Source organism: Fundulus heteroclitus, chromosome 16 (assembly GCF_011125445.2).
Source record: "Fundulus heteroclitus isolate FHET01 chromosome 16, MU-UCD_Fhet_4.1, whole genome shotgun sequence".
In the NCBI taxonomy this organism is placed as follows: Eukaryota; Metazoa; Chordata; class Actinopteri; order Cyprinodontiformes; family Fundulidae; genus Fundulus; species Fundulus heteroclitus.
In genome coordinates, this window is record NC_046376.1 from 22,974,655 (window position 1) to 23,035,602 (window position 60,948).

General features: G+C 39.2%; 1 protein-coding gene across 1 annotated transcript; it reads left to right on the top strand.

The window, feature by feature from the left end:
• Nucleotides 1–26,761: 26,761 nt before the first annotated feature.
• nptx2a (neuronal pentraxin 2a) lies at nt 26,762–46,406 on the top strand. The gene is made up of 5 exons (XM_012872421.3): nt 26,762–27,585; nt 31,804–32,050; nt 36,795–37,039; nt 42,428–42,607; nt 43,885–46,406. The coding sequence occupies exons 1-5, from the start codon at nt 27,136–27,138 to the stop codon at nt 44,110–44,112; spliced, it is 1,350 nt and encodes a 449-aa protein (XP_012727875.1). The 5' UTR covers nt 26,762–27,135; the 3' UTR covers nt 44,113–46,406.
• Nucleotides 46,407–60,948: the final 14,542 nt, after the last annotated feature.

Genomic DNA, 60,948 nt, shown 5'->3' on the forward strand with positions numbered 1-60,948 from the left:
ACCTGAGAGAAGCATCGTCCTTTAGCTCATCCATCTAGTATAGCCCAGCATGTTTACACGAGTCCTTGAACCTGAATAAAAATAGCTGAATTGATCAGTATTAAAGGTCAATAATAAAGAATTCATCTAAAAGTGTTAAAAAGCTAGAAAGTTCAAATCCAATTTTGTGTTTTCCATGACAATCACATGGACACGGATTTTACAGATTTTTTTCAAACAGAGTATTGTTGATAAAAAAGTCACACAAAGAAAATAAAAATCTGACTAACCAGAACAATAAGAAACTCTAAATTACCATGGATACATTTCCCAGAATGCGTGAATGCTGATTCTGTTATTTTGAAGAAACTTTACTGTAACTCACATCTACTATTCTCTTTGTACAGTGCAGTGTGTACAGTGTCCAACTCTCCTTCTTTATACAAGTGAGCTAAGATTTAAATTTGTGACTCCCACTCAGTAAATCTGTAAATTATGTTGATTTTGAAATTTAGCCTAATATTTACTTTTTTGATAAGATTCCAATTTGCTATAAACATGTTTACACATACACATATCGCTTTACTGTGCCTCACACAGCAGAATGACAATACAGCACCTTCACACTTATTTGCACTCCTAGTTAAGATATCTAATAAGTCACATTGCATGTTTTTCTTGCTGTCACACACCCAGAACCTCAGACTGAAAACTTAAGAACAAAAGCCTTTAATTTTCTAAGATTTAATTAGTCAAGTAAGAGGAAGTTTGTTATATTTTTTTCTAAATATTAGTTAATTTTCATGAAATGTGAATTTCTCAACTGTGAGATCAATAAAGTCTATCTTATCTTTCTCAATTCAATAGCATTTTATTTATACAGCACTAATTCACAACATATGTAATATCAGGGCACTTTGCAAAGTCAGATTCAATCAAATTATACAGACAGGTTAGTGAAAAAGTTTCCTATTTAAGGAAACCCAGCAGATTGCATCGAATCTTGACAAGCAGCATTCACTCCTCCTGAAAGATTGTAGAGCCACAGTGGACAGTCATCTGCATTGTTGATGGCTTTGCAGCAATCCTTCATACTGAGCATGCATGAGGTGACAGCGGAGAGGAAAACTCCCCTTTAACAGGAAGGCAAAACCACCCGCAGAACCAGGCTCAGTGTGAATCTTCCATGACCACTGGGGGTTTGAGAAGACACAGCAGAGACAAGAAAAGAGCACAGCAGCATATCATTGCTCCAGGAATCCTTTCTACGTTATGTGTAGTGTAATGGCAGATGACCCCTGGAGGGTGTCACAACTAACAGAACACCAGACCAGATGTACCTACTACGAAGAGAAAATAAGACAGAGAAGAACTCAGCAGAGTGTCCTCCTGCAGCCTAAGCCTATATTAGCAGAACTACAGAGATAGTTCAGGGTAACCTAAGCCACTCTAACTACAAGCTTTGTCAAAAAGTAAAGTTTTAAGCCTAGTCTTAATAGTAGATAGGGTGTCTGCCTCACAGACCAAAACTAGGAGTTGGTTCCTGTTGAGGAAAATAAATATCTTAGTTGTTACATTAATCAGGCAGTTGTATGGAGAATAATAAAACAAACTCCCCAGGCCTCAGGTATGTGTTTCCCCCTTTGAGGGTAAGATAAACGTGCAGATTTGGTTTATGGCCGGGATAGGTCATTTGGCTTGACCCCTTGCAGAGAAGAACAGCCTCTTTGTTCGAACAGATAGACCTAAATTTAACACCGCCCCCTCCTGAAGAGATTGGAGAGGCAGTTAGTGTATTAAAAGGATGTCTTTGCAAACTTAGATCAGACAAAAGCTGCAATGCCTGGGAGAGGCACGTAGGTAACAATGGTAATGTAACTTTTGTCTCTGTTGGGAATTCCTAATTAATTAAATATCCTAGTGTGCCAAACATGCAAAATAAAAAAAGAGAGGAATCAGAAGGTGGAAGAGTACCAAGTCTATGATGCCAAATAGCTCCTTGATGTCAACATGGAAGAGTGGAAGAGGTAGAAGAGGATAAGGCGATGGTGAAAAAGTAAAATACTGACACGCAAAGTATTACACTTAGGGCACATTTAAATATGCTCATTTAGGGGTTTACTTACTTTTGTTACCAGCGATTTGGACTTTAATGGCTGCATGTTGAGTTATTTTGAGGGGACACCAAATTTACACTGTAAATGTAAATCTGGTGCTCTACATGTTTGATTTCACATTTTAACAGTGTTATACTTTCCATGTTGTTCCCAAAATATATATATAATAAATACAAATAAATAAATAATAACAATAACAATTATTATTATTATGATTATATCTATCTATCTATCTATCTATCTATCTATCTATCTATCTATCTATCTATCTATCTATCTATCTATCTATCTATCTATCTATCTATCTATCTATATATACACACACACAAACATGAGGGTGTGCTCACTTTTGTGAGATACTATATCTTAAAATCTATCCCCCCCCACACACACACATAAAATAAGGCTGCCATCATAGCCACTTTTTATCATATTCTATTACTAACCTTTCAAAAGTTCATTTGGTTGAAACTGTAACTTAGTGAAGATCCTACTGAAAGTAAAGATGTATGACTGAACACCAGCTACACAAACAGTAACAGAGGTGGGAATTGTGAAGCCAAAATAAAATTCAAATACAATAATTTAAAGAACAAATAAATGGAAAAAATTAGTAAAGTATCTGCATGTCAGGTATATGTATTGTTTTTTTCTCTAAGGAGGGCAACTACAACAAGCTGACTCCACTAAACCTATGTAAAATAAAATCTCACTTTTTAAAGCTACATAACTAAATGTACACTCTGAAACTAGATGATGATATCCTTTGGTAAGATTCTGACCTTTTCCCTGCGATGTGAGAACTATGATCTAAGATCACAGACTCGCATCCTGTTTGACATGACGTGGCACTTACAGCCTCCTGTGACTACAAAGCTGTGTGGCAAGAATTGCATAATCTCTCGTCAGGCAAAGTTGAGGAGTCTTGCTTAGTTGTCACAAGATAAAACATTCTTCATGCATTCTTTGTAGTTTGTGGGGTTATATTGAACAGGATTAGCTGCTAAAGTCAGCGAGCACAGGATGAAAAGTAAGTTCTGTGTAATTTGTGCAGTTAAAACTCAAACTGAATATTCCCAAAATTATGCACGGTGCAGCGAGCCCAAAATTCATAAATTCAGCAGCTGGTATTACATGAGGTGAAGCGTGTCTCCAAGCAATGACAAAGGACCGGCTGCTGCCTTTCTCTCTGTCTGTTGGGCCACACCGCTTCACAGTTGGTCCAGACAACATCTGGCAACGTCACACATCCAGAAGGTCCCATCTCAATCTCGAGTGTCCCCAAGGTATGGACAGAGGCAGGCCACTTCCGCTTTCATACGCCCGTCGTACTGTGCATCCTGAGCCAAGCTACGACCTGCTGTTGCTGCTGCTGAACCTTGGCACGCTTGATCCCCTGTGGCCGACATCTAATCAAAAATAGCCATGGCTGGCAGACAGCACCCGCAGTTAGGATTTTATGAGAACAGCAGTAGACCTTTTGGGATCCCTATGAATGTTATTTAGACTGGGCCTCAGACCTTCACAGAGAATATTAAGCATAAGTGAATCATTCTACAGACCCCAATGCCATTGTTGTTAGCAGTTAAATTAAAGCACAGCGGATTAATCTCCCTGAATTACCTCATTCCAATGCAGTATGCACTGTGGGAGCCATGCATCCAACTTTGCTCATCCTTTATCTATCTATATCTATCTATCTATCTATCTATCTATCTATCTATCTATCTATCTATCTATCTATCTATCTATCTATCTATCTATCTATCTATCTATCTATCTATCTATCTATCTATCTGTCTGTCTATCTGTCTATCTATCTATCTATCTATCTATCTATCTATCTATCTATCTATCTGTCTATCTATCTGTCTATCTATCTATCTATCTATATATATATATATATATATATATATATTTTTTTTTTTTTTTTTTTTTGCTGGGAATGACATTAGCAGGACATGCAAAAGGAGACTTGCTGCAGGTAAGAACAGGGGAAAGGGTGACTGCTGGAAAACACAAAGTAGGATTCAGTGTGTGCAGTGACCTGAGATTGGGACTGCTGTGACAGTTCACCTTTCAGAACAACAGCTTCGAGCTGAGACTTAAACCCCAGGGAGAGTCTGTGCAGAGACGTGATGGACATGGTGCTTGCCATCCAGTCTGACATAAGCTGGGAGCATTAAAGGGAAAAACTTGGCTGGATCCCAACTTGTTGAAATTTACAGGGGTCTTGATTTGACTTACAGAAGTTGTTTTTTTTACTTTGGATTTGTTCAGAAGTTTGACTGGATTTTGTCTGTTTTTTGTCAATCAAAGAAATCTACAACAAAATAGTGTGTAAAAACTTTAGAATATATAATACGCTTAATTGTAAATGTATAAAGTATTTAAATTTAGTAATATCACTTAAATCTCTATACATTTTCAAATTACAACCATAAACTTTGATGTATTTCATTGAAGTCTGACTTTGCAAACAACATGGCGCCAGTGCGTGTGGCCAGCCTCCTGTCCTGACCCTGTACAGTCTGTGTGTGTTTGTGTTGTATCTTGTTTTTGTAAAATGGCCAAAGGATCTTCTTGCCATAAATCTGGACAATGCAATCTTGGATAACAGAAAATTTTTCTCCCTCTTGTCTGTGGTTCCAGCCTACCTATGCTGCATTCCTGGGTTAGCTCAGTTGAGAAGGTGTTGAAGACGCCTGGGGAAATACAGTGGCGTGTTTATGAGGATGAAGGATTCTTTGGGGTAATCTCCTAAAATACCTTAACGCATCCTGACTGAAAACAATTGGAATCATCAGCACATCATTCACAGGTGCTCTCTGGACCTGGTTTACCACTTTCTGATACCTGTTAATGGTTTCACTTTGATCATCTACCACCCACTTCCACTGCATTGTCGTTCGGAGTGGACTCAGGAGTTTATGACCTCTGGGTCTAGCACCCAGTTAGGCAGCTGAGCCCATACTATTAAGGATGAGTGCTAGATTGCCAACAAACAAAACATTTAGTCTTAATGACTTCTGGCAGAGTGCCGGTTCCAGCTTGTTTTACTGAACTTTTACTCACTGACTATATATTCTAATGCATCAAGGATGACTGGACATAGTGATGGAGTGACGACTGTTTTTTTAAGAAAAACCTCTTTTGTGAACAACTTTTAACTGACTCCTATCCAAGTTTTACAGTTCTGATGTTTGAGTTGGGTTGTCCCCAACCGACTCTTGTACAGTTGTGTTCAGACCACCAAAATACCACAGGATTTTATTCAAGACTTTTCCTTCTTTTGAGTAGTATATGGCCAAAATAGGATCAAACTTTAACAGTTGGATATTTTAATCTTCATAAGTGCCTCAGAGTCCCATCAACCCATTACCCAGAGACTTTGTTAACTTGCTAGAAAAGTTTTGTCGTCTTTAGTTTGTGACAGATCCAACCAGAAACATGGTCATATGTTGGATCTTGTGCTGTCCTTAGATATGTGTGATGCTTTCTTTTATGATCATTGCCCTGTTGTGTTTAAGGCTTTTTTTCTAACCAATATCATGGTTGTGGTAAAGGAGTATTTAAGTGCAGACCATGATGAAGGTGAGTGGTTTTAATAATAAATAAAGAAGAAACATACGCATTTTCGCAGTACAGGAACTTAGTATAGCGGGCACTGAGAAATATAGTGACAGGAAGCATGACTCCACAAAGAAAAGCAGAGAAACCACCAAGAAACAAAGAAAATGAGACAATATATACTGGGGCAGGGTGGAGAAATGAAGCAGGAGTCAGGTAAAAGAAATCAGAGGAAATTAGGAGCAGCTAAGAGTCGGGGGAGAGGGAGAATACTGAGTAGGAGCAGAAAGGGAGGAACACAAGAAATAATATAAAACGATCATAGAAAAGTCTAAAAAGAGAATCCTTTTACAAATCCACAAAAGTGAGAAATATAAACAAACATTTACAGGTAATTAACTAAAGAAGCACGATCAAGGGAACTAAAAGAACCAGTCAAAATGACACACAAAAGAAAATCCAAACACAAATACCTGGAGATCATGATAGCCCTAAATTTAAACCTCTTATCACACCTCATCTTTGCAATGCTTCTAATACCTCTGTGACTGAAAAAAAATCTATTTCTGTTAAAAAGCCACAGTGTTCCCCCTGGCTTTGTTACCAAGGAGATAACATCTAACATTTATTATAATGTCAAACTGTTCTTGGTGATGTTGATCTTTTTAAAACTCTGAGACATAGTGGCATCATCTCAATAAGGGAGCTCGGACGGCACCCCATCAAAATTGTATTATCACATCTGTTTTCAAAGCACTTTTCTGACTCTTTCAGCATCCCAATTCCATTTTCTGTTTGTTTGAGATTATTTGTTGTGTGAGTCTTTTTTTTACAGTGTGGGACACCCGACATATGGGTGTGTATGTATACATTAAAACATTTGTCTTCCATGACTTCATACTGGTCTCTAATTGGACACTTAAACATTCTTTTCAAGATTAACTCATGAAACATTTTTATAAACGACACACCCCTAGCAACTATGTTGCGCAGGAGTGAATGTCGCTTACACATACCAGTACAAAGAGAAGACTCAGATGACAACAATGACAGGACAGGGGAGATTAATTAAATGTGAACGTCATCAGATTTCTGTCTGAATGGTCAAGGTCCCAAAGCAACCTGAATGCGCAGATAACAGCAGAAAACGTCACACAGCTCACACTGTTAAAGTAAGTAATGCCAGAAGTAGTTATTACAAGAAGTGTTCAATAAAGTTTTGTTAAAAAAAAAAATAATAATAATAGGGGATACCAGTGTCTCTGTGTCAGTATAAGTTGTTGAGTAATGAGAGTTGACAATATTAGGACCAAATCATAACTAGTATAAAAGGTAAGAAGAAAACTGCACAGGTATTAACAATGGAGTCGTGACTGCTAGTACTGTAGAGAAGACTGTGTGGATGTGTAGTGAGAGCTGGGACAGTGACGTAAAAGACAAATAAAAATGTGACATGCCCATTCAGACTATGGACGCTTTGAAAAATATGCAATGTGTGTCCAAATTAATACCACTTAGGAAAGTGGCACAAATTAGATTTTTTTGGGCCATTCACAGTGCTATGACGGATATGGGTTGCATGATTATGGGCAAAAAGATTGGATTTGGGACCCATTTGCCTGCACTTAGCCAAAGTAAGTTCTGTTATCTTTAATCAGTTTAAGCCCTTTGGTTTAACCAATTGGTAAAACTATGTAACAGCTTAAAGACATTATTTTCTCCGAACAATAATCTTCAAACACATTTTAAAGTAATGTTTTTAAAGTTAGCAAGTCTATTCTAAATGGCAGTTTCAGTTCAGGTGTTGTTCCAGCCTATTTTAAACTGCTTGTACTTAAAATAAACAACTTTGACTCACGTGTCCTTCAAATTTTGTGCACATTTCTAAATTTCCCTCCTGATGAAAAAATTTGGAAATGACTGCATATGTGAAGCTGTAGTCCTGTTTTAATGCACACAATATTCTTGAAATGTTTCAGTCTGGTTTTAAAGTTCTCCATAGCTTGAAATTTCCCTTTTAAAAGTTTGCCATTCATCTTTTATTGGTTTCTGATTCAGGGGACTCTGCTTTTCTTTTGTTTTTAGATCTGAGAGCTGTATTTGACACTGTTGACCAGAGCATCCTAGGCTACATCCTCACAGAGCTGAATCCACCCAGGAAAGTTTGAACATTAAGATGAAACTGCACCTAGTTGGAGGAGCTGTAAAAGACGTAATACCAATGCCCCACCAGTTAACAACAGCTTCCTCTGTAAATTTGAACTGCAAATACTCAGTTGGTGCACTGCTGTTTTTAAAGGACATAGAGACCCATCATTCGAAGCACATTCTAAGTCAGATGCACATCAGTGACCCACCCCTCACTGTTCTGTGTCGTTATATGCTAGGAAAGTGACGTGGATGAGACTTGGGTCAAAATCCAAACCAAAGAAGTTGAGGCATTCATCAACCACATCAACTCAGTGGACAGCAACATGAGGCTCATCAGAGAGGATGCCAAGAACGACATGTTGCCTTTTCTGGACTGTGCGGTACACACTGAGGTCACATTGAGATAGGAGTTTTAAAACTGAGGTTTACTGGAAGCCCACACACAGACAAATATCTGCATTTTGATTCACATCACCCACTGGAGCACAAACTCTCTGTTATCAGAACTCAGAAAACATTCCCTTTGCCACAGAGGAGAAACAAAGAGAACACAAGCACGTCAGGAAGTCACTGCGAGCTTGTGGTTACTCAAAATATGCCTTTTTCAAATCAGCCAACAAAGCTAACAGAAAAAACAACACTGCATTGAACACAGAGGAAAAAAAACAGTGGTTGGTGTTTCCCTCCAGCGGACGAGTGAGCAGCCGGTGACAGCAAGGTAAGTGAAGCACTGGACATTTTGACCGCGTTCTTTGTCTGCCGCAGTACACGTTCAGATTACCTGGCAGGTGTGGCTGATCTGCGCTCTTCAGTTTAAGTGAAGTTCTCGCTCAGTTATATTATATATATAAAAAAGAAAAAATATATATTTTTTGTTGTTGTTTGTTGATTGGGTGCTGGTGAAGATTCTCAGTCATCCAGGTCATGGTCATTCTAAAAAAGTTAAAAAACAAAACTTTCCGAAGTTTCAAACTTCGGAAAAAAGTCCAGTTGTTTTGTTTTTTTTTACTTTTTTGGAATTTGTTGATTGGGACATTTTTCCCTGCTTTAGAAGGATGTTGACATGCACCTCAGCTAGGGCTCCTCTTCAAGGGGAGGATGGCCACGAGCTGTGCCCCAAGAGCGTGGCCGTGGGTCATCTCAGAGAAGCTCTGACTGACCCACGCATAAATTGCAGCATCCTACCGCTCTCAGTGACAGAGTATAGGCCACGTCAGGTGGAAGGCCTCCTGTTCCTGGGAGAGTTGCCACTGTCTAAGATGACTCGTTGAGGTTCCAGCCGACATATTGACACACCTGCCAGGAACGACCACAGTCCAAGGCAGAAGAAGGAAAGGGCTTGTGCCAGGATGGGGCTAGATGATGCCCCAGCAGCCCGTCCAATGGGAAACCCTTTTTTCCACCGTGCTCCGATGGCATCTCCATTTGAGGTACCATCATCGCCGTTATTCTTGGTGTATTCCCACCATGGCAGGACTCTGGCCTACATGTGTGATGCGGTGGTCCAGGGGCTGGACCACATGCCCCACGTCGATCACTGCATTGCCGAAATGGGTCTCTCTCTCTGGCTGAGGCATGAAAGGAAAAGGCCCGCTGTCCGAGCGCCCAATGTAGGGTGACCGACAGCTTGCTGTCCCGAGCCTATGACATTGCTGTTTGTACGGTTAGTACTGGAAATTCCCTCTCCGCTCTCTGGCTTGCCAAGTCATAGATGCTGCAGCTGGGGATGGCTGGAGCGGCATTTGGGGACCTGAATGATGCAGTTCCACAGGCATTTGGGTTGATGTCCATGGAGCTGGGTCATCTGTTGGCCACTTTGGTGGTCACACGTCACCAGGCCTGGCTGGCACAAGCACCAGTGTCAGATGACTGCAGGCAGAGCCTACAGAGTCACAATCGGTTGTGCCCGTTCCTCATGACATTGCTTGCATAAGTCATTACCTTTGTTTTCTGCCACTGACAGTCAGGAAGGAATGAAACAGAATGGAAGTTACACAGTTATTATGGTTCTGCAAATTTTTGGATTACTGCCAGCCACACTGGTCACTTAGAACTTCTCAGCGAGAAGATCCCAGGACCTCCAAAGGTGCTACTTATAGACGTCACACCCAGGTGGGCTACATCACATACTAGACTTTGTTTACATTAAAACCTCGACCTGCGCAAAGCTTAAGGAGACATGTGCACTTTGTTTACTGCCACTGGCAGTCATCCAGGAAGCAACAGAAACATAGTTACAGTGTAACATACGTAGTCTTCTACACAGCCATCATGCAGTCTGTCCTGTGTTGCCCATCACTTTGTAGTGTGGTTAATCCACAAAAAAGGACAGGTCCAAACAAAACAAAAAAAATAAAACAATTAGGTCTGCAGAGAGTATCACTGGAGCTGACCTTTCCTCTTGTACAGGTCTAGGGTCAGGGAAAGCGCTACAAGCATCTCTGCAGACCCCACGCATTGTGCACACAAACTCTTTACAGTTTTACCCTCAGGTTGGTGCTACAGAGTGCAATTTACAAAATACAGCCCTCCAAGAGACATATTCTTCCCCCAGGCTGTTAATCTGTCACAATAAACACTTCATAGCCTGAGACGCTATACACTGCTATGAAACAAAATAGGCATATTTGAACTTTCACAACCTTCCTATTTTACATATTAGTCTTGCTCACTAAGAGATGTTTGATTACGCACAAGAAGGTATGAATGGTTCTGAACTGGGCTTAATGCTGAACTGTATGTTTTTGACAGGTGAAATCTGACGCTTCTTTTAGAGACAGTTTTGCTCTTTTGATGTAAATCGCCCAGCTCTCAAACCAGATATCTTCTCTGTTTAAATATGAAATTTGGTCCTCAAATGAATGTCCCTTATCCTTGAGGTGTACATGAACAGTGGAGTGTGTTTTCTGAATATCCTTGCTTTCATTTTTTTATTGATTCTCTTGTTTTTCCATCCCTTTTGTTTTCATGGGGAAGTATTCGGCTCGATCGTGTAGAGTTCGGATGACTGCGAGTTTGTGTTCTTCACCAGAATCCCTCCATGAACCGTTCCTTCTTCTACAGTTCCAGTGTTTGGCTTCTTTTCCTTCTCAGCTCCTGGAAAACCTACATGTGATTCCAACTGCGAGTTTCCCCACTCCTCCTTGGACCAAAAAAGCAGTTCCTTCAGCTGCCCTGATCCAAACTTTTTACTCACCTGCATGTCCACGCTTCTCACACCAACTTCTACTCCATATGCTTTGATCGGTGGGAGAACAATAGAGACGCTACATTATATAGACCAAACACAGCCACCTGCTGATCTCAGAGTCTGTGAGTTGTGTACCCCCCTTGGATCATCATATTCTCCTTCTATGAGTAAGTGCTTTCTTTTTCTCTGAATTACCTATTTATCTTCATCGTCATCAGCGTTTCTTCCAACGTAAACATTTACTTTCTCTTCAGTGTCACATCCAATTCCCACCTGGAATCCAGAAAAATCTTTTCTATGTGCTATTGTTACAGTAAATCCTATAAACCGGTTCAACGCCACCATTGTTGTTGCTCACTGTAGAGTCATACTGCAAGCAAACATGACAAAACGTGCTCAGTTTTTGTCTCATTTGAAAGGAGCAAATGTTTCCACATGGTTGCTACATCCCTGGCTTTCTTTTTTCCGCACGTCAATAACCCTGGAAATGTTCTTAAGGTGACAGAAGGCCAACCTTGTAATTGTGTTTAGATGTTTTTTGAGGTTCAGTTCTGAGTCCATCCCTACACTCAGATTTTGGGCCTGATCAGGTTACTTGCTGAAGCAGCTGAAGCTGTGCACAAACTTTTGATTGCTCGTCTATTGGTCCAAAAATAATTACTTCAGTTTAGTTTTTGTTTGATTGAAGAAAATATTGGCTCTTCCATGCATTATTTTCTTCTAAGAATTTAATGCTTGAATGGGTTTATAGTCACCTGGTGACGTTGTAATGTAGAGCTGTGTGTCGTCTGCATAGTTATGGTACCTGATGTTGGTTTTTTTAATAATCTGAGTTAGAGGGGACCCAGGATGGATCCTTGGGGAACCCGACATGTGATTTTTGTCGCCCCTGATATAAAGTTACCTGCTGATACAAGAATGTTCCTGTCCTTTAAATAGGACTTAAACCAGTGGAGTGCTGTATCAGAAAGGCCAACACAATTTTCCAGGCACTCTAACAGAACTATTTGACAGTATCGAGTGCTGCACTGTCCAGTAAGGTCATTAGACACCTTGGCAAGGATGGTCTCTGTACTGTGATGAGCACGGAAACCTGACTGGAAAACATTAAAGCAGCTTGTCATTGTTAAGAAGGTATTTAATCGTTGAAACACAGCTTTTTCAAAATTCTTACTGATAAATGGAAGGTTTGAGATGGGCCTGTAGTTCTGCAGTATTAGTTTGTCCAAATTGTTCTTTTTCAGCAGTGCTTTGATAATTGCTGTTTTTAGGGACTAGGGGAAAACACATGACAGAAGGGATGCATTTATTATTTGAGTCAAATTGGATGTTATGACAGGCAAAACTTTCTTAAAGAAAGCTGTGGGTAGAATATCAAGGCAGCAGGAGGAGGAACTTAGCAGGTGAACCATTTCATCTAAGTTTTTGTAGTTTATTTGTCTGATTGGGACATTTTGTCAAAATCAGTTCTAGTTGGAGACAGCTTTGGTTCTGAACTTGATGTGGATCTACAGACTGCCCCTCTAATCTTTTGGATTTTCTCAGTAAAGAAGTTAGCAAATTTGTTGCAGGCCCTGGTGGAGAGGAGTTCAGAAGCTGCAGACATAGGAGGATTTGTTAACCTGTCAGCCGTGGCATATAAGGCAAGAGTATTATTAATGTTTTGCTGATAATCTCAGAGAAGAAAGTTTCCCTTGCATTTTTCAGCTGTAAGTTATATCTGTAAAATCTCTCTTTATAGATGTCACAGTGAACCTGAGTCTTTTTCCACCTGCTTTCAGCTTTTCGACACTCCCTTTTTTCACTTCAAACTGCTGGAGCATTTCTCCACACAGAAATGCTCTAGCAGTTTGGTTGTTTTCTTCCCAGAAACAACCTTCATTTTAGTTTGAGTGATGCAGTCAATAATATCTGAAACTTTAGTTATCCACCAGTTCATCTACTGAGTTAAGCATTTCAGAACATCAAACAAATCTAAATATTGGTCAAAGACCCTAGTAGACCGAAAATGTGGTTTTTAAACTACAGTTTTTATTGTTACGGGGAAAAAGTGTGTAAGTGACAACCCTGCCCATCCCACTGGTAAAACATAACTGTGGTTTAGCACACCTGACTTCACCTTCTCAAGCCACACCCAGGCCTTATTACTGTCATAACCGTTCTTAATCAAGAAATCCCTTAAAGGCATACTATGCAACATTTTTCAGTTAATTAATGTGCTCCATACCGTTTTGGATGATTAAATGAGTCATTTCAGGTCGAACAAAGGTTTTCTCGGCCGCCCTGGGGGTCTGTGGGGAAAATACCGTACTTGCAATTGCAAGAGCTCACGGCCCGCACACACAGAAGTCTCGCTTTACAGCGAGAACTCCATGTGTTTTTGCCCTGCCATTCACTATATGCACGCGCAAAAGCAACAACAAAGAACCGCGTGTTAACGTCAAATTAACATGCAAGCATATCGAGTTTTATTATTATTTATTTTTTTTTATTTATTTATTTGTTATTATTAATTAATTTATTTTTTATTTATTTTTTTATGTTGGCGAGACTCTACCGCGGCGGCCGCGGTGAGGCGGCGGCGGCTGCGGCTTGGCGAGGCGGTGGCGGTAGCGTCTCGCCAACATAAAAAAAAAAATAAATAATAATAATAATAATAAAACTGGCGAGGCGGCGGCGGCGGCTTGGCGAGGCGGCGGCTTGGCGAGGCAGCGGCTTGGCGAGGCAGCGGCGCTGCGGGAAGCTTGATGTTCATACCTTCACTGTGTTAGTCATTGTTTGTACTGACGTTTTTTCCACTTTTCGTTGCGTTCGCCTGTCTGCTAAGCTCAAAACAACCACGCCTTATGACAGTACACTTTTATTTTCGCCCTCTGGGGGGAGCCTCGCTGGAAAATCAACCCCGGTTGCATAGTATACCTTTAAGACTTGCCTAACAAATTGAAGTACACCAAAAGATCCTCAAAAGCTGGACATTATGCAGAGATCCAAAGAAATACAGGAACAAATGAAAAAGAAAATGTTTGATATTTGTCAATCTGGAAAGGGTTACTACACCATCTTTAAAGCCTCAACACTCAAACCACAATGAGAGCTATTATCTGTAAATATGAAAACATAGAATAGTGGTAAAGCTTCCCATGAGTGACCGGCTGACCAAAATTACTCCAAGAGCTAAGCGACAACTCTTTCAAGACGTCACAATAGACGGCAAAACAACATCCAAAGAACTGCAGGCCTTACTTGCCTCATTTAAGGTCAGAGTTCATGCCTCTACCAAAAGAATGAGACCAAGCCAAAATGTCCTGCATGGTAGAGGTCTGGGACAAAAAACGCTGCTGAGCTAAAACAATATTAAGGCTCCACTGAATATTTTTGGAATAAATACATTATTTACATCTGATGTAAATGTAACACCGCATTTTAAATCAACATCATACCATCAGTAAGATATGGTGGTGGCTGTGCGATGGTGTTGGGAAGGTCCAGCCATCTGTTCGTAACCTCAAGCTTGGGTTCTGCAGCAGGACATTGGTCCAAAACACACCAGCAAGTCCACTTCAGAATGGCTGAAGAAAAATAAAATTAAAACCTTGGAGTGGCCTAGTCAAAGTCATGACCTGAATCCCATTGAGACGCTGTGGCCTGACCTTAAAAAGCTGTTCATTCTCGAAAACCCTCCAATGTGGCTGAATTACAATAATTCTTCAAATATAAGTGGGCCAAAACTCATCTACAGTGCTGAAAAAGACTCGTTGCAAGTTATTCCACACACTTGACTGCAGTTGTTGCTGCAATGGAAGGCCCAGCTAGTTTTAAGGTTTAGGTGGCAATCACTTTTTAACACAGAGCCATGTAGGTTTTGATTTCTGTTCTTCCTTAATTATACAAATCTTCATTTAAAAACTGCATTTTGTGTTGTCTTACCTAATATTTACATTTGTTTGATGTACATAAACATTTAAGTTTGACAAACAAGCAAAAATAAGAAAAGAAATAAGAAAATCAGGAATAGGAAAAACATTTTTTACATTTTAATACTCTTTCATAGATTATTAGTTTTATTTTACAAAAGCTTAAGCTAGAGCTCACCAAAGTTCCTTAGTTATAAAAACTGGGCTAACATGTCAGGTTTGCACCCTGACCTGGATACAGATTTGATTCACTGCACTCTAGTCTGTTTCAAGTGCTTATCCGAGTTTATTTTAGGATCAGTCCTTCCAGAATTTTACATCTGCTGTCAGGAGTACCTTCATTTGAAAGATAAAAACCCATCTCACATCTGATGATGGCAAGTCGGACATAAGATATAAAAAATGACAAACAGCTCATTACACTTACCTCTTTATCACCTTTAAATGAAAAACTCCTATTCTGTAGCAGGAAAGAAAGTTCAAGACTCATGGGGATGGACTGCTCTTGCTTTGAAGGTTAACTGATTTCCTGCAGACTAGGTTTTTTTTTTTTTTTCTGATCACAAAGCTACAAGACGAGGCCAACAGTTCTCCCAGGGTTGGGAACAGACAACTTGTGTATCTTTCTAAAGTCTTCACAGCTCAAAATGAAGAAATGGATAATTTTTTTTTTTTAGCTAACAAGAACACAAGAACAGTAATGGCTGTGTACACAAGAATAGATTTTTATATCTTCAACAGTTAAGATATATCTTTCTAAAAATGTGCAACCGAGTTCAGGATTCACGCATACATAAAAGAGCACAAACCAAACAGACTGACTCAGGCTCGTGTCTTATGGCCAGTCGCTGATGGAAAACCATGTGGCGTTTGTGGGCGGCCATTCCCTATGGCAGCATGTGGATTACATAATGGCAACCTGTGCTGGGCCCTGTTTGTTTTCATTTACAGACAGAGTCATTAGGAACTGTGCTGTAGCTGTCAAACTGCAAATAATTTGTTCCGCATGATGCAATGCCCAGAGCTTCGACAGCAATGCAGGTTGTCGCTTCATCCAAACAGGACATGCTTCTGATTAAATAAATTCAATCTATAAAATGTTTAGGCGCATTAAAGAGCTCTTTTATGCTAACTGGGTTTAAAACAGAACGCAAAGGTCCAATTTTCATGTTATCTGTCTTGTCGTGAGCTCAAGATAAAATTATACACCTCCAATAACCTTCCGTACACTTTTTTTTTCCCCCAAGGTAAGCACTTCAGCAGTTTAATAGTATTCTCTAGGCAGACAGAGATTAAGTTCTTTTCAATTTGAACTGGATGAATCTCTTCATCGCATCTGTTCAATGCCACACTTCACATCAAAGGAAATGGCAGGCTTGTGAGAAAGTCAGTCAGTACTTGCTACCTTTGTTTTATTTTGCAGGAGAAATCTGCGACACATTTTAGCAGCAAAACACAGAATAAAAGGCCAAAGATAAACACGAGCTAAAATAATTACCTGATTTCTCCTGGATGTTCTACACAGGGCTGAATTTGCAGGGGGCAGAGATTAACGTGCCTTTTTCTTTATGCCATATCCTCCTCCGCCAGCCGGTTTAAAGAGCCTGCTCATGATCTGGGTGCATGTCGGTGTTACAAAACCACACTTAAATAGGCTAAAAAAAAAGATAAGTCGTTTTCTATTCTTTTAGTTTTTGCCGCAGAAAAAAAAAGGGGAAATGACAATGAATATACAATGCTGGTCATACGTTTACATACAATCTTCCTGGGCAGGGGATGGTGGTGTTGTGGGGGGACCTCAGGGGAAACTTCTTTTTCTAAGAAGGACCAAATGCACAAGTTGGCATGTGCATTTTCTCAACAAAAAAATAAATAAATTGTGTCAAAATTATACACGCAGTCTCAGAAATACAATGTACATATATTCAGATTTAAGTTGTGGATAAATGCTCTTATGCAGATAATTTGCAAAGTGTCAATTGTGAACCGGGAGCATATCTCTTAATTGGCACCCTCTGAGGCCAGATAAATTACCAATGAAATAATTTAGACCACAGATTCAATATGACATTCATGCTGATGGATGTACTACACTGTAAACCTCAAACAAGGACTGTGTAGTTTAACAACAAATATTATACAATACATCGCTATCATTATACTTGTCAGTAGGAGTACAATAAGGACATAAAACATTAAATCTTTTGCTATTTTTATTTTGTTAGAACAGTGTGATGCTGGTATTGTATTTCATAAAAAAGGACATTCCGGGTAACTGTAGATGAACACCAAAGATGATTAAAAGCAATAATTTCTGCCAAAAGCTGAGTACTTCAACAAAGCATAAACACACATTGCAAAGCTAATCGGACATTTACAGTTATACACAAGCTACCTTCAAATACATTTCCAAATCAGAATCACATTTATCGGAAAGCAGATTCTGATAAAGCTGATAAAGATTTTCTGCAAAGCCGTAAAAAAAATTCTGCAGCATATTGCCGAGTATGAGTAAATCTGACATATCGGCCCACAATATTCCTCTGTGTTGAAGCGGCATAAGCAGGCGACAGCTGATGTGTGAAATGAATGAAGTCATTCAATAAGTGTAGCAGCAGCAGGAAGCGTGTGGGAAACATGATTATTTCCCCGCATATCCTCAAGCGACATTACTGTTGGCAGATGTGCCAGGTTATGAAATGCTACATGAGCCCTGGGTACTGTGCAAACGTTTAAAAGAGGGTACTCACGCTGTCGCAGGTGCATTAGTCTGATAAGTATGACACATCATGCGAGTACACCACTAGTTGTTAAGATGTCAAGGTGTATAGCCTCCATTTGTGCATGATTGTTTTATTTTATATTCCATATTAGCTCATACTATCATATTATGTCTCTATTGGATGTGATGTGCATAAAATTGAAATCTCCCTAAAGCTCGTTTCACAAAATGTGACTCATGTCATGATCTAACTGATCATATCTTCCGTGTTATTCCGTCCTTTTACATATACGGATCCATGTTTGTTGCCGCGAACAAACAGGGCGTCTTTGTTTGCGTAGGATCCCTTAAGGCAGCTGGCAGCTGTGATAGACTCTGATTCACAGGAGCTTTGGCCACAGTCATGCCGCTGGAGGTAGCCAGCAGCAGGTGGCTCTGAATATGAAAAACAGAGAGCTGGGGGGACAGCAAGAAGAGAGGAAGGGAGGCTCATTGTTTTGAACAATGTGACCGACTCGGTGATCCGACAGCCGTCGGACTGTGTCATGCAGGTTGAGCGTGGCTCCCATGAGAGCTCCTGTGTGTTCAGCATTCATCGCACTCACGTCACACTCAACAGGTGTGACTAAAAGCAGTGAAATATCACATGGGAGTGAGACGGAGTACACGGGATGAGTGAGGGGAATAAACCATGCACCTTAAGGTTTTTCATCTACTAAGCAATGCTGCCAGAAGCAACAAGTGGTTAGAGATGCACTTTGATGATGCCTCTGCATCAGCAACAACGTTGTTATGGTTGTAGACCTGAGATCATACTTTTTCTGGTACATTTTCTTGGGTGACTCAGAAAACAAATGCAAAAAAAAAGGCAACACACAAACTTTAAATTATGATTTATTTATTTTTTGTATTTCAAGCAAGATTGGTATATTTAATGTGTGAAATGTAAGAAAAGAAAAACATGTATGCAGATGCATGACACCAAGGAAATACAAAGCTTGCAAGAATTTCTGGGGAAAGGCGGGGAAAAAAAGCAGCTGATGGAAAGTTTTATAAATAATCTATTTTCTCCAGACTTTGTGCCAAACTTAAGCAGTGAAAGTCAAGCTCTTTTATTTTCACCAAACTTTATTCTCTCATGATGAGTGATGGGAGGCATGGAGAGGTCTGGAAGACCAAGAAATCCCTTTTGGGAAAATCCAGATCGACTCACAAGAGCTTCAGAAAGGTTCAGCAGACCTTAAAATTACAGTGCACTACTGCAGAAAGGTATTTTCATAGAAGAACATAAATAGCCACAAATGCAGGATTTTTATATATACTTTTCAAGAGATGAGGTAAACATAATGTGACATTAATTCATTTGAGCAGAACATGTGTTCTCTGAGTTCAGCACAAGCCTGACACAGTAGCTGGTTATCTGGGAAAAATTTAATATGTCACAGTAACAGACATAATTTCTTTATTATTGCATTTTCTATCCCCACATGTCCCTTCTGTTGTATTTATGGTTCCTGTTTTGCTGAAAAAAGACTTCTTTGTTTAATTTTTGTTATTATTTTCTGATTTCAGTTTTATTTTCAAGTGGACTTGTTTTAACCTTCCTCATCTCAGTAAGTGGGCTCCATTTGTTTGTGGATCCGGTAGGGATGGTTTGCAAACCATTTCCAGCGGTTCATCAGTTGGAGGGTGCCCATGTGTTTAGATCCACTGGTGAGAGCGGCAGATGTCCATTTCTGCAGTGTGACTTAAATTAACATAACTGTTTTGTTTTGTTTAAACCCAATGACAAAATTGTTGCCTAAAACAATTGAAAAAAAATGATGAAACAACAGTGCAGGAGAAATGTATTGTACTTTGTGTGATCCTTTGTTATTTCCCATTTGAATTTATTGCACATTTATACTGTCCACCATCAACGAGGGAACACCCTGATTGGTCATGTGCGACCTTTCCATCATTAGCAAACATCTCTCTTTTGATTCAGGATTTTATATGTAAATTTTTTATTTTTTTTTAAATCCTCCCATGCCTCATCATCACTTCTTCCAGGGTGATCCATAATTGACAAAGGCAAGGCAAGGCAAGGCAAATTTATTTATATAGCACAATTCAGTACAGAGACAATGCAAAGTGCTTTACATGGTTAAAATATAGGAATAAAAGCAAGTAGGTATAGAATGTAGAATCAAAAAAGAACATTAAAAACAGTAAAACAGTTTAACTAGAACATTCAAAGGCAATTTCAAACAAATGTGTTTTTAATCTCGATTTAAAGGAACTCAGGCTTTCCGCACTTTTACAGTTTTCTGGAAGTTTGTTCCAGATAAGTGGAGCATAGGAACTGAATGCTGCTTCTCCGTGTTTGGTTCTGGTTCTAGGTATGCAGAGAAGGCTGGAGCCAGAAGACCTTAGTGGTCTGGATGGTTGATACACTGATAACAAGTCTGTGATATATTTAGGTGCTAAGCCATTCAGGGATTTATAGACTAATAGAAGTATTTTAAAGTCTATTCTCTGAGATACAGGGAGCCAGTGTAAGGACTTTAGAACTGGGGTGATGTGCTCTACTTTCTTAGTCTTAGTGAGGACGCGGGCAGCAGCGTTCTGGATCAGCTGCAGCTGTCTGGTCCACTTTTTAGGCAGACCTGTGAAAACACCGTTGCAGTAATCAATTCTACTAAATATAAACGCATGGATTAGTTTTTCCAGATCCTGCTGAGACATTAGTCCTTTAATCCTGGAAATGTTCCTCAGGTGATAGAAAGCCGACCTTGTAATTGTCTTTAGATGCTTTTGAAGGTTCAGGTCTGAGTCCATCACTACACCCAGATTTCGGGCCTGATTAGTGGTTTTTAGCTGAAGCGACTGAAGCTGTGTGCTAACTTATGATCTCTCCTCTATTGGTCCAAATATTATTACTTCTGTTTTGTTTTTATTCAACTGAAGAAAATTTTGGCACATCCAGGCATTGATTTCTTCTAAGCATTTACTCAGTGCCTGAACTGGTTCATAGTCACCTGGTGACATGGTGATGTAGAGCTGTGTGTCGTCTGCATATGCTGGTGAAGATTCTCAGTCATCCAGGTCATGGTCATTCCAAAAAAAGGTAAAAAACAAAGCAACTGGACTTGTTTTCCGTAGTTGAAGACGTTTCGCTTCCTCTCCAGGAAGCTTTCTCAATTCAAAAAGTCTGGAGTAATGTGGAGTAACAAGCTTTATACAACTGGCAAACAAAGGCCTTGTAATGGCTTAGATTGCCATTGAATTTGCATGTTATCTAAGCCATTACAAGACCTTTGTTTGCCAATTGTATAAAGCTTGTTACTCCACGTTACTCCACACTTTTTGAATTGAGAAAGCTTCCTTGAGAGGAAGCGAAACATCTTCAACTACGGAAAACAAGTCCAGTTGCTTTGTTTTTTACCTTTTTTTGGAAAGTCGTCTGCATAGTTATGGTAGCTGATGTTGCTATTTTTTATGATCTGCGCTACAGGGAGCATGTAGATATTGAAAAGGAGGGGACCCAGGATGGACTCTTGGGGAACCCCGCATGTGATTTTTGTCATCTTTGATGTAAAGTTACCTACTGATACAAAAACGTCCCTGTCCTTTAAGTAGGATTTAAACCAGTGGAGGGCTGTACCAGAAAGGCCGACCCAGTTCTCCAGGCGTTCTAACAGGATGGAGTGATCAACAGTATCAAATGCTGCACTGAGATCCAATAGAACCAGCACGGTGGTTCTTCCACAGTCTGTATTTATATGGATGTCATTGAACACCTTGATAAGGGCGGTCTCTGTACTGTGGTGAGCACGGAAACCTGACTGGAAAACGTCAAATCGGCTGGTCGTTGTTAAGAAGGTGTTTAATTGTTGAAACACAGCTTTTTCAATAATCTTACTGATAAAGAGGAGGTTTGAGATGGGCCTGTAGTTCTGGAGTAGAAGTTTGTCTGAGCAATCCAAATCTGATCTTTTTGCCCATATGTGACCTATATCTGTCTTTTACATGGCAGTGTGAACGGGCCCATTCTAATCTTTTCACTCCCAAAAAAAACAATTTGTGCCACTTCCATACATGGTACTAACTCGGATACGTATCAGATATTTTTCAAAGCGCCCACAGTCATGTCGCATTTTATCCATCTTTGACATCAATCTCCTTGCTCCAGTTAGACATCTACAGACAGTAGCAGCTGTTAGCCCTCCATAAAAGACCGTTGTTAATAGTTGTGCTGCTTTCTTCTTACCTTACTTCGTCTTGCTCTGATGTGGTCTTAACATCGTTTGACTCCCATTGCTCAACGGCTCCCTAATACTAACAAGGAGAGGTGCCCCAGCCCAGTGAATTACATTCACTGTTATTTCCGTAAACAGTGCACTGCTGTGCGACGTCTCCTTCTGTTATCTGTGCATGCGGGTCGCTTTGTGGTCTGGAGCTCACTTTGTGGATCAAGACCGCTTGGCGGTGGCATTTAATAATAGTATGGACGACCACCTAAAAAAAAAAAATCTACTTTCAGCAAAAAATCGGAATTGAGAATCACGACCTGCAGTGGCCAAAAACTGCACCTCAGTTTGTACACCCCCACAGCTCTCCTTCATTCAGTTAATCAGACTCACCTGTTCCTTCTTCTGTTAATCGGCCCTCCCACCTTGTATCACCTGGTTTGTAATAGTAATATCATTTTTATTGTCATTGAAACATACATTACAACAAAATTTGTTCTCTGCTTTTAACCCATCACCCTAGGGGAGCAGTGGGCTGCCATGTGCAGCGCCCGGGGAGCAATCTGGGGTTAAGGGTTTTGCTCAGGGACCCAGAGTGCCAGCGCTGGGGGTAGAACCAGGTACTTGCATCATTCTCTGAGTGCAAGCACACTGCTCTAACCACTCGGCCACGACCCCTGTGCTCTATCATTATCTGAAGGCTTGCACCTTCACCGCAACAACAGAAAAAAAATTGACTTGAAGTGGCGCAAAACAAGAAGCTTTTCTTCAGGACAAGATGTTTCCTACTTTTTAAGAAACTCAAGGGCACAAGTCCAAGGAAGTCCTCATAGGGACCTCCCTCTGTAGCATGTGCTAGTATATTAACCCCACCCACTTTAGCTTTCTGAGCAATCGCACAAGATCAGACATGAAATAAGGTTCTGTCCAGATGAAGTGTCTGAAACAGTATTATTTATGAGCATCGATGAGCATTTGCTTTGAAAATGGCTTGACTACAGTGTGCTTAACGTCACAGTTATAGGCATGGCTACAAATATCAATATTTACAGAACAATTTTTGTGGAAATCTTTTCATAAATTAAGGAAATAATAATAATAATAATAATAATAATAATAATAATAATAATAATAATAATAATAATAATAATAATAATAATAATAATAATAATAATAATAATAATAATAATAGGGCTATGCATAGTTTGATTGAAAGACTTCTTTGAAGTTTAGGTTTTATACGTTTTCCTGATCGTGATTTAGGTATTTTTCCTAAATTATGCAGCTTGTATTTTTTCAACCAAGTGTTTTATGCTATTTTTGCTTGTTATGTTTCATCCCTTTCAGATTGGTTTTGCTCTTCTCTTTCTCACATCCTATTTCTATCCTTCACCTCTCCCCTTGAGAAACATGCTTCTTAGTTTTAGGTAAAGTCGTTTTTTTCTTCAGGAACCTTGTCAGTTTTCTGTCTCCTTTTCCCATTATGATCATTGATTTATGCTTCATATTTCCACTGTGGTAGATTTCTGTTTTTGACTCAGCTGCACATTTAATTTATTTATTTCATTTTATTTGTCTATCTTGGGCCTCTAAGTCTTGAATTTAGATACCGTATTATCTGAACCCATGAATACTACAAAGCTTTGACGTTTTTGCACATGGTTAAATCCCTTTATTGTTGTTTGAAAATTAAAAATACAACTTCAAACATCACATTTATTTCAATATTTTCTTATTTCTTTTTTATTGCAGTTCAATAAAACAGCCACAGTTTTATGAACTGTCTCAACAGGATTTTAAAATACATAGGATTTTATTTCCAGTCAGTTCTGCTCTATTGCTTCTGTTTTATCCTTATGGACACTGTGGGAATCAGTGCCACAGTCTGTAGGAGCAGAAACCCTGGTCACCTCGTGCAAAGCCGCGAGCAAACCAACCCAGTTTTGACACGTATTAATTTGGATGGTTGCAACTCAACGTAGGATAAGAGTTCAATCCCCGCTGACATCCTAACCCTCCCCGAAGCGCTTAAGAAAGTAAAGTTCCTTCTCCCCCCCCCGCTCACCAGTTGCAACATGAAAGGAAATAACTTTATCCCATCAACTTTGAAGTGAAAGTTGTCATCTCTGCTCAGTCTTCAGCACGTCTCCTTCTTCACCCCTGCCAGTAACTTCCTCACTGAGGATGCTGGATTTAAGGGCAATGGGGGAAAGGGGTGAAGGCGGGGTAAGGCTACCATAGAGAATGCCTGCCCCTATTCCCACGAGACCTGCCATATCCGCAGCTGCCTTCCTTCGCTGTGACTTCACCGGCCATTCCCTGTCAGGCCTGGCTCTGTGCGCCCCATTGTACGCCGACTGTGTATTAATGCCAGCTGACATTTAGCTGTTAAGGCTCTGCGAGGAGATTGTGATATGATGGGCCTTGATGGGCAGCGCGGTAATTCAGCACAACACGCCATGGGCTGTCGCAGTCCCAAGGCTCCAGGTTTTAAGGAAATGTATTGAGGAAATAAAGATTGATGAAGCAGTTTTGGGAGGGAAAATATGCCTCTGCGCTAGATGACAGCCGTGCCGAGCTCGGTTCATTCTGTGAATGAAGAGAGCGTCTCGCTTTGAAGTTTTCCACGTTCCACAGTTCTTGCAAGATTTCTGACAGACAGCTGCTGCCTTGTCCTCACTTTTAGAAAACATGATGGCAGTTCAAATCAAAAGCCGCTATGATGTGTCTCATTGTGAAAGAGGCTAATGGCTTCATCTGTCACTGTCAAATATTTGCTTGCAGATTTATGAAACACGTTGTTAGGATGCCTTCTGATCATCATGTATACATTGCATGCACGGGCACTGCAGAGGGATTTCACCTGGTTATGTGGGGAAAGAATCCCAGCTTGAAAAGGATTTGAGACCATGGTTTTCAGAGTTTGACACGTCTGCACATAAATGTAAGATACCGGAGTGAAAGATGGATGGATGCATGAGGTCTACTTAGTCTGCAGGTGACAGACTGAGCAAACTGAGCATGTCAACTATTTCACCTGTTCAGACAGTTTCCTGTTTGTGACAGAATAACTTCTCAGACAGATGAAAATAGACACTAAAGGGTTCTCCCAAAACTAGTTTCATTCCCTTTTTAGATATTATATTCTGAGCAAAAAGACTGAACCTCGGTTGAACAACGCAGATATAAAACCTTTTTCTGGCTGTTGTTTTGAAATTTTAAGAAAACATTACTTTAAATTGACCATATAACTCATTTTAGATACGTGACATGCTCGCCGAACCTGAAAAAGAAGGATACTAGGTTTAGTTTAAGATTGTTTTTTGAAAAAAAAACAGATCCACATTAGCCAAACATTGACACCAAATAACTGAGAAATTAGGACTTTTGAGAAAAACAGACATTTCTAATGAATTATTTTTTAATATTTGGGTTTAAATCAAAAACTGTGTAATTCTTAATCCTCATATTTTGACCAAATGAACTGTTTGTTTAACCCTGTGAGTAACGTTTAATTTGAATAATGCAGTGATCTGTCCAGTAACATGTTTCATATTGGGATTTTATGTTATTGACAGCTACAAAGAAGGGCTCAATTGTGAAGTAGAATTTAAAGGATACATGGTTTTAATATCTTTCATAACAAAAAGTGTCCATTTGCATTCAGACTCTATATTAAACACATTGTAGAACGTCATTTGACTGTGATTACAACTGCAAGTCTTTTTGTATAGGTCTCCACCAGCACTTCTGCACTTTTAGCCCCTTCTTATTTGCAAAACTGAGCTGACCCTCAGTGAGAATTGAGAGAGAATCTGGGAAGCTGAATTGCCAAATCTTGTCACGACTCCTCAAAACGATTTTAAGGTTTCTTTACTTTGACTAGGCTATTCTAAAACATGAACATGCTATGTTCTAAACCACTCCATTGTAGCTCTGGCTGTATATGAAGGATTGCTGTCCTACTGGAAGGTGAACCTGTGTCTCAGTCTCAAGTCTTTTCCTACCCCAAGCAGCTTTTCTTCCGGTAATGACCTGTATTTAGCTCCATCCATCTCGCCGTTGACTCTGACCAGCGTCCTATCCATAATGACAAAGACATCCCCATAGCATGGTGCTGGCATCCCCACCATGTTTCCACCATGCTGGGGATGGAGTGTTCAGTGTTAGTTCTCCTCTACCAGTTGCACAGAAGGCAAAAATGTTCAAAAAATATCTTTCCATTTTGACATGTGGGCTGTGGATCTCTGCAGCTCTTTTAGGCTTACATAGACTCCTCGGTTGGTATTCTGGCTGATTATCACCTTCCCCAGCCAATCAGGTTTTTCTTTGGGTTTACAATTGTGACATACCTTTTGGGTCCTTAGTTTAACATTGCTATGTGAAGTGTTTAAAGCTTGGTATATTGTTTTATGAACTACTGTGTCCAAAACTTTAAGGAGCAGAAAATAAATTTGTGACATGTAAAAACTTTTAAACATTTTAAGGCAACCAAAGAAAGAAGGCAGCATTTTCTGCAGTCAAACTCTTTGCGCGTATGAAGAGAGGGGTGGAGCTGAGGAGGAGAGAAAAAAAACACCTTGTGAAGTCCTCTTTTTCTTTGACATCTGTCATCTTCAGCACATATCTTAAGAGCTCACACAAAGTCAATGAGATGTTCTCAAAGCATGTCATAGCATGACTTGGATCCGTTGGGATTCGGCGGATGACGCAGGCTGAGGCTGAATAACCGGAGCGCACGAAGTGATGAACGGAAGCGCCAGTGCGCACCTCCCCTATAATAATCTGCTGAGCGCCGTCGCTGTCTCTTTAGCACCGCTCACTGACAATCCAACGGAGCGGAGAGGGAAGACTGGCACAGCTGAGTTCCCTGCGACCCTCTGAGGATTTTATTGCCGGAGATGACAAACCACAGACTTCAACTTTGATTTTTCCTCTGGAGCAGACTTATCAAAATTAGATTTATCCGCGTTTTAAATGCTGGTAGATTTGGTTGTGTTTTTTGCGTGTGTCAGTTCATTTTAAACCGGACTAACCATGTGGTTGATGGACGCGTAATACTATGGGCTTTCACTGCGGGGTTTTTTCTCCAAATCGCTTTGTAAACTTAAGTTGTTTTCCCCAAACACTTTGGATGTGCTCATTTTTTTCATTCACAAAATAGTTTTACAAAGTTTATTTCATCCTTACAGGCGATTTTGGGTGAAATATCTTTGCTTTCCTATTTATTAAGGGCTTCGTCTTTTCCATCTCATCCAGGATGCTGGCTGTAGTTTTTGGACTTTTATGTCTGGTTGGCGGACGCACAGTGGGAAGCCAAGATGTAACAGGTAGCCGGTTTGTATGTAACGCCATCCCCCCCGGCGCAGAGCCCGGCTGCGGGTACGGCCCCACGGGGAACCGCGTTCAGAGCAGCAGCCCCGTGGAGGATGAGCTGCGCAACACCATCATCCAGCTTCGGGAGACTATCCTGCAACAGAAGGAGACTATCGTGAGCCAACAGGGAACCATTAAAGAGCTCAATTCTAAGCTGGCGCGCTGCGAGGCGGCAGCCGATGAGATGGCGCAGGGTAAGTCCCGGGGTCAGGGCTCCAGACGCAAGGAGTATGGGAAGAACACCATGGGGGACCTGCCCCGGGACCCCAGTGAGACCATAGACCAACTGGGCAAAACCATGCAGACCCTGAAGGGTCGGCTGGAGAATTTAGAGGTAAGATGACTCAAACATGCAACAGTATGGCATAAAAGATCCACCATTTTATACCACAATTTCTCAAAAAAATCTGAATATCAATAGAAGGTTGCTTTATTCATGCAATTCTGTTCAGGAAATGCAACTCATTGGATAATTACAGAGTGATCTATTTTGACTGGTTTATTTCTGTTAATTTTGATTATTATGACTTAGCTAATGGAAAACCAAAAAAAATCAGTTTTCATAAAATTATTTTATGTTATGGTCATGTTGTGGCCTGCAATATGATAAAAAAGATTGTTGACAGTTGCCAGCAGACAGACATGAGCAACCTCAACAAAGAGCTAAGGCACAAAAGATCACAGCTAAAGAAACAGTTTCTTCACAAAGAGCTGTATCCAGATATACTAATGGAAAGTTTAGTGGAAGGAAAAAGTATATTAGAAAATCCTTGACATTGTTGTTGAGTAAAGTCCACTGAAACATTTAGGGGAGATTTGCAACACTGCGACTGCATTCAGTGATTCAAGTATAATCACAGATACTAACATACCAAGGACATATTGCATTTCATAATTTTGGCCACATCTCAAGTGCCAGAGACAACATCTCAAATGTCTTGCCTGGGCTGAGGAGGTATAGGAAATCAACTATTGGTTAGTGGACCAGGGCCATCTTTTTAGATTAAAATAAATTTACATTTAATTTGGAAATCAAGGTTTTGTTGTCCAGAAGAAGAGGCACAGGAGAAAATTTGTCTGAGCTTTCCACAGTTGGCGATGATTTTGAGAGCCATGTCATCTGCTGGTGTTGTGTTTTACTGGGAGTATTTAAAGAACTGCAAACTCCACTCTTTTGACAAACATTATGGGCATACTGATTTCATTTTCCAAGTTGCCAAGTACAGGGGACAGTTGCCAAGTCCCCTGTACTTGGCAACTGCTCACACAACACCTGCTTTACTGACCATGGTTTCACTGTGCTTGATTGACCAGCAAACTCACCTGACCTAAACCCATAGAGAATCTATTGGGTATAATTAAGTGAAAGATGCGGAGTACCAGAATCAACTGAACCTAGATCCAGAACCACCTGGACGTCCTGAACGCCTTAACAGAGTTACAGGATGTTTTTCTTTGTTACATGAAAAATGCATTCATTTAAAAAAATTATGTTTTTATTATCTCTGTGCTGCAATAAATCAAAATGAACAGAATTAAACTTCCAATATATATCTTTGTGTGTAAATAATTCACTTCTTGGATCACATTTCTGAAATAAATTTACTTTTCAACTGAAAAGTTTGGTAGATGTGCAAACGTCTTCAGCTAAAACAACATCAAACAATACAATATTTTACTTAGTCTTTACAGTCATACTAAATTGAATACCAGTCAGAACAAATGTTGGTTTTATGCTCATGCATCACATATACAAAATAAATACTAGATTTGTAGTTTTCTACTGCTCTTGTGTGTCCCCTGTTGGTTTGGAGGACCTAAGCAGCTACTTAGTTTGCTTAAAGGTATATAGCCACATTATATGCTTAAAAAAACAATTTGATCATGATAAAATAAGGTTATATACACCAAGCCTCCATCCTGATAATGTTTTGATGGTCCTTTTTGGGGATAAATATTGCCACAGCGCCATGTGCAGTGACCAGATATAAACAGACATGGCGCCATACAGCGACAGTATCGCAGAGCGATCATGATGCCGGTTTGCTTAACTAATAAATCAAAATTAAATAATGCCAAATTGAGCAGAGAAAAAGCAAAAAATAGCAAAAACCCACTAATATGCCAGCAGGACACAATAATCTTTCATTAAAACTTTGTATGCAACCAGAGTGAGCTACTGACATAAATTTAAAAGAAAGTCAAATAACGTGGCTAAGCACCTTTAATGTATCCAGCACAGGATTGTTTGCATGTTTGACTGGTTATAGCTTATACTTGTTCTCAGGATCTTTCACAAGAATCAGAAGGTGAAAAGGTTGGATTTCATGGATGTACAATTATTGAAAAGAAAGAAAAGATCTTGTCAGAGGTGAAATATTGCACATGGTGCCGGGATTTGCAATCTTACCTTGAATAATGTATGAGCCTTGCTTATGTGGGATTCACGCACCCTTTTATTTGCAGTTGTGTGACTAATTATTCATAGTAGATGATTAAATTAATTCCCATAGATTTCAGTCGGTCTACTGCAATGAAATTTTGAAATCAAATCAAATATTTTTTGTTTCAGTCGGTGTACACCTGAGACTTTTGCGCTGCTACGAGCACTTTGTTGACCTGTTTTGCTGTTTATTAATTTTTCCGGAAGGCTCAGAGATCACACTCCACCGCTAATGAGGGGACCTAGAGTAGTATTTACACACAAGCATAAGGCATGTATGGGTTCTGAATTTATCGCCATGCTGCATCGTTGATCTGTGTCTCTCTGGTGCCTTAACCCTTGTCTTCCTCTCTCATTTATTGGAAGTCTAATGCCCTGCTCAAATCAATGATATGTTTCAACATGGTGTGCATATTTTATTGAATTACAAAGATTTCTACTACATATAGTCTAAATTGGCTGAATCTAATAATCATTACCCATCACTTGCTTGTTGAACTGACAGTGCCTTTCAAAAGTAATCATACCCCCGGAAACCTTTGCAGATCTTGCCACATACGGGCCACATACTTCAAAGCATCACTGAAAATGGGGGAAAAGATTTAAAAAAAGTTTTACTCATGAAAAATTGTACTGTGTGGCGAGTGTGTATATTTAGCCTCTTTCAGTCAATAGTACTCATTTCTCTGCAAATACTTACAAGTCGCTTAGGGTGTCTGTAAAAGCAATGCTTTGTATGTCTAGCTATGGATATTTTTGTCCATCTTTTTTTTTTAAAAAATGGTTCAAGCTCAGAGTGGATGGAGACCATCAGTAAACATCAGCTTTTAAGTCGTGCCGCAAATAAAAACAATTATCAACTGGATTTTGATCTGTACTTGGACTAGGCCATTCAAACCCATGACTTTGCTCTGATCTACTGTAGACCTTTCCTTTGTTACTCTGAATGTTTGCTTTGAGGTCATCGTCCTACTGGAAATTGAACCTCCAGCTCAGTGTGTTTTTCTTTCATTGTTGCCCTGTATGTATTTCTATCCATTTTCTCACCAGCTGCAGCTAGATTCCCTGCCCTTGCTGAAGAAAAGCATCCCCACAGTACTATCCTGCCAACACCATATTTCACAGTTTGGACGATATATGAAGGGCTATATGCAATGCTGCCAAAATCTTATCTGACCAGTGCACAGACAGTTGGTTCCACTGGATTTTACGTGGGGCTAGCTAAGCAGAAAGATCTATCAATGCATGCCAAACTTCTCAGATTATCATTTGTAAAAAACAAAATTACAACTTAAGGATATTATCTTGCTTTAAGATCCAATTTTTTTTGCTTTGGATGTCAAACATTTAACATTTTTCTAGAGAATTAGTTGGTCCTTGATCTTTTGCAAGTGTTTTTTTTTTTAACCACAGCTGCAGCAAAACAGACCCAAACCACAATGTTGTGTGTGTGAAACCTTGAATTCAGACCTTCAATTAATTCCCCAGTGATCTACACTTTTGTTTGTTGATCTATCCCATAAAATCCCAATAATAAGATATATGAAAGTTTGTGGTTTTGAATGTGACAAAATGTGAAAAAGTTCAAGGGGTATGAACGTTTTTTTTTTTTGAGGCATTGTAATGTACATGAACAGTTGCATTCAGGACCAAAAAAAAAAAAAACTTTCTCCACAAGAAGGGATCCTGTTTAGATTGCCCTATTTTTTCTGTAAAAATTAATCAGACTGGGTTGTTTTGCAGACTGAAAACGTAGTAATATTTCAAACTGAAATCAGAGGGTGAAGTTTTACTAGCCTGGGCACATGATGTCTCCTGTTTCCATAAAAAAACAAAACAAAAAAAAACATCTGTCATCCCAGTGTCAACTAAGGATGACGTCTACCTTTAATACCCTGCACACAACCACGGGCGTTTGGCGGGTCGCCCGTACAATTCTGCCACAGGGACACACTGTCTTCATTTAGAGATTGATGCATCAAAGACAAAGCTGCCAAAAAGATAGAAGAGCTGTCCGATCAGCAATCTACTGCACTGACGCCTAACGGGATTTAATGTCTCTCTCCCTGTCTGTCTATCTCTAATCTCTGTCTGTGGTGTGCCTCCCAGCAGCAAAGCCTGCGCCTCCCCAGCACAAACTCTTCAGCTGGAGGAGCCGCGGCCCTGACTCCCCTGCCACCGGAGCTCCGCGAGCTGCTGCGCCAGCGTCTGGGGGCGCTGGAAACCCAGCTCCTCCGGAAGGTGGCTGAGCTGGAGGAGGAGAAGAGCCAGCTCTACAATGAAACTGCGGCCCACCGCCAACGCACCGAAAGCGCTCTCAACTCCCTCATGGAAAGGATCATGGAGCTTGAGAAAAGTAAGTGTGACGCATTGGGAGCTGTGGAATTATTGTGCAGTTTTGATGCCAAAATATTTGATTTTTTTATTTGATTTTGCGTTACCAAATTAGCAACAATTAGTCAATATCTAAATAAGGTTTCAATGACGTGAAGATTCTTATTCTGCTGCTCTTAAAAATAAGGCATGGATTGGTGTGTCCTTGTGGGGTTGTTTCAGAGGGGGGCCCAGGTTGTTGGGATCGGCTGGCCTACTATGGTTGTTATCCACGTTCCAAAAGCTAGAGGGACCATGTTGGTGGCATCCACCACCATCCTCCTCGGTTTCGGTCAAATTTATCCTCCATTTCCGCACACACTTAGACACTAAAATATGCACACACAAACTCACACACACACACACACATGCATAACCTATAAACCCCCCTTATGGTAGCAGGGACAATCACACAGCTACATATTAGAAGCATACAGCAGCTAAAATAATTGTTAATATAACATAGTATGAATTTCTGAGGGCTGCACAGTGGGTGTAGTAGATGCAATATTTCTTAAGATCCTGTTTTATTATTAATACTGTTGTTGTTATTGCTATTAATATTCCAGCTGAAGCCAGTAGTGGTAGTATTAACATCACTGCTATTACTGTTTTATTGTTGTTTTTATTAGTTTGTTGCTGTTCAAACCCGATCTAATCTAAACTTTATGTCTAAAGCACTTCACACAGCACAGGACCAAAGTGTCGCATAGCTGAATAATTAAAAAAAGAAAAAAAAGAAGAAGTAAAAAAAAAAAACACATTAAAACACACAAGCAACAGTGCCGTAGTAAAACAATACAAAACAGCTAATACAACAGAAAGTTAACCTAAAAGCAACACCTCACTCAATGCCAGGGTAAAAAAATAGGGTCTTAAGGAGGGATTTAAAAACAAAGAGGAGATGCCTGTCTAATTTCCAATGGCAGATCATTCTACAACTTGGGAGCTGCTACAGCAAAAGCCCAATCTCTGAGTTTACACTTAGTTCTAGGTAATGTAAATGTGCAAGAGGGAGGAGGTTTTGTTCACCGTTTTGTACAACACATCTGCCACTGGTGCAATAAAGTAACCTAACTCACCATTCTGTGCACATAAGCTGCCTGAACAGAACACTGTAAAAATAAAAAATAAAAAATTAATTAAAAAAGGAAACAGTGTTGAATCTTAATTAGTGTACAAAAATATTCAAGAAGCGTGCACCCTCCAGGGTTGATGGTTCTCTCTTTGATGCCGGACGTCAAAATAAGAGAAAATATCTCCACCTAAATAGAAAGAAAATGCTTAAGACGTTTATTTTACCTCTCTCTGGACATTTCCTGTTGGTTCCTCAAGGTTTAGCAGAATCAGTCAGAGGCGGATGCAAGGTCAGTTTTTCATGGCTGATGTTAAATATCTCGGTTGCAAAGAAGCAACGCATGTACAATATCACATCTTGATGCAAAAGCCTCTCAATGCAGAACCTATTTGTGGGTCTTATTTAGTTCAATTTCCTTCACATCAGTGTCAGAGAGTTTATACCGTGAGTTCTGGGGCTGGGATTTGTTGGCTTGTTCTGTCAGATAGAAAGATAAGGATTTTTCCTGCAAGCAAGACTGTTGCAATGGCTTTGTAACTCAATTTCCTCTCCTCCCTGGACTCGCCCAAAGAAGTACAGAGACACTCTACATTCCATCTTAAATTAACCTTGTAGGAGAGCAGGATTTTTAAAAGAGGCTACATGATGGGAATTTTGCACACAAATGTCTGCTGGGACATTTTGGATTTTCTTTTCGTTTGTTGTTGTGAGGAGAAAATTGATTGATACATTTGTGGTGGAGATGTTGTTTACATTTATAAATCATGGACATAAATGTTAGAATGATATTTTTATGTATTTGATGATTTATTTGATGTGCTCATATTTCAGTGCAGAATAATTTATTCAACCTGCATTCTCACTGAACTGGGCTTGTATTCATTGTAAACTTTCTCCAATCTGCACTGAGCTAAAAGTATACATACAGGATCAAATACATCCAGACACCTCTATGAATGATTGCTTTCATTATTCTTTGCACCTCAAAAAACTGCTTGGCCTGTCTTCTTGGCAGTTTTGGTACAGTTAGCTTCACTTTGTTGGGTTCCTGACGCAGAACAAGCTTTCAAACATAGTTTATACATTTTATAAGGAGCTGAAATATAAGGCCACCTGGCTAAAATTTGTAATCTTCAGCATATACGTTTTAGTTTGTTCTGTTGCCCCTGCGTTAGAACCACTCATGAACCAGTGCCTCTAAGACTGTAGCCCACCATAAACTAGAACTTGCCCCTGTACCCAAGCAAGAAAGAAGGGATCTTACTGGCAACTATGAAATTAAATTTGCAGCTGGCCACATGGACAATCTAAATCCGTCTGGAGACAAATCCCTCTGGCGGGTTAGACAAGTCAAAAGATTGAGCTATTTGGCTGTAATGACAAGAAGTATGTATGAAGGAGTTACTGTAAAAGGACGTTGTTTAACCATAAGAAAACCGTACCAAATAAAAAGCATGTGGGATCCATCATCATGCTGATTTACTGCCAGTAGTACTGGTGTGTTGGATAATTAATGGACTGTGCTTAAAAGCCAGGTCTGTGAAAGAAAACCAACCAATTTAATTGAACTTTACCATTTCTGATCAGAAGAGCTGTTTAATTTCCTGTCAGAATCATACAAAAGCTGCTATGGTTTATCTGCAGCTTACTGAGAAATAATAATCACAAATCTTTGGATGTATATTTATTATTTTAGTCTGTGACTAATTTTGAAGGATTACAGAAAATCTAACTTATGCACCATTTCTTGAAAAAAAATTACTGATGCTATATGTTGTATAATTAGTCTACCCTTTAAAAAGAAGGGTTTAAATACACTATCAAAAGCTCAAAATGAATTTGACATTTATGACTAAGATGAGGCAATTTAGGCTTCTGATTGGAACAGTATCATTCAGTGTAGCACCATAAAGACTGGAAAGTGTGCTTTTGACAGTATTTACACCCCACAAAGATGTTATAGTTTTATCTCCATGAGTGCAAAGCAAATCTATACAGACCTTAAACAAGAAAAGGTTAATGTCTACAGTTTTTTTTAAGATTCTACCCCAATTCTCATCTTATTTTCTAGAAGAAAATAACCTACTTCTCATGTCTAGAGTTGGTACTACTGATTTTTACAAATTCTCCTGTTTTTGTCTTTTAAATGAAACCTTTTTTTGGCATTTTTTCTAACTTCCTACTTGCCAGTTACTGTATTTGATCATTCTGAAGCAAAGGACTAATGTTAAAGACTCTAAATTACAACTAGGTTAATTACTACTATCATGTGGAATCCCCGAGCATAGTTTTTAATAGAAGGTTTAACGGTTGTGGCGGCTTAAATTAGGCTTCTACATTTGCAATTAAACATAGCTTTCTGTTCAGTGTTTACTAAGAGAATCTTTGAATCTATAATTTGGTACAAACTGGATTATTGTTCTCTAACTACAAAGTAAAACAATTGCTCAGATCTACTCAAAACTGTGAACATCAGAGCAACTTTAGTGTATAGTCTATATTACATGTTGTGTATTTGTTTTGTCTTAGGGACCTGGTCTGCAAATTAGCTATTAGCTAAATGGCCTATGAACTTGGCATCGGTTGCACTTCAAATTGTAACAATGTTTTCTTTTATGCTTTGTACCCTATCAAATAAATGTATTAATAATAATAACTGACAAATTGAAAGAGCTTATACCAATCTGATTTTGAAAGATCAAAGTACAGAAGTTACTGGTGTATTGTGGAGTGATAGGCTTTTTTTTTTTTTGATGCCAATAGAGTATCAGGATCTTTGCAGATGTAGCCTCATGACTTTTATTAGATCAGGTTAGAAAGACAACCACCTTTCAGTGATGCAAGAGTTAGGGACCTGAATTGCCTGCTGGCGGTGGTCAGAGGCCCCGCTGGCGCCGATGTGTGGCAGCCTCGCTTCTGTCAGTCCGCCCTAGGGCAGCCATGGCTGCCACCGTCAGGGTGGGAATGTGTGTGTGAATGACTGAGTGTAGTGTAAAGCTCTTTGGGGTCTTCGGACTTGATAAAGTACTAAAAGAGTACAAGCCTTTTCATTTTTTGATTTGATGTTACATGAAACAATTGGAAATAAACAATATTGGACCAAAAAAAATTAAAAATTAGTAAATGCAACCTCAGATTAACCAAATTATTATATAACGATATATGCATAGTCATTCTTCACAACACAAACCTTACAATTACAAGCACACACATGTAAATAACTGAGAACACTTCTTGATCTAAGATTGTGATTAGCCATCCATCCATTATCTATACCACTTATCCCTGCAGGGTTGCGGTGCGGCCGCACCCTGTTTTTTTTTTTTGTTTTTTTCAGTTTGCCAGTTTCTCTAGTGTTTCCTATTTCCATAGCTTTTTGTAACTGATTTTTTTCTTGGTGCATGTGCTGTAATTAAAAAAAATGTTAATTAAGATCTGGTCTTAAATCTATACAATATGTGTTAGTTATCAATTCATCTACAACTAATACTTCACTAAAGTAATTTCATGCATGAATAAAAGTAATTCCCCTTTATATACGTATGTCTTTTATATTTCTGTCTTTATTGTCAAACTGAACTGCTTCAGAAACTATGTTACCAGGCATAGAATGGCATTGGTCAATTATATAATTTTCATCTCTCCACAGGTAACAATGCATTTAAGTCTCCAGAGGACTTCAAGGTGTCCCTCCCTCTTCGTACCAACTATCTGTACGGACGCATCAAGAAGAGCCTCCCGGAGATGTACGCCTTCACTGTTTGCATGTGGCTCAAGTCAAGCGCCAGTCCAGGCATAGGAACCCCTTTCTCCTACGGCGTGCCCGGCCAGGCGAATGAGATAGTTCTCATTGAATGGGGCAACAACCCGATTGAGTTACTGGTCAATGACAAGGTAGGTCTATAAATAGAAACGTGATTTATTTTCCCTAACCTTCTCCATAGTCAGTTAAGCCCAGGATTATTCACTCCCCTGGCGAAGAAGTTTGTATGTGGCAGGAAATGAGACAGGCGTCCTCTAAAACATAATTAAAAAATTTAAAAGAAATGTGCATTTTGAATAGTACTATTTTTTTCTTTCGTTTTAATCACATTTTATAAAAAATGGCATGTTGAAAACTATTTTTCCTCTTACCAATAACCATGGTTAAATTCCGTATAGCACAGCAATCAAACCCTTCTTTTAGTTGTTTAATTTTGATATTTTGACAATCCTTGGTGACAAGCTTCACATCTTTGAGACTGAAAGGTCTCCTTGTCACCACCCTAACTTCTCCTACAATTCAGTTTCAAGTTGAAGCCTGAGCTGTGCTATTCCAAAACGGTAATCTTACTTCCAGTAACAAGAAACATATTCAGTAAAACTAAAAGATTGCTTTGAAACCAAATCTACCATGGGTATGAATACTTTTTGTCTTATTTTTACTTCTTCCGTTAAAGGGTCCTGTACTTCATTAATGAGCACTTCTGCATGTCTGATGCCTTCAATCTTTCCATTAGCCATTTTAAAGCAGAGTGGGAGGTGATCATAAGTATTCAGCTTGAGGGACCAATATTTAATCTTCATACTGATGCCACACACAAACTACAAGGAAACAGATGTTCAGTTACTTTGAAGTTTATTTTAAGAAGGTAAGAAGGTATCTGCCATGGTTTGACTTAAATATAGCCATACATGTTGAATAAACTCATCTTTGAGCAGTATAAAACAGTTTAACTGAAAGTAAGCAACGATATTCTTTAAAAAAATATTATTTTACAAGTAACAACTCAAATTTGAAATATTGCCAACTTTAAAAGTAGTATATACAGTAGTTGAACCAAAGCAATAGGAAGAGAAGATATTTATTTATAAAGTGAGTGTGCAAAGATTATTTGCCTTCTTCTGTCATGGAGGAAAGGAGGATCTCCTCACAGTTTCTAACTTTATTATTTAAGAATAACTGTGCCGAGAGAGAGTTCTGCCTTTGCTTTGATGTGGCTAATTTTCAAAAAAAAAAAAAAAGAAAGATAAAAAAATATTATATTATTTGCCTACCAACTCAGTTTTTTTTCAGCTGTGACTCTAATGAAATCTGAAGAATAAACGATTACTCTCATTTGAGTCTTTGTAATGCGAAACAAGCAGGTGGTTTATGTGAGCTCGTGTTGAGCAGAGAATCAGTGACCATTAACTCTGCATATAAAATGTTGTACCATATAAACATTTGATATGTCTGACCCACATTCCTCACAACCCGACAGATAACTGTGTTCATTAGAGAATTAGGACTGCCGTGCGTGCTCATTTGATGGCCTTATGTTTGGATTTCATCCCCTACTCTAAGCTCAGTGTGAGTGCAATTTCAATTAACACGGCACTCACGATGGTTGAACAAAGGACATGCATAATTTCTGGCATATGCAATGAAGTAGTTGCATTGTTACAGTAATATAAACTACAATAATGAATCAAGTTTTATTCATGACGGCTCAGTTGGAAGCCCCAGACTCAGTTGCTCAGATTCTTGGTTAAAATTATCCTGAGCTGGTGGTGTTCCTGCCCCACTCTCTTGTTTACACTGGGCGTTATTGGCACAGGCAGGTCTCCCCACAGTTTTCTCCGCACTATGCATTATAAATGCGTTTACGTCAGCTGGATCAGAGAGAGATGGTGGAAGGGATAAGCGTATGATAGGGGGAAAAAAGTAGAAAGGGCTAAGAAACCGAGAAGCTGCAGTGCTTTGGAGGTTGATAGAGACAAAAAATTGTAAAAAAAACAAAATAAGATGCTGCAGCGTGTGAAAGGTTCCTGTGGGGAAAGACTGGAAAATCAAAAGGAAAAAGGAAAGTCTGATGGAAATGAAGGAAATTAAACTAAGTTCGGTGCATATGAGGATCATGTATGCAGCAGCACATCCATGTGTTGAACTTACACACGGTGGTAACATGGTTCAGCAGGGCGCATTGTTTATGCTGTTTCTTTGGCGGCACTTTAAAGAGGAAGCAGAAGGCTGGCTCGACAGTATTTAAAAGTGCAGCGTTGTCTTGTTATATTATTATGTGTTGCTATGCAGGGAGGGTTCCTCACTTGTTACACATCAGCTTCTTCATCCAGTTTTTGCTTCTCTTTGCACAAGGAGATTGTTGAGGTCCAATATCGCCTCCAGCTTACTCTTAAATGTGTTTGTGGTATTCCGCCCATCCCGCACAGAACAAATACAGAATCACCGTTACATATTTGTGCGGTCTGATGCTAGAATCCAATAGTCCCTGTGTTTTCTGAAATTATGTTTTCCAAAGCATAGAAAAACTTTTTAAATTTGGATTTGAACGCACTGCGGCTGATATAATGATTTTGACGTCATCACAGACTTTTGCTAGATTTACTCATTCTTGCCTTAAATTACTCAAAAAAAGAAAAAAAGAAATGAACTGGAGACGTGTTAAAAATTGATTCCCCCTCTTTAAAGATGTGCAAAAACCTTAAAATAAATGTAACTTTTTTTCAATACAATAATTTTACTCATGGGCTGCACAGTGACGCAGTGGGTAGCTCTGTTGCCATGCAGCAATAAGGTCCTGGGTTCAAGTCCTACCCTACCCCTGGGTCTTTCTGCATGGAGTTTGCATGTTATCCCTGTGCATGTGTGGGTTCTCTCCGGGTACTCCGGCTTCCTCCCACAGTCCAAAAACATGACTGTTAGGTTAATTGGCCTCTCTAAATTCTCCTTAGGTGTGAGTGTGTGCGAGAATTGTTGTTTGTCCTGTTTGTCTCTGTGTTACTCTGCGATAGACTGGTGACCTGTCCAGGGAGTACCCAACCTCTCGCCCATTGACAGCTGGAGATAGGCACCACCACCCCTCGTGACCCCACAAGGGATAGACATGTTAGATAATGGATGGATGGAATTTTACTCTCAAATTTTAGAAAAGTTCAACTTTAAATTTGAGTAGATTAAAGTTAGGGCTGGCAATTTTTCCAAAGGTTTCCCCAAGTCCCTTTTTGAATAACTATGAATGCCCAAGAACATCTTACCTTGCTCTTCCGCTCTTCAGGGGGATCCCATGAAAAAAATCTCCCAAATCCACTATGGTCTTATTTCCTTTTTCCTGAGTGTAGGTATGCTGTTGTTTCAGAGTCAGGATTTCAAAATGTTGGATCAGACAGCACTCTCATACTGACACAATGACAGAGACAGTGCAAAATTGTTTCTGGTTTACTTTAAAACCACCTGTCAGCTTTAGATCACAGCCCTATCTAATTTGTTTTAAAGGTATATAGCCACGTCATATGTTTAAAAAAATAACCAGAAACCGTTTGATCGTGATAGAATAAGGTTATATGCACCAAACATCCATCCAGATAGTGTTTTGATTGTCCTTTTTGAGGCTAAATATGGCCAATCATTGGGCACGATGAACAGATGTAAACAGACATGGCACCATCTACTGGCAGTATTGCAGGTTCAGCGGCCGCTTCAGTGAACACCGACGGTCATACTGTGTTTCCAACAACATTCCAGCCTTTTCCCTCTAGGAACCATATATTTTTTGCATTTTTTTCTTCTTTCACTGGATCTTGCACCATTCTCCATTGTTTTTGCTGGTAGATGCTAATACTCGTTAGCTGCTTCCTTGTTTTATCCCCTGCTGCGCATTCACATTGACGTACTTCAGTTTTTATTATAAATAAACACGAAAGGCTTTATTTACTAAATTCAGCAAAAATGAAGCATAAAACACCAAAAAAAAGCTAATAAGCCAGTAGGACATGATAATCTTTCATAAAGAAATATGGAACCAGAGTGAGCTACAGACATATAAATAAAAATAAAAAGTCAAATAAAGTGGCTATGCACACAAGTCTCGGTAGTTATCCACGACATTTTCATTTCATTAGTTTCAATGTTGAATTACACTGACTTGTTTGTTATAATATAAAAAGGTCCTCAAATGTTCAATACTGTTAATCATTTATGTGCACAGCATTAAATATTGTTTGACTCAATATAGTTGCATTTTACTCCTAATTTGAGCTATTAGATTAAAAGTGTCTAAGGTTCAAATAAAGGAATCCAATGGAAAATGTGTAAAGGAAATTGAACTACCCATACATTGGCTGGCGAGCATATCATGACTTTATTTAGAAATATGCTACTTGTTTACAGCCTTCTAAAGAAATAATATGTCCATTCACATGAAAACATGTTTGTTTTGTCCACTCGAAAATCTCTATCATTGGCAAGTGTTTTTTCATATTTAAACCAAATCAAGACAGTTATGAATCATGACTTTAGAAATCAGTTTTGTATTCTGTGAAAAAATCTGAAGCATTTCCAAAGTTGGAAATATTATCTAATCTTGTTTTTGCTTAAATGCATCAGACATCATTCTAAAGTGATTTCCCTGCACTTTCCAGTCTTTTAGATATTGACTAAATAAAAATCATTTGCTCACTAAGTGACGAAAAATAATCCCACCAAACCTTTCTCCTTGTTGAAAGCTTAGCTGTTTTCATAGGAAAAAAAAAACACAAACCATCATGGGTTGTATACCAAAGGGGCCCCACACATCGTTCCATGTTAATGCTGATTTGAAACATTAGTTAGCAACATGCTACAAGCGTATCCTTCTGTCTGTATATCTAAAAGCTTAGCTTGGCTAGAATGATAGACACCTTATAACAACACTTTGAGAATTCCCTGTTCTCCTACTAATGAAAGCACACCACCTGGTGTCTCTAATGAGGTCAGTTGGCTTTGTAATTGCAAGTGACTTGAATTTTATTTTCAGTCACAACCATTTTCTCAGGTCCCTTGCGTTGCGAGGTACACCTGCTGCAAGACATGAGTGTGAATCAGTCCTCCAGGCTAACAATAAAAAGGCTAATGAGTTACAGTGCACACTCATGATCTCATGCTTGGCGATGAATCCTCAGGGGACAATGTCGTCATCGGTTGGTAAAATAACTGGTTGTTTTTCTTTGATCCATGAACAAAGCTGACAGCCATAAGAGGATCTAGTTTTGCTGTTAGCAATCTGATTGCTTTGAAGGATGTTCTATCCCTTGATGTCACCTAGGTAATCTAAATTTTAAATATCTCTCTTGCTCAAAGAAGTCTCTGTAGAGAGCTGTCTCTTTGAAGCTGTAAACCTTAAAATTGCTGTCCTTGTTTCTAACATGCCACATTTTAACTCTGGCCTTTCCCGGCCCATCCTGCTTCCTCCACCATCACCTTCTCTCTTTTGACCTGTGCCATGAACTTATGTCATCCTTCCTATTCTCTTAACTTCCACCCAGGTGGCCCAGCTCCCTCTTTCAGTGAGCGATGGGCGCTGGCACCACATCTGCATCACCTGGACGACTAGAGACGGCTTCTGGGAGGCCTATCAGGACGGCGAGCGTCTTGGCACTGGAGACAACCTGGCCCCATGGCACCCAATTAAACCTGGAGGGGTGATCATCCTGGGCCAGGAACAGGTGAGCCTGAAGGCTTAGTCAGTATGTGTGTGTGTTATGTTTGTATCAGTAGACTCATCTGTGTATTCTCCCCCAACCTGAGTGCCAGAGGCACAGAGCAGAGATCACAGGGGGTGACTCTTCTCACGCTACTGTGGCCTTCTTAGCATAACATCATTCAGCTACTCATGAACAGCTCATAAAACCCGTGGGACGCATCACAGCAAGCCGACACTGATTAACTTCATGAAAGCTCCATGCATGTCCTTAAGGAAATTCAAAAGAACATGTGAATGAAGTCTACTGAGATCTGTTTACTCATGAAGCACCAGCTGAGAGCCTGAGGGGATGATATTGGTTTTCCTTCCAGTGATAAACTCAACCTGAGATTGCTGAAGATTGCACAAGATTAGCGGATGCTCAACACCAAGGCATTTTAAGGCTACTTGACAGACATTTCTTTCAAACCAATCAAACTCACTTTAAATATACATAGTTTGTGGTGACATTAAGCCATGAACTCGTTTACATTTGTTTTGATTGTTTTGTTTTAAATTGTACTTATTTTAGGTCAAATTTTCCCACCAAGCTTCAATCGCTCTATGCCTCTGGTGACATCACATGAGGCAACAGATCAATGTTTTCTTAGACTTATTAATTTGTATGGTTCTTGTTTTGGCCCAGTTATTTATAGTTTTAATCAATTCTCCTTCAGAGGTGTTTACCTGTATTCTGAACAACTTTAACACATAGTTTGAGTCGTTTAGAAAAACACTTCATGGATTTTATGACAACATGGTTACAATAAAACAGATGGAGAGGATTTGTGTAGAGAACCATGGCACACTTGAATGGGCAGATTTCACTATCAAAGATGTTGAGGGAACATTTCAAGCAATGTTATCATAAAACCATACTGGGTCAGTGTTGGTGAATCACCTGTTATAGGTGATGCAAGCAGAATATGTAATCTACTGTTTTTTTAACTAAAGGAAACCAGTTGAAGTTCTTAAGGATATCACCATCATCTTCTTGTTTTTAATCCAAATACATTTCAATCTGATCATGAAATTTTGTGCATGTTAAACTAGCTTATGTAGAATCCTTTTTATCTAATGTTATGTCATCAACCCAAATATACCCAGAGCAGAATTAGTTAAGGTGGAGTTGGTGGGATTGTGGTGTTCAGGATGTTTTGGAAGGATAAACAAAATATAAGCAATGTCACAAATTTACAAGTCAGAAGAATCAAAAAAAAAAAAAATTAACATATTTTCTTTTTCTGTTTTTTAAATAAGGACATCGTGGGAGGGCGTTTTGATGCTACCCAAGCCTTTGTTGGCGAACTGAGCCAGTTCAACATGTGGGACAGAGTACTACGGCCTGTGGACATCATGGGTTTGGCTAACTGTTCGGCCTACATGCCCGGGAACGTGGTTCCTTGGATTGATGCCAATGTAGAAGTGTTCGGCGGAGCAAGTAAAGCTGCTCTCGAAATCTGCGAAGACCGTGCTTTTGATTCCTAAGGAACGTCACTTAGGGAGTCCTGCATGGCAACAGGGATCTGAAAGCCGGGTATTCAGATTTTTGTCAAACCCTGTGGACAAGGGTAGCATTGGACTATCCACCATGGCCTCTTAGGCTTGGTGTTCATTGGATTTAAAAGATCACGTGTCTATCAAGTTTGAACCCTGAAGACTTCACAAAAGAATTCAAATTGGTTCTCTCTGCAGAAGAAGACACTGAATGCTGTTTGATCTGTCTGCTGCGAAGCGATGACCTGCTGTTGTCTTGTTTTTCTCTCTTCATTCACAAGCTTACTTGTCATTTGACAACTCTTTGAGAATATCTCACAGTGGTTCTATTCCTTTTTTTGACAACACTGCACTGTTTTCCTTGTTGAATGTGAGCTCAAACAAGCTTTGATGTGCTGCAGAAAACTGTGGTTGAGCACCACATGCGCTGAGCTTTTTTGGCTGTTTGAAGAGCAATGAGACGCTGAAGTAAATACCTAAAATGAGGTGGACACCTATGAGTTTGAACCCCACTATTGTCCAAAGTAATACGCATGAGTCTGAGCAGTGCATGCTTTCTGTCAACATGCACAGTGAGTATGCTGCGTCAAAACAGGCCAATACAGCTTGCTGCCAACATTATGTAAGACCGTGTGTGTGTGTGTGTACGTTCCAGTGCTTATGGCTTGTCTTGCGTGTAAAACAGACCAGGGGCTTATGATGGAGAGAGGGAGGACATTTTCATTCTTGCAAATCTATACTTAATACCTCATTGCCCTTTGAGCAGCTGCCATGCTCCCAAACTGCTTTCTGAACTGGCTGGCTCTGCCCAGGTTAACAGCGACATCGGACAGCTGCCCAGTCATGGCTAAACGACAGAGCTGTGGATGCCAGCTGAGCACTAGGCTAGGACAGGGCTTGGTCTGACCCTCTAGGATAATCCCAAACTCCTCATGATTGTTGTAATTATACATGTTTATGAATGAATGCGGCATTGAGTAACCCTGGTCTCCTGGTGTTTCTGTGTGTCAATAATGCTAAACCTCTGAAATGTACAGACAAGTCAGATTAGAGCAGCACTCAACAGACATTATGAATGTTATTGTAATGTTATTAAATGGGGCTTGGTCCCAAATGTCTCACTCCGGATAGGTAAAAAAAGTTGATTATTTATATATAAACTAGGGAATGTGTTGCAATTAATAATGAATAAAAACTTTAAGCTGGTTTTGCAGCTTAAATACCCTTTTTTTCTGTTCTCCAATGAACCAGAAGTGACATTACAAAAAAAAAAAAAAAAAAATAGAGTTGCTTCGGAAAAGTTTTTCAATTTGCAGTTGTCTTTGAGGTCTGAATCTGCGATCCTCAATTTTTTAAATCCTGATTATTATTATTATTGGAATGCATGATTATTCTGATGACTTTAACACAGAGAAGTGAGAAAATGTATGTGCTTCAGTTTTTTTAATCAAGGTTGTATTTGTGTATCAAATAGAAAATTAAGGATTTCCTGCACTCCAATTTGTGCAGCAAAGAATTTGTGACTAGAATTATTGATTTTATTAAGTTCAAAAATCTATATTGGGTAACTAGCTTTTGTTTTATGTGTTATGAATCATAAATACTTTGTATTTAGTTTTGATGCATTCAACTGATGTTACAGTGCACATTTTATATAAATAGGCAAACAAAAATCTGTTTTTCAACTGCTAAACACCAATCACTAAAAAAACAACAACACTCATTTCTAATCTCTGGCCAATTAATAAGAACATTTCTACATGAAACCTAATTATTTTCCCTTCTAGTGAAACTCACGGTTAAATATTAACATAAAAGCATTTGTCGGTAATGATGCAGTAGCTAACTGGACAGCACCGAATGTTGAAAAGTGAATAACTGAAATCTGACATTAGGATTCAACACATTGTGAACACTACTCTTGAATGTCTGTTGGTTATGTTTTACTGTGAAACAAAGACATTTCTTTTCTGATGAAAATGTATTCATTTTGTTGTTAAATCTGAAGACAATTTATTAGCGGTAAATAATGTAAAGCAGCAAAAATGCTACAAATGCTCTGTTTGACTGGTGAATGGCCTTTTGTGAGAACCATATGTGCTTTTTTTGCGAGTGGACATGTCAGACTTTCTGTCAGCTTTTGTAGCACACTTTCCTGACAGCGCAGAAATACTCAGAATGTGTTTGTCTTCTGCAAACCTTATCCACGTGAAGTTCTGCAACTGTCTGTCATGAAAACTAATGTATTTTTGCACCCAATAAAAGAATCAGCAAGTTCAAGAGAAGTGACATTTGATATTGCAACTTTATAATGTGATAGAATAACTTTAACGTTTTAAAAGTTGAAATCATTGGGAAAGAGGTGTAGCGCACCCAATGTTTGCCCAATGCTAATCACACACTCATACTAGTGCCCTTGGGGATTTAAGAGTATTCAATTGACCTAACAGTCATGTTTTTTGGACTGTGGGAAGAATCAGGAGTACCCGGCAATAACCCGGGTACTCCATGCAGAGAGAAAACATGCCAACTCCATGCACGAAGACCCCGGACCTCCTGCTGCAAAAGCATAGTTGAAGTGTATTTTATCAAATCCTCACTGCACAGTGGAGAGTGAGCAGACCAAACCATTTACCTTCATGTATTCTTAATTAATGAGTCTAATAAAGAATCTGTGTTCTGACATTTGATTGAGATTAAAGAGACAGTTAACTTTAATAATGTAGCAGTTTATGAGTTAACTCTTAAGTAAAGATCATCTTTCCAGCAAGGCAACATAAAAACAACAGGACATTAAAATATATGTGTGAAATATAATAGGACACAAAATATGTAGAAAAATATAAGAACATGCACAAGATGAAGCAGTAGATACAGACATATACTGCTGCCAGTACTACACTCTAGGCCTGACGATATTGATAGGGAATTACTGTAAAAATCTGGTGAATCATCCAGATGCAACTTTGGAGGAAGGTTATTCCACAGCATGGGGTTTTAACCTGAATGCTTTATTTCCTTCAGTAGTCAGTCTTGTTCATAAAATAATAGACACCTTCTGATTATTGCACCAAGGGTTATTCAAAAGTTACCTTCCACCTACATGACACTTTCCTTGCATTTTATGATAATAGTGGGTAGAGTTGTCTTGCATTTCGAAGAGTGAGGGTTTGATTCTAGCCTAATCCTGTCACATTTTGATTTACCTGATGTTGCCCACCTTTTTGATTGAAGGTGTGCTTTAAGTGGTCATTATGACTAGAAAAACAATACATAATTTCAGTTAATTTTATTTATGGTAAGGTTTCATTGCATGATCAAAACAATGGGGAAGTGAAGCGAACTGAAAAGAAAATATAGAATTAAATTCCCTCATAAACAAGGACAATCTAAGTCAATTTTATTTATAGAGCTCTTTAAAAGTGGTGTACAATGCAAAACAATCAACCAGTCAACACTAGTAAATATAATAGTAAAAACAACAACAAATAGGATCTAAAAAGGAAATAAAATAAAACGCACCATAAAATCAAGATAGCTATAGTATAAAAATTGGTCTCGAGTGAAGTTTTAAAAGCAGCTAAGGAAGAGGCCTGACTGATGTGAAAAGGGAGATCATTCCATAGTTCAGGCCCCAACTCAGCAATCCCCTCTGAGCTTAGACCTGATTCCGGGTACAATCAGAATCAGCTGATTAGCAGATTGTAGAGACCGGGAATGTCTGTAAGAGAGTAGCAGCTCAGACAGGTATGGAGGGACAAGACTATTTAAATATTTAAAAACAAAACAAAGACATTTAAATCAGATTCTAAAATAGATTGTCAGCCAATTCAGAGATTTTAAAACTGGAGTAATGTGGTAAAATTGTATTGTGTTGATTAGAAGACTTGCTGTAGCACTGTGCCCCATCTGCAAACAATCAACAGCAGAAGGGCATAAAGGGCATTACAGCAGTTCAGCCAAGTAGGGACAAAGGCATGGATTACTGTTTCAGAAAAAGTAATAATGGCATCTAGCGTTTCAAATCGGAATAACACACAAACCTTTCAGAGAGTATCGCGCAGGTTGGCAAGTCAAGAGAGATGAAGACATTGCGCAGCTAATTTCGAGATAACGAGTAAAGCCAATGTAAGGTGTTATTGTTGAACATAGCCCACAGAAGCGCAGAGATTAAGGTTATCAGATCCGTCAGATGTATAAACCATAGACGTCTCCTGCCTATTTTGTCTGCAGGGCCCTTTGACATGCCTCGCTCCGGGGGGGGGGGGGGGGGGTGTTATTGGTGCACTGCAACGCTGACAGTGTGGGGAGTGGTGAGCCACTTCTACTACTCTCTGTATCGCTGACAGCTGCATGACCAGCTACCTTAAGCTCTTGCTATGTGCAACTTTTTCTTCCCTCAGTCATAAAATGCTGCAACCAGGGGGCATTCCCAGGGACAGCTTTTGCCAGGGGCAGGTTGTCCAAAACGGGGACTGTCCCCTGAAATCGGGGACTTCTGGTCACCCTGGCAGAGATGCAAAAGGGGCCTTTCACTGACAACAGCCTATGTTGTTTCCTCAACGGTCCGTCGCTACTGTGAAACATGGCCAAATACACTTCTCATTAACGCCACTGAATTTTTACTTGCAAAGGAGTGGTTGTTGTCCGACTGTTGTTGTCCGACCGGCAGGCACTATGTAAATTTCAATTTCTGCTTATTGGTTGGAATAATATAAACTGACTGCCAGAGCAAATTGTTTGTTCAGAGAAAAAAGAAACTGGTGCTTACCTGTCGAGGAGAAACTGCCAACCTTTTTGAAATTAATTAGGTCTCTTAGACTTCTGCATCTTTCAAACGAGTCACCAATATTAATCCTTGTTTTACCTCACCTTAGGTAATTTTTCCTTTTTGAAGAATGCTAAGGCTTCCTAGGTGTTGCTGAGACTATTTCTGGGCAACTTATCTTACTGGCTTCCATGTTTGCAGGCTTTTGCTGTTTTGCAAACTTAAAATGAAAACTAAATACTGCGCTCTGTGTTGGCAACCCTGGGAAATCTCATATGATTGGCTCAGGAACCAGGAAGTAAATACAGGCTACACACTGCACCAACGCAGTTCTGGACTGTACCTCTAGGTTTGAAACGAGAAAATCCTCACTGAGACATTGTTGATGGAGAGGATTGATTGTTTATAGGCAATGCTACTTCCACCCATGGTGACATGTAAGAGTGATCTTGGTTAATTGTACAGTAAATGTCTTACTTATTGCTTCTTTAACTTAGCTAGCTGCCTAAAAAAAATATTATTTCATCACTGCCTTTAGCTGGTTGATTAAATTTAGGATCACTGTCCCAAATGTGTAATTGTTGGGTTTAAAAAGTGAGCAAGTGAACCAAGGTCTAGAGAGGTAGAGGTGGAAGAGCTACCCAAAACCATCACCTCAATTTGCTTTTCACTGAAATTTAAAAAAACAACCAAGGACATCCAAGCTCAAACTTCATCAACGCAGTCTAGTAAGTGTTGGACCAAAGAGGCATTCTTTCAACTGAGAGGCAGGTAAATCTGTGTGTCATCCGCATAACAGGGGAAGTGTATGCCATGCTTCCTGATAATAGAGCCAAGGGGAAGTAGGTAAAGAGAAAGGGGCTGAGATTTGAGACCTGAAGAACTCTACACAAAAGGTGGATGGGCTAGAATGACAGTCTACAGAGGCTGATACAGAATGTACGCACTGACAAATAAAACCTGAACCACTCCAGAGCCATGCCCCTGAAACCCACCGACTGCTCTAGACAAGAGATTAAAATGCCATGGTCCACTGTATCAAACACAGATGTTAAGTTTAACAGTACAACAATAACACAATTACCAGAATCAATTGATAAATAAATATAATTTAAAATTCTCAAAAGGCTAGACTCAAGTGTTGTGTGAAGTTTTAACTGAAAACTAAAAAACCACAAGAATGTTGTGCCGCTCTAGAAAGTCAATCAAACGACAGTAAACTGTAGGGCCTTTTTTTTAAAAAAATGTTTTGAAATTACCCAGCACTGTGGAATCCAAATTATCTTTTTTAATGAGTGGTTGATAGCAGTCATCAAAGGTCCTGAATATTCGCAGAAGAACAGCAGAAAGCATAGTCATTTAAAGGAGATATATTATGAAAAATCCACTTTTTGAGCCCTAAATACATTTTGTTGTGTACTGAGTCACTGGGAAAGCAATAAAGTTTAATTTAGTCTTTTCAGGTTCTGCGTAAATATCTCTATATTCTGTTTAGGTCATATTTTTCAATATGTTAAGTTTTCTCTGTTCCCCATCACGTTTTTTGAATAAGATCACAGTATTTGCTGCAGAGCTGTTGAACATGGTCATGGACTTCCGACTCATCAATTTCGCAAATCCTCCATTTTATTTTTAATTTTCAGGACAGGTCTGTTTTGAGGGCCTGCAGAACTAACACAGGAGGGACAAGGAATTCAGACCAAAGCATTGCAGTTTCACGTTATATACACCACAACTGAATGATTTAAATGTGAGGAAATAAAGCACGATATGTACCCTTTATAGGAAAAGCGGCCATGCCACCTGAAGGTGGCAGAAGGAGGAAGCCATCAATGGCTGCCACCAGTTATCCTAGGAGAAAGTTGGACAAAAACCCGACCAGAAAAAATGTCATGCTGGGGGGACACTGAAGTCTGAGGGGAGTGGGCAAAGATTTTTCAGTAATGCTCCCAGAAGCTGGTATCTGGCTATTAATCAAAATTGCAGTAGGTCAAAATACCTCCTATAGGTTGTGCTCTGCTAAGAGCTAAAGATGAATGAGAAATTTTGGGACACCATTAGAAGTGCTAGTTTGTGTTTAAATTAAAGAAGGCACTTGTGATATCAGGTTTGTTGAGCTTTGCCCAGAAGCCTATTTTCCAGGGGACATTTAATAATTGTATTGACAAACAACAGTCACGTTTCACAGACTCAAATTTCAGATGGTTAGTCGTTTCTTTTTAAATGAAAAATATACTTCAAACTCAAATCAATATCTGCCGAGCCAAGTGAGAAAGCAATGACTGGAACATAAACATTAGCTTTCCTATCAGCTTTTCATTTCAGTACATGTCTTTGGAAGAGCATGAATAGTTTGAATCTTCTTACCAACTCCCCAAACCTTTAAAACTATTACTATTCTTGATACTTGTGAAAAACAAAACATTCTTAAGGTTGAGTGCATTCTTTTTGTGTGCTTTTACCAACCATTGCCTGTACAAAACCCTCTATTCGAGTTTCCTGAAACTTGCAGATGTGTCTCTGGTCCAATACACACCTGATTTAAAAGGCTTTGTTTTCTTCTCAGCAGGCAATCAATCCCTAGTCCAGGTAGTTACTTAATTATTTGATTTAAGTGTTGAAGCTGGGACACATCTAAAAGTCCTACTCAGATCTTTGAGGACTAAAATGTAATGAAATATGAGCCAAACAGAATAGAAAGATATCTATGCACCACCTGGAGAGACTACATTAAACTTGTCTGAATTGCTAAAGACTCAAAGTACACGACGAAATGTATTTATGTTAGGCACCAGATAATCAGAGAACCCAAAATTATTTGTGTTTTAAAGGGTTTATTAAAAAGAAAAAGAAAAATAAAGCCCAAAAACCTCTGCAGAACTCTGGAGAAGCTGTGGGCTGACAGGCAACATAGGCTGAGGCTTGAGGCTTGATAACAGACAGGCAGACAGGTCCAAAGGGCTTGGCAAGGTTTGTGGTCGGGTAAATAGTCAAGATCGTGTCCAGAAAGCAGAGAACCAATAAAACGTCCAAGCAACATGAGACAGATAAATCCAGAAATTGGTCAACAATGTGGTAAAACTGGCAAGGAAAGCTGGACTCACTAAGGCAATAATCTGGAAACAGGAAGCTGTGGAAACTCAGAATATGAATACTAGTGCTGTCAAATGAATAAAAATTTAAATCGTGATTAATCGCATAATTTCAATAGATAACTCAAGATTAATCGCAAATTAATCGCATATTTTTATTTCTGAAAGTGTAAAAGCCTATTTGGGCATTAATATGCAATTTTGCAATAAATGACAAGTAAAAAACATGCTTGTACAAAAAACATTTTTATTTTTTATTTTCAAACACTTTTCAGAATTTGAATGAAAACATAATATGTTAAACTCTGGCTTATAATTGCTAAATCTCTAATCATAACGCCCTGATGTCTACACAATGTGTAACATTATGATTTGGGTTTCTGCAATGTTATCAGCGTGTGAAAACTCATCTTCTGAACCAATCTCTGCTCAAAATGGTGATCTGCACTGTGTAATCTACTTTCAGCAGTTATCACCGGTTATTGTAGCCGTAAACTGCAGAAAATACGGGCAGAGTTGCTTCCTCTGCCTGTACTCCCTCGGCTCCTATATCAGTCTAGAGGAGAATGCGTTGCAGCACGTGATAAGGTGGAGGGATATTTCAGCAGGTTATACTTAAAGTGTCTGTAGCGCAAGCAGGTCTCTTTATAACTCCTATTTGTCGTCACTTATTTTAGAGCCCAAATAAGCGATTTCACTTTCAGAAACAAGCACAAAACAACCGCCACCCACGACTTATGAAATTTACAAGCTACTTTAGGAAAAAGAAGCCCAAAGTCGCATGAAATAAGCAGACAACAGTGAGCACGAGTCTGTTTCGCTACAGTCTCTAGTGATTAACGCGTGTCAAAAAAATGTTGCCATTATGGTCTGACAGAGTTAACGCGTTAAAACTGACAGCCCTAATAAATACAGAGGAACACGTGCAGATGATTGGCTTGATTATCATGCTGCTGGCAGAGAATCACAGGTGCATGGAATTATCTTGTTTATAAAGCTACAGAGTGAGAGAATTGTCTCCGCCAGCTGGGCCAGACAAGACAATTTAAAAAAGGACAAAAAAAAGGTGGAACTATACCAACTTGTTTCTAAAGGGTCACAGGAAAGAAACTGATGCCAATCTCCAATTTTCAATAATAATGAATCTGGGTACATTCCAGACAGTTGTCCAGTCCATCACAAGGCCAATTTATACAACAAACGAGACAAAGTACTACCTGTTCCTGTTTATATTCTGACTCACACAGAGATGGATTTTTAATCAATTTATGTTGTCCTTCTTGAAGTTGTTTTGGAATTAAACAGAAAATGTCTATTTGACAGGATATACTATGCAGCGTGTGCACTTATTTACAATGGCAACACAGAGGTTATACAACTGAGAAAAGAGTGAAATATTAAAAAAAAAAATGTCTCAAGAATGTTTTTACAGCTGCCTATGACTGCATCCATTTAAAACACTTTAAATTCCTGAATTTGAGTTGATTTAGATGCTGGGAATTCACTCTTTCTCTAATAGCATGAGTCTGCAAACCGAGATACCCCTGACTGCTGTTTACTGTATATTGTTTTGTACATACTTTATACATAACTGCGTCTGAAACAAACAGCCTGTTTGTTGTTGCTCTTAAATGCTCTTATATTTTTATTTCAATAAAGAAGCAACAATGTTTCCAGTCGGTAGCAATATCATTTGTAGGACTAGCTATAAACCTCATTAGAGTATATGTCCTCTCATCTGGACAATGAAATGTCAGCAGAGAGGAAATCCTCTGAACGGGCTGACGTCCAATTGGAAATGAAAAAAAAAAAAATCTGCCCGTGCGGATTATCAAAGCTGCTGCAATATAGGACACTGTGAGCCTTCTCCTCTCTTCATGATGCTGCGTGTTCAAGCTTTTACTAATGTGTTGATGTTAAAGCACCAGGGGTTCCTTTTTTCTCAGAAGAATAATCTTAAACTCCCCACGGGCAATTTACAATGTGGTCCACGTGTTGATAGTCATTCTATCGTTGTTGTTTTTTTTTCTTTTGTTTCCTCAAATTTAATTTTACTGATTCTTCAGGCATGCAGACACTGATAATCTGAAATGTTAAGTACGAATGAATTATGAACAAATCAACATGTTTAAATTAATGATTAATTAACTTCAGTAAAACCCGTCATGAAAACAGAATCAACAGCAACAGAATTCTAAACTACTTTTGTGCAGTTTATTAAAATTGTTATTTTAGTTTTCTTTGCAAATAACAAAAACGGTACAAAGCAATAATGTATCTTTACTGAGTTCCTTTGGCAGTTTCTTCAAGGGAATCTTCACTAGTTCTGTACATACAGCATTTATCAAAATTGTACAGTACATATGACTATTAAAACATGTTTTAGCATTTTTTACAAACACGCACGTACACATGCACACATGTATATCTTTTTTTCAAGTCAAAAGTGAGGACCTTGCCTTGATTTCCATTGACTTGCATTCATTTTCAACCCTTACTATGGCCTTACTCTGACCCTAAACCCACCCTAACCCTATAATTAACACCTTAGGCAGCACAGTACCACATACTTGAGCTAAATCTCATTGCACAAAATGTAAACAATTGAATTGCAATAAAATTTGAACTCTAGAAGATGTACATGTCTCTCAGTTCTTCCTTAGCAGGACCTCTACTCTGACATAAAACATACTATACAGCTCATGAAATCCAAGATTTTTGTCTTTTTCATGTAATCGGGTAAAATCAGTTGTATCTAAACTAAGTAAAATAAATTATTGCTGTAATCTGATTATTTTATCAAGCCTGTAACTTGTTACAATCACAGGTTTTGGAAAGGCGTAATACTGGTGTAGCCTCAGTGTGCACATGTGATGTTGCTCACAGAGGTCCAGTGAATCCTCAGACACATGAAAAATTAGGGGGAACATTGGGGCTAGGGATCTCGTTACATTCTGCGATGTTTACACAAAGTCTAAATAAATATGTGTTCTCATTAAGAAATACTTTTTTAGTTATTTAAGTTATTGTTAGTTATTTATTGTTTCACTCTCTCTCACACGCAGATCTAATTCGTGTCTTACACTTTGCTTGCAACTGAGGCAGGAGATTAACAGCCTTGAACCGTTTTGCACAGCTTTTTGCATGTACTGACACTGTAACTCCAGGGTAACTCATTTGACAAAATGATTCAGCCTTAGTTTGGCAAATACAGTGACAACAAATTAATAAGCATTTAAATATGGTTCATGAGTTAGATTTCTGCAATGTTATTGTCAGGATGCAGCGTGTAGGCTGCATGCTGAGCCACCCTTCCTCTCTCTCTTCCCTGCACAGCCTGATTGGTTCCACCTGTTGAGCTGCAATTACCTCTGATATGTTCCCACCTGTGTTCACCTCTTTATATACTCACCTCATTCTGTTCTCGTCGCCGGTCCATAGCGTTCACTCTTGCTCAGTTTCTGCCAGAACCTTGTGTCAGCTTTGTTTTTTTTTTGTTCCAGTCAGCCAGAAGACTTTACTTCAGCTTTGTTTTTGTTCCAGTCAGCCAGAAGACTTTACTTCAGCTTTGTTTTTGTTCCAGTCAGCCAGAAGACTTTAATTCAGCTTTGTTTTTGTTCCAGTCAGCCAGAAGACTTTACTTCAGCTTTGTTTCAGCCCAGCCTCACCCAAGACACTGTTCCGTCCTGCTCACAAGTCCTCGGCTCTGATGTTCTGGTCTCAAGTCCTCGGCTCTGATGTTCCGTCCTGGTCTCAAGTTCTCGGCTCTGATGTTCCGTCCTGGTCTCAAGTCCTCGGCTCTGATGTTCTGGTCTCAAGTCCTCGGCTCTGATGTTCTGGTCTCAAGTCCTCGGCCCTGATGTTCTGGTCTCAAGTCCTCGGCCCTGATGTTCTGGTCTCAAGTCCTCGGCCCTGATGTTCTGGTCTCAAGTCCTCGGCCCTGATGTTCTGGTCTCAAGTCCTCGGCTCTGATGTTCTGGTCTCAAGTCCTCGGCTCTGATGTTCTGGTCTCAAGTCCTCGGCTCTGATGTTCTGGTCTCAAGTCCTCGGCTCTGATGTTCTGGTCTCAAGTCCTCGGCTCTGATGTTCTGGTCTCAAGTCCTCGGCTTTGATGTTCCGTCCTGGTCTCAAGTCTTCGGCTCCAGAGTTCCTCCTGGTCAGTCTCTCAGCACTCCTCCTGCCGGCCAGCTTCTGCACCCTACACCTCCGTCTGTTGAAAGACTCTAGGTTCCATCATCATCCGTCTTCCACACTGTTCAATAAACTCACCTTTAAGAACTAGCTCTGTGTGTGCGTGCTGTGTCCGGGTTCATCCCCGAAAAATATCATGACAATTATCAGTGCGTAAAAATGCGTAAAAACTAATCTTCAGAATCTCCGCCCAAAATGGCTCACTTTAGGAAAAAAAGAAGCCCAAAGTCGCTTATAATAAGCAGACTTGGCAACACTGGGCAGTGAGTGTTCAGATTTATGAGCCCGACAGAACGTGGAAGAACCAATACCGATCGGGACGTGCGCTGACCTTTTCCTCAACTGTACTGGGAAATGTCAAATCAGTTAATGAAGTGATTCACTTAGTTTATTAGACTGGTTGGTTCAAAAGAACGAATCACTCAAGAATGACACAACAGTATTACCGATGGCAGCAACAATATAAAATGTCCCCTGTAGATGTATTCTATAGGAACAGTCAATGAGATGTGTTGAGTAGGCCTTCCCCTGCTTGTTGCTGAGAACAGGGAGATTGGGTCAAAGTCCCTTTTTTTTCCCTCCTTTGGGAGAAACTGGCTTTGAACAGAGCTTTTTACTATACTGACACATATTGCACTCTTCTGTAACTTTACAAAGATAAAGAACCATTCCTTACAAAGAAGTGGTAGTTCGTTAAAAAAACACAACTCAATGAAAAGGCTTCATTAAAAAAAGTTGGTTGAAAAGGGTTAATTAAAAACAGCAAAAACAGTTTGTGTGATTCTAAACCAGGACCTTCATCATGTAAGGTAACAGGGCTACCAACTGTACCACTGTGCGGCTTTACAAAAAACTTGAAACTGCTGTCCAGCATTGAGTTTGGAAAATGATTTTAAAAAAAACATAATTAAAATAAGATTAATTCGATTTTTTTTTTTTTTTTTTATCTAAATCTTCGGCTGTGGTAACAATACTGTAACTATGGCTGGCGCTTCATCAATCTCTCAGAGATGCTTCATGTTTTGATAAAGCAGTAACATTTGCAACAATGTAATAAAAATGGATTGTAATCTACTATTATTATAGAAGGGTAAGATGAAGGCCTTAAGGTTAATTTTTTTTATTTCATAATCAGATATCAAGCATCCATCTTATTCACAATCCCAACATAAAACGCAGCATTATGCTTGTCTCTCAATATTCCCCAGCTATTTTGTACTTAAATTATTCTCTTTTTATTGCTTGATTAATCTTTTTAAGGGTCATGGATACTGCAGGATGAGGTGGGGGGAGATTGTGTTGGTAGGGGATAGAGCTTGCAATAGCATTGGACTGATTGTCTGTCACAGGGCCCTCACAAAGACAACCATGGACGAATGCAGTGCTTTTGAATGGAAGATGGAGCTTGAATCTGGGAATGAATTCACTCTCGAGTTGAGTCCATTCTAGTTGCAAGTTCTTTCAACTTTTACCTTCAGGTCGGTGCAACACAAATCCACTCCCACAGAGACAGTTTCTTCCTCCAGGCTGAGGAATACTAAACAGTCAGGCGATACTATACTTATTTGCACCAGTACAACCATGTCTTCCTCTTTTGTGAAAATACTTTTTATGTAAATATTTACAAAAATAGTTTTTATTTTCCTTTTTATATATACATATATACGTATATTTAAATTGCCTTCATTGAGATTAAAGAGGGACCAAAGTTCATGTCCTTGTTTGTATGCACAAACGTGGTGAATAAAGCTGATTCTGATTCTGATGTTGAAAAACCAGTGAGATTTTGTAGTGTGTGTGGTATTACAGTTAACCTCAAAATTATTCTTACCCCTGGTAGATTTAGATTTAAAATGTCTTGTTGTATTCTTTAACCAAATGGTTTGTTTAAATTACACAGGCATCTCTCAAAAGATAAAACTTAGCAATTAAAAGAGTTAATTGATATGTGTTTATCCATAGTTTAAAATTGTAGAAAAGTACTTATACTGTTCACAATACTAAATAGAAAAATCTTTATGGCATTGCAGTAAACAGAGCCTTTTTACAATTGTTGAGCAATATCTTGTTCATGTCTCCACTGGTTTTTTTATGCTTTATCTTTGATGCTGTGGTTGTAAGTTCTTGCCATCACCATAATCTTTAGTTCACTCCACAGATTCTTTGTGAAATTCAAATCAGGGCTCTTGAGGGGCTCCTTCATAATGTTATATACTTCAAGTCAGAAAGAAACACGATTTTTAAAAGGAAGAAAAAAAAATATTTAAACCTTAATCTGCCTTTTGTATTTCCAGCATCAAAAATTTGACTTTGTTGTACAATTAGAACGCACGACTATAGTCATACCACGGAGCAATTTATATTGGCCAGCTACCCAAACATATGTGTGTTTTTTGGACTGTAGGAAGCAATGAGGGCACTATGACAAACGTGACACAGGAATGGGAAGAAGTCCACAGACCTCAATCAAAGATTTAAACTTGCAACCTTGGTGCTGTGTTGCTAAGCACCACTCCTCTGTTCAGCCCCATAGTTATTTCTCTTCAAATATATTCAGTTGACAAGTTAATGCAAGCTGTGGAACCACATTAAACAAATAATAAAAATGTTAGCTCTATCACATAATTGCAGAAAACTTACAAAGGCCTTTGAAGCAATGTTCTCACCCGTGACTGTTCCTGATGAGGGTATAACAACAAAATGCTTGTAATATGCAGACTCCTTGGTTTCTGTGATGAAAGCTATATATATATATATAAATATAGAAATATGTTACAGAAACGCAGTATTGTTTAATCTAAAAAACACTTTATCTTTGAATTTCACATATATAATGGGTCTCTCTGACAGCAGAATGACTCAACAGGATAGACAGCATGTGTGCTTGTACGTCCGTGTATTCAGACTTGTGGCTGTAAGCTTTGTTTGTGTACTGAGTCTGAGGAATGGGATTTGTTGTGGTTATTGAGTTTTTCTCCCACTGCGGTGGCGTTTGAAAAGGAGATTTCTAGCCCAGCAAAATCCCGCAGGGTTTCTGAAGAAATTATCTCCACAGCTGCTGCAGATGTAATGATAACAGTACATCACCAGAAACAAATTACAACCTTAGCACTGCTGCCAGCTTGTCCGTTTTTTTTTTGCATTTGACCAGATGGAGTGACAGTGAATAATTATTTGACCTATTCCTCATTAGCGCTCTTCGTCACATCAATATGTTCTTCACTTGCTGCTTTGGATTGCCTGGTTTCTGCAACATTGCCCAAGGTTGTGTGAGAATGTGTGAATTAAAATCAAATCACACTGAGTGTATTTGATTGCCGTTGTATACATGCACATATCTGCTAGGAGTGGAGGAGTTGGGTGTGAAGAACGGGACAGAATTAAAGCGGCTGTGTGCTCCGAGCACCCTGTTTTTCCACATGCAGACTCCTTGATGGAGCCCCAAAGAGCCAGCACAGAGAAGACTATGAGAAAAACAAGTTTTTTTTTCTAATGAAAGTAGAGGAGAACTTTGACTTTGTAATTAAAGCTAGTGCAGAAGGCTGGGCTATCTGAGTCTTTTGGGAGCTGTGGATTTCAACAATGTCACATACTATTACGACCCAGAAACCCCCTTCAGCTTGTGTCATTTTATTTATGAAAAAAAATGCTCCAAATCTTAATAAACACTGTTCCCATCTCTGGATTTATTTGGCACACAGGGGGTTTGTGGATGTGGCTGTTTAAAACTCTGTGTTGCTTCCCCCAATTAATTCTATAATCAGAGCATGAGTTAATTTGCGGCATTGTTTGTTGGAGCTGTTAAGATCTTAGTTAATGGAATAGAAAAGTGAAACAATACAACTGGAGCCGGATATTTACATACACTGTATAAAAAGTTGTTTGATTAATCCCTTTCTGATATTAAATCATACTAAAGTCTTCCTGTTCAGGGTCAGTTAGTATGACCAATGTTATTTTCATTTGCTAAATGCCAGAATGAAAGAGGTGTTCTCTAAAAAAAAGTTTTTTGTACGATTTTGTTAGTATGTGGTAGAATTGCCTTTATAGTTTGTGACACTCATCAAATGTTTGTGGTTTCCTTTCCTAAACCTTTCACAATATACGCTGAAAATTTGGCCCATTCATTCTGATAGAACTGGTGTTACCTTGCCCACATTTTCTATGGGACCAGCAGGATCAAGCATTTGTGATGGCCACTCCAAAACATCTGTTGTCTTTATAACATTTGTTATTTGTATTGTTAGGATGCATTATCCATCTGAAAAACCGATTTAGACCCAAGTTTTAAATTTCTGGCTGATGTGCTGAGATCAGGGCCGGAGTGGGACTCATTTTCAGCCCTGGAGTTCCACGCCACATATGATAACGACTTACTATTATTAAAAACAATATGCAGATTTATTTTATATTTCATCCTATTTGCTTTCACTTGTGGGTTTTATGTATTACCAGAGGCAGCTATATATATATATATATATATATATATATATATATATATATATATATATATATATATATATATATATATGTGGATATATGTATGTATATACAGATAGATAGATAGATAGATAGATAGATAGATAGATAGATAGATAGATAGATAGATAGATAGATAGATAGATAGATAGATAGACATACATACATTTTCTGACCTTGCTTAATCCCTCATGGGGTCGCGGGGGTTGCTGGTTCCTATCTCCAGCATTCACCAGGCGAGAGGCAGGGTACACACTGGACAGGTCGCCAGTCTGTCGCAGGGCAACAAAGAGACAG

What these genes read in the sequence shown, in the direction of transcription:
- nptx2a (XM_012872421.3), top strand. Translation starts at nt 27,136, where the DNA reads ATGCTGGCTGTAGTTTTTGGACTTTTATGTCTGGTTGGCGGACGCACA. An exon ending in GTCGGCTGGAGAATTTAGAG is followed by an intron (nt 27,586 to 31,803) that starts GTAAGATGACTC and finishes TGTGCCTCCCAG; the next exon opens with CAGCAAAGCCTGCGCCTCCC. An exon ending in GATCATGGAGCTTGAGAAAA is followed by an intron (nt 32,051 to 36,794) that starts GTAAGTGTGACG and finishes ATCTCTCCACAG; the next exon opens with GTAACAATGCATTTAAGTCT.